We start from the raw sequence: 72,089 nt of genomic DNA, 5'->3' as shown, positions 1-72,089 counted from the left end.
TCAGATTTACTGCTTTTCTGATTCATTTGCTTGGGTGTATAGTTTGTGTTCATTGTTCCTAGATGCAGAAACCTACATTTGACTGAATTAAACTGTGATTCAGAGGTTTGGCCTATTTTTATTTTGTTTTTCAATGTCACCAGTTCACTGCTTCTTAATCTTTTAAATATGTTTGCTACTGATATTATGTAATACTGAGCTGTCATCATATTTTGTCATGTCATACTAAGAAGTTGTGTGGCTGGCATCTACTCAGTTATTTTAATCAACAGAACTTATGCAATTTAAGTGCAATTAGGTTTGTTTGATAAAACTAATCTACTTGCCGTAAAAACATGCTGACTGGCATTAATTAGACTACTGCAATCCTTAATCAATTAAATCATGTACCAGCTTCTCCCTGATTTTAACCAGAACTGAAATCATGCTATATTGCACTCTTTTTGAATCCTTTTCTTTTACCTGTTTGCAATATATCTTATCGATAAATCCTTAATAGTCTGTTTGCATACAGCAGCTGGATAGTTGAGAAAGCGTTAATTACCGCATTACAACAGCGGTGCTTACTATTTATTATGCCATCATCAGATAACACAATTAAGTTATTGTAAAGTTGCTATGATTTCCAAACGAACTACAGTGCCAACTAATTACCCCAAGATGCCAGATGGCGCTGAATAATTCCTGAGCCAATGCCCTGTCACCTCTGCTTCTCCTGTGTTTGTAGAGTAACAAAACATGGATAAAATGGAGGCTGAGAATGTAGAGATTTTGCTTTATAAGTCTCCACAAGTCTCTGTTTGCCCTTAGCATATTTACATTCTCCAGACTTTATTGTTTACTTTGCTCCCATCTGCCCAAAGATCTACATGGATGAACTGCAAATAAAAGCATGTAAGAAATCTCTACAACTGCAAATGCTGCATCTGCCCTGTACCTTTTCTGGGCCTAAGATAACTGGTGGTGTTTAATTGGAGCTAGAGAGAGGAAACAAGATTAAAGCTGAGTGATTTGTCTTTAAGAGAGTATAAGGTACACAGTGTGTCACCAGGGTGAACTGACTAATAGCAGAGGAGTTTGGGGTTGCAGGAAAGGTGGGTGTAGGTGAATTAGGATCAGTGAGAAAAATGTAAGTAGGGACAAGTTGTTTAGTTGGGACAAATTTGGACAGAGAAAGGGAGGTGCGAGAGCAGCAAAATAGTTGACTCTAGAAATAGAATAAATGAGGACTAATGTAGGAAATCAAGTAAAGAAGAAAGAACTCTGACAGCAGGAGTGCGGGTGCCTGTGGACATTAATCAATGGGGAAGCTGACCCATGGACCCAAGGCCACTGGGATGCTGGCAGAAACCTCCTCTGCACACTCCTGAACTTCCTCTGAGGTCGTTGTCTGAAAGACTCAGGTTTGGGTAAAGATGGGTGGACTTGCACGCTAGTACTAAAAGGAGAGGGTGGAAAGGCTGTTAGAATTGTAATTCCATAATAACGTTGTGCGCATGATTCATTCAGCAGTTGCGTGTGACTTAAAAGGGACAATTAACGCCTTACAATTGTATGCAAAAACATGACAAGTTATATAATTGTAAATTAGTAGCAGTGCTGAGTGTATTAGTAAATTAAGTTATTGATTAGTTGATGATTTACTGCTTTGTTAGTAATGCATTGCTTAATAAATGAACTTTGTAGTGTCTTGCATCAGTCATGGTTTAAGTCTGCAATTTACAGGGAGTTGGACCAGTGAAGGAGTAATGTCCAGGGGAGAACATCCTTGAAGTGACAAAGAAATAAATATTAAACTCTATTTTGCAGCATTAGGCCTTATTTACAAAAGAGCCTGACTGTCTCTCTAGGTTGTTTAAATGAATTTCATATTTAAATATTTTTATAATGGCGATTGCCCTCATTGCTTCTGTTCAAAGCCAATTTGTAAAGAGCTTTTCATCTCTTATTCCTGCATAAGTTTTGATTCTTGATCAAGTCAGTAGAGGTAATAATAATAATTAAAATACTCAAATCACTTTTCACTGAAAGAGCTAGTTTCTTAAAAACACTGAAGACAGATTGCAGGTTGAGGTGAACAAATTGCAAAAGGGAGCATTAGTAAAGAGCCAGCCCATTCATGCTAGCAATATGTATGCTTCTCCAGATAACACATTCATCTGTGACGTTAGTTTGAGGACAACACGTATAATTCTGGTATAATAAAATTATTTCATTAGAGGAACTAAAGAGCTATGAAATCACTTCTTTGCATTACACAATCTATTGATCATGAAACAGTAGATTGGATAGTCTCATAATTTGTTAGGAAATGACTTTGCTGTAATCTGTCTTCTTGCAGTGTGAGGGACTAGGTATTTTCTGCATGTAATTAATAAACCATGACTTCACTGAACATAAAAAAACTATATTACTGAAACTTTACAAGTTAGGCATCATTCTAAGTAATAATTTTATTTTATTGTAAAAATTATTGTAATGATTAAACTCAGCCAAAAATGGAGCCAAGAAGGAGGTCAGGCATAGAAAGTGGGCAAGGCTGTGAGACTGTGAGGTGGGAGAAATGGACCAAGAAGTCAGTCGGAGCAAGAGAGAAAAATTAAAGCCAGAAGTGCAGAAAAGTCTCCCAATATGCAAATGGTTCTGCTTGGACAACTCTGTTTGTTATGAATTTTGAATTGGATTAAAAGGCTTTTAGAAAATTAGTCAATACAAAATGTTTCTTCTAAATGAATTTTTTATAATAATTTCCTTTAGATTGATATATGATAATTAATATATTTATCACTCTCTGTTTTATATTCTGTTCAGGAATAATCTATATAGGAATCATTATATTCAGTGGAAGAGAATATTCCTGAATATTCACAGGAAAATATTTTAAATTAGGAGAAGTTTTGATAGAGAAAGGGAAGTCCCAGGACAGCAAATAAGATAGATACTGAAACAGCAGCACTTACATACAAACAGTTTGACTTGAAATACATCTGCAAAAGAAGTTGTGACATGAACACTTTTTTTTCTTTCTTTATTTGTTTTCATTAAAGAAATATCTCTAGCATTTCTGAATGTTTCTGTTGAAAGCTTAAACAATCATCTGAGGTAAAATAAGACTACTCTTACTCAAAATGAGGACATGAAATTCAATTACTGTACACCAAGGAAATACCACAGCTCTCAGAACCAGTCATCTTATATATGCTGGGTAGTGCAATCTTGTGAAATACAGGCTACAACCATCCCACAGCCTGGAGGAGAGGGTCTTCCTTTTTATTTGAGAAGGAAGGCAAGAAGACACATTCAGGAACTCCTGGTGCTAAAGACATGAGACAAAGGTATAATCCAGGAAGCCTATCTAGTAGGTGCTGGTTAAAGCACCGTGTGTGCACATGGGTCTGTATGTGAGTACAGCTACCCTAGCTGTAGCCACAGGCAACCAAAGCTTGGACTGAAGTGTCATGTTTTTTGTGATGAAGTATATTTCAGTATAAAACATCAATCTTAACTATGCTGTTTGCTTAAAAAAATTCATGTATAATCATGGGGATTGCTTAAATGAAAATTGACATGATTCTTACATCTCAGAAAAGTAATTTGTATTACATGGACAAATTATAGTAATGTAGAGCTAGTAAAAGCATGAAAAAGCACTTTGTTAGAATTTCTCCCTTTTTCTACAAATTTACATATGAAGACTTTTTAAAAATTATTATTTTTTTAAAAAAAGCTTTACTGCTCTGATTGTACTACACAACATGAATTTCATGAATTTTATCCTTTATCCTATTTGCTCATGAGAGTGATGACTCAATTCCTTGCTGCACTCTGTATTGCCCTTCAGTGCCAAGCGGCCTGAGGGACAGAGCAAAAAGGGTTCCTGTTTTACCATTTGACTTTCTCTTGTCTTAGCATGCTTCCTAACCTTGTGGCTTACTGTGAACTTCTGGTATTTTTAGAGGAAAGAAGGTCTGAAACAACAAAAATAAAATTTGACAGCTAGTCCGGAGTTCAATTTTCACTGAGATACTGGAAGAGCTATTTGCGGGCAGAGGGCCAGCTGAGCTCAGTGCCATATCTCAGCACAGACTTATGTGTAATCTGCCTCTGCATTCCTCAGAAATCTGCCCTGACCCTTATCAGTGACAGTTCTGCCAGTAGGAGTGAAATGCCTAAATATTATAGAGGGCCTGGGACAGGACATAGCATATATGGTTATTATGCTGAAGATCAGGATGCTCCTGGCATTATCTGCTGATGCTCACACTGTATCTGTACATATCTCAAATCCCATCCATCCTGGTAGCAGGCAAAGTCTGTAAGAAAGGTCTATATTGAGTTGAGCGAACACCAAAATGCTGCCACGAAAATGATGAGTAGGACAACTAAAGCCATCCACACGGCTGATGTTGCTGTGTAGCAACATCAGTAAATAAATGCAATCCCAAGGAAGACTCAGAAGCACCAGTCTTCCCACACCAAAAACGAAGTGTGTTGCTCCCATCCAGCCTGGTGATGCTCCAGGAGTCAGGCAATTGGGATGACTAGCGAAGAACACTTTTGTGCCCTGTACAAGCCTTGTGAAGACACTCTGCAAAATTACCATGGTAATGGGTAATGTGTGAGTAAGGTGTGTTCATAACACACAATGTGTTAATGTCATTTTCAATGGGGCTCAAATTAAAATATGTATATGTGCATTTTTGTTTTTGATAAATGCTAAATAAGGTTTAATATTTCTTGCTCACTAGAATATATCAGACAATATTTTACGTGGCTAAATGAAATAACCATGGAAAAAAAGTAGCACATGTTGTTTGATTTCATTATTTACAAAATCTTTCAATTTATAATTTAGGATTTAATGTCAGATTCTGATTTATGGCTATACATTCTTAAAACTGCTAAGTCAGTTATTACTGAATCTCCTTTGTTGTTAGAGGGTCAACTGTACCCTTAGTTACACAGATGAAAATCTACAGTAATTCCATTCACTTTAGAGAATATGCTGAACCAACTGAATAATAATAATAATAAAACTTCCATAATGAACATCTGTTTTTTTCTGAGACATCTAGAATTAATTTCCTATACAGAAGTCATTATTGCCCACATGAATAGAGTCCTGTCTCTGTTATTCAGAGAGGATGTTTTTATATAACATAGTATGGATTGGCTAGTTTTGTTTTTGATAAACTATCATAAAATTCCTCCTTATGAGGAGGATTATTTCAGGATTTGTGTAAGTTAGTTTAAATTACTGGTTTTCTTCTGATCACTTGACAAATAATACAAAGTCACTTTATTACAAAGGCCACTTTCTACACTTAATGACAGAGTTTTTAGTAACTTTTGATGCAAGGCTTAATGAAAAAATATTTTACCAGCCAACTCTGCTGAAGCTGAGAACATTCAAGAAATGCAAGATGCTGTATTCACCTTGTTGCACTTCATCCTGAAACACGCGAAAATTACATCCTTGTATTTTTGCTGTGAGTATCACAATAACCCAAGATCAAAAGCAAAAGTTCAACTCTTAAAGTCAAAAGAATGCATGAAAATCTCAACTTCGATTAAAACTGAGATCTCTATTCATGCCGTTGCAGTGAAGAATTTGAAAATATTAAAGGAATGCAGTAACAGTTTCAGGATTCAAAGATTAAAAAAAATACACTTTTTAAAACCTTTCAGTGTTTACCCAGGATTTTAGGTGACCTGACTCGTGATTTTTGGACACTTAGAAAATATAATTGATGACTAAGATTAATTCAAGTCATCCCTGGGACAAGTTTAAAGAATCTGATATCTGTGCTAGAGCCAACCAGCGAAAATGTCTTCCCTGTTAAAAAGGATTCCTCATCTGGCCGAATGGTTTAGCTTTCATCCAGGTCTTTGCTGCTGCCGGAGCGAAGAGCCTGCTGCAAAGCAGGTATGAATCTGCCCCTCAAACTGTGAGATGCAAAAAATGGAGAGAAACCTCACAAATTATCTGTCCTTAACCTGAACTGACAGCAGAATGGCAGAAGGGAGATTATGAATTCTATAAATGCAAGTCTTCAGAGATAAAATGGGATTCTAGTGACAGTACACGTCCATGAAAATTCACTGCAGTATTAGACATCCCCGGTGTCTATTTTATCAGGAATCATTATGCTGCTCAGTGTTCCAGGAACAGTTCCGGACAATGAAGCAGCTTTTGCATTCAGAGAGGTGGCATTTTTAGTTGTCTGGCAAAAAGATCACTTCTTGTGAAAGGGATTTCTTGGAGAAAATAAGACTGCCTGGCTGTGGCAGAAGGTGAACTTCTAAAACAAATTTGCAGCAGTTCAGTCAATATCTTGGGCTCAGTGTTGTTGAGAGGGGTGGAGGAGGACTGCGTTCCTACTGACACTCTTTAGAGTTAGGAGTGCAGCTGAACCTTGCCAAGGATTCGTTCAGAAATCTTGCATACGAAAATGCATATTTCAAATGTGAGAATCTAATAAAAAGAGAGCATGCACTTTAATCAGCCTCTGATGAATATAAACACAGAAGTAGCAGTCCTTGATACATGAGTGTTCAGCTGAAGGTTGCCTCCTTTGGGAATTAAATACTTCCTAGTACCATCAAGGTTGGGGAGAAATGGGAAAAAAAAAGGAAATAACAAGAAAACAATTACCACAAAACAGATCAAAACAAAACAAATCAAAACAAAAAACACCTCCTGAACAAAGCAACATTTTCTAAAACAAGGAATCTAGCATTTGTGGGGAGAATCTTGTACCTAAAAGGCAGCACCTGGGTGGTAACAACGCTGGGGGACTGTGTGAACTGGAAGGCTCTGCCAGGGACAGAGTACACAAGCCCTCTGCGTACCTCGACTGCCTGCTGGAAGCACCGTGCTGAGTGCTGTCGCCCTTCCTCAGACACTAAAGATAGATAGAGAGAGAGAAAGAAAGAGAGAGGCAGAGTGAGAAATATTTCTTTTCATTTTAAACATCTTTAGGATGACAGACAAAAAAAAAGGTCATGTAGAATAAAAGCCTTGCATTCATGTCAGTTTTTCTATTGGCAAAGCAGTGATTTTTTTTTTAAAGTACTATTAAAGATGTCACCTACAAAATTATGGAGAAATTCACATGCATATGGACTGGGGAAAAAAAAAAAAAAAAAAAAGAACACCTTTTCCTTTCAGATTCTTTGCCACTTGCTTTTCCTGTTGGATTGCATTTTGGAGTCCAGGTATGAGAATGAAGCAGTAGCTGAGGTTTTAAAACCCCAGGACAGTTTTGACATTGAGGATTCCTGTGGAGACACACTGCCTTCCCCTTTGATTTGCAGCTTGGTTAATGAGCCTGCAAATTGAATTAGCTCAGTTTAAGTGCTCAGAATTCAAGCTAAAATAAAAAGAAAATAAGATTAGAAAAGTGTATGGATGCAATATTTGTTTTAGTGCCTTGGGTTTTCTGAGCAATGCAATTGTGTCTGAAAGAATACTAGTAACACGATAAAAGAATAGGACATTGAAGACATATGGTGCATTATAATGTACAAACAAACATGTTAAACATTGTTCAAATATTAAAATGTTGGGTATTCAGCTGATAAATGACTGCTTCCAGGTTCTGAGGAGATTAAAGGTAGCCGAAGAAGAAGGCATCTTACTTTTTAAGTTACCCGCTTGCTACAATATGTGTGTACATATCCTTTTGGACAATGTTTAGCATTTCTCTTTTTAATTTTTATTATAGTAATAGTAAGTGTCTCAAGGAAGAGAGTGCAAATTAGAGTCACAAATAACCAGATTTATGACAACGTCCATGTGCTGTATTATGGGAAAAAGAGTCAGACAGCATCGTACCATTTGTTAGCAAATGATTTCCAAGATAAATGAATCTAAAGCTTATCAGTGCTAACTGAAGCAGGCATCACCTGTCCCCCCAAGCTTTGCCCTCCTCCATAGGATCAAAAAATACCTGCTGTTTTGCTAGCACACAGCAAAAGGAAGGTTTCTTTCCTTTGTGGACCCTCTCCGGCTCCCTGTGCAGGTGCCTGTGGGTTGTACTGTGCTAGTTTGACACAGGGGCTGGTGCAGCACCTTCCCAAGACACCTGCGATGACCTGAGGATCATCGTCCAGACTCTCACCCACCCCAGCTAAGCGCTGAACTTCTGCCAGTGGAAGGCCCGGAATCTTTCAGCACAAACCTGCAGCCATCGCCATTCCAGGACAGAGAATCCCCGAGCTGGCAGGTTTTAGTGATTCCGTCCCCCTTGCAACCAACTCATCTGTTAAGCATAACAGCCTTGATCCCCTGCGATGCCTCCTTGCAGTCTGTCTCTGTTCACCTCTAGCCTCTGTTGTTACTTCCTGGTACACAGGAAAATCAAAGCAGTTTCCTCTCTTCTGTGCCCGTGAATAGTTCTTCTGCCTTCAGGATTAACTTTGGGAATTTGTGTATGTTCAAAATCTCCACAGAAGCACACAAGATCAAACTCACTTGTTTCTGTTATACTGAAGACTGTATGTCATACTATCCTTTTCTTTAAAGCTAAGACTTAATGCTTTTACTACTTCTAATAATTAATACACAAATATATCCCTCACTAGGACAGATATCAGCTGTATCTTCAATTGCAAATACCACAGCAATCCAGGCATTGGATGAGATTTCCTATCAGCTGGAAGCCAAATGGGAAATCACAGTGTATGCAGTTTGGTATCCATCCTCCTTTTACGGGAGTCAGTCTGCTATTATGTACATTAAGAGCAGTGTGCAGAAATAGTGTAGAAAAAAGGTATCTAAAGATTTTGAAATTTTTCTTTTCTCAGCAATAATCTGGAAACATGGAGAGTGAAACACACAAGGAATTATCAAGCTTTAAATAAAAGGAACCCACAAAAAGAGTGCTAGTGGTAACACTAGCTAGTAATAATATAACTAAATGAAAGTCCTTTATCTTATTTTCATCACTCCTAGTCCCACATGTGAAATAAGAGCTACGTTGCATTATTATGTTATTATCTCTATAGTATCTAGTGCCTACAATGAAGCAACTACCACAATAGCAATGTGGTTTTCTAAGGTGAAAAAGTCAATAGGAGGAAAACACTGAATATGAATTTATATTCTATATATATTGAATTTATATTCATTCTGCAATGAATTTATATTGCAGAAAATATCCTAAATCATGAGTAGTCATGTTTTGGGCTCAAAAATGTATCACAGAATTCACTTTGTCCATATGCAACCTAGGGCTTTGGGTTGGTAATGCTAGTTTTTGAAAGTTATCTCTGCGGGAACCAGCACTAACAGTATATAAGTTGTAGGGTACGGCGCTCGGAAGATCTCGCGATGTACGGGAAGAATAGGGAACTAAGGCATATGCTGTAAAGAGCAACGCTTATTGGCTATATAGGCATGCTTCTGCCTTTGCTACCTTTATAAGATCCAGCCTGCGTATATTAAACGCCATTTGCAGCATCCTCATATTGGTGTCTGTGCTCTTTGGCCCGGGCACGGGTTGGACGTGCCTGGCCGCCTCGGCGGACGGAGTCGATTGCCAATGTCAGGCAACAATAAGTGCTCCTTTTTTGGCCGTATTTATTATTCTCTTAAAGCATGTACAAGTTAATGCTTGCAGACTGCATGGAAATTCTGCTGTTGAGCATGCTAAAACCCTGTATCTGACATGACACATGAATCTTTCTTATACATCTCTCATACTTTACACTACATATTAGTATGTAGTGGAATGCAAACATTACTACTTCAAAGCCCCAGTTGGGACATAGAGTGCATAAAAAACATTTTTATAATCTAAAAATATATTTTTTAAAAAGTAAACATAGTCTCAGTACTTATAATTTTTTTTTTCATTTCTTTCTAAGAGTATCCGAATACTCCCAATAAAACTATTTAATGAAATCTTTCATGTCTCTAAGGGACATTTAAGAGAGGCATTCAAATAAGGTCACTCGCTAATGAAATGTTGACAGCTCGGCTGCAGGACTCAGCAGCTGTTGGAGAGAGCGCAGCAAGGCATGGAGAAGACCATCGTATCCAATAGCGACTGCAGGAAAAACATAATGATACGGAATGTCTTTGGAATTTGTCCAAAACGTTGAAAGCAACATGTAGGACTAACGTAGCTGTGTTATAAAAAGTGATATGAGAACTTTGTATCTGATATACACATATAGACAGAGGTTTAGATGATGGAAGTCTTCTAGAATGTGTTTTATATATTATGTAGCTGATACCCAGAGCTCATAGTCAGTATGTGTATTGCCACTGATGCTCTCTGAGAACACCGAAATTCTGGAAAGCAAACTTGGGATTCTTAACAAGTGGTAATGAATCACATGAAGAAAAACAGTACTAAAGTGAATTTCATTATATTGTTAGTTTTTTCTCCTGTTTTATTCTAGTGTACTTGAATGCCAGATTCTTTTAATGCCTGTACTTGTGTTCGTTTTCTTTTCAAGCAACAAGCCCAACAAGGAAAGATTGTCTACATCTGTAATGGACACTAAGAGAAACAGAGGTATGTGGAATCAGTGTTCAGGTATTTCTGGTGAAAATGTGCTAAGGCCGTTTCATGTGAAACTGAGACACACCTCTCTGAAGCTTTCATGTTGTTTTTTTAAATCTTTGTTCTCAATGAAGAGGAGCTGTTTGCAGTCCCTGCAAATCAGCCTTGAGAAGAGTATCATGTGTTCTAAGCATCATTTTTCTTTCTAAGCAAAGATGAAAACTATTTAGAAAGGCCTGGCCTTCTTTGTCATTTGAAACAATGATAAATGTAGTATGAACATGGAAGAGAATATTCTTCCTAGTGAATCATTGCTTCTTGAAGACAGTTCCTCCCCCAAATCTTACCTAATTTGGTACGATTTGGAATAATAGAATCATAGAATCACAGAATGCTTAAGGTTGGAAGGAACCTCTAGAGGTCATCTAGTCCAACCCCCCTGCACACGCAGGGTCACCTTAGAGCACGTGGCACAGGACTGTGTCCAAGCGGGTTTTGAAGATCTCCAGAGAAGGAGACTCCACAACCGCTCTGGGCAGCCTGTTCCAGTGCTCTGTCACCCTCACTGTTAGGAATTTTTTCCTTAAATTCCTGTGGAACTTTTGGTGTTTCAGTTTGTGGCCATTTCCTCTGTTCTGTTGGTGGCCACCAGTGAAAAGAGGCCAGCACCATCCTCCTCACTGCCTCCCTTGAGGTACTTATAGACACTGATCAGGTCCTCTCTCAGCCTTCTCTTCTTTAGGCTGAACAGGCGCAGCTGGAATGTGACATTTGATGGAAAAGGACTATCAGATCTTACGCCAGATTTCAAACACAGGTATAAACTACAACAGAGATGGTAGCGTGTTTTCATACTTTGAATGCCTGAGCAGAATTCACAAAATTTTGTACAGATACTCTGCTCTGTCATTAATGCCTTCTAATCACTAGTGCTTCCTTTTAAATTTAGCTTTTTTTTCTGATAGTTTCTTGCATTAATGGCAGCAGAGACAACCTGAGATGGGCTCAAGCATAGCCATTATCAAATCGTTAGAGACAGAAAACATTTTTATGATTTTCTTTATGGTTGCTACACAGTTTAATAACTTTTTAGTTTGATGACTGTAACTGACATCTGTTCTGTGTTAGGTGCACTCAAACCCCCAGGTGCAAGGTTTTAGTGGAACCTCCATCCCTGGGACTTGCTTGTCATACTTAGCTGGGAGAAGGTCTCCAGGATAGATACGCACTCAATTTTTACTCCTGTGTGGAATAGGACACCTCCGGACTGTGTATGCAGCTCTGCAAACTGGAAAATCCACCCAAGTGCGACTTTCGGGGACAGAACTTAATATCTAGCCTAATACCTAGCTAGTATGTTATACACAGAGTGGTCCAGTAGCGTAGTTACCTCTTATGACATGCATTTGAGCTGGAAAGAGATGCATAAAATCTTTACTAGAATACAATTTGATTTTTTCCCCTACAAATTGCTGCTATAATATTCTTCACCTTCCTGGAACAAGGTTCCTGGAACATATCTGCTACCCCATGGTTGCATAAAAGAAATATTTTTATGAAGCATTAGGTCCAGCCCTCTGTGTTTTTATCTGTTTTACTAGGACACAGGAAAAAAATACCCAGAATCTTAATGAAGGTTAGCATATAAATTCAGTCATTTTAGACTCTAAAATTTCTGACTATCAAAAATTTTGGTGGAAAAAATATATGCAAAAATATATGTAGGCTAAAGCTTATGAAAAGACAACTGACATTTATATGCATCCTATGATGGCTAAACTGGAAAAACAGGAGGTGCCAACAGTCGCTTTTTAGTCTTGCTGTATGAGAGAGGAAATAAATGATTCTGCCAGGTAACAGCCATATCATAAACCATCATTCTTACTACTGTAATCAGTAGGTTGTGAGTATTTGACAGGCTATCTTGAAGAAAGAAAATCCTTATATCTCCAATATTTATGACATTTAAGACATTGTGTTTTTAATTGCTCCTTGCAGAATAAGATACTAAGTATGCTTTGAGCAGAAGCTGAACTACCACATAAAGAGCAATTGTTCTTTGTGAACTATGGCTTCTGAATTTACTGTAGTCTCATTCCTATAGAAATCTACTGTGGAAAGAGCAGCAAAGAAAGAAATAGGCTGAGATGGTTGCAGATATCAAGTGAAAGACAGTTGTTGGATACCTTTCTAAATACAATGTAAGTATTTTTCCTGAAAAAGAAGGCTTTGATGCTCTTCCTGAAAAAAGAGATAGCAGAAAAGTTCCATATGTTCTCCAGATTTCTTGTGTGCATGGTGTAGATACATGTGTTAATTTCCACATTCAGTTAACTCCTTAATTATACGAATCAAAGAAAGACCATACTCAGCTCACTAATGCAAGCAGAAACGAAGACAGAATTTTGTCTAATAATTATTTAACAAAAGTTAAATGAATCCTACAAATGAAATCTACAAATAAAATGAAATGGCAGTGCAAGGCACTCTTCGTATTAATAATTAGAGGTTATAACAGCAACAGCACGCTCAGTCTGTTCTGATTTGCAGTGTTTCTGTTTAACAGCTGCTATACTTGCCTAACAATTACTAGATGAGAGAGCTCCCTGATGAATACCTGAGTGTGCTGTGTGTGTCCTTCTGGATTTTATTATAGCTAAAATATTATTCTGGACTCGCAGCAATGCAGACAGATGTTTTGCCAGGTTAGCAAATGGGAATATTCCTCATCTGAGCCACAGGGATATGCACTAAATCCCCCTCAGCTGGAAACCTATTTATTATTCACTTCCCAAATTATCTACCTTATAATGTATCTGAGGCATAGTTTATTGTTTCTTGTTCATATTATTCACTTTTCTTACTTGTAACAGAATAAACAAGCTCAGATTTTCACATGTGATTTTACAAAGCAGAATATCTGCTTCCCAATTACAGTTTCAAAATCAAGTGCTCTTGAAAATCTGATACTCAGTTCTGCTCATTTTGCAATAAATATTGCAGATTATACAATATGCTTATGATTACTACCAGTATAATAAAGTTAGAGAGAGTTGCAGACAGACTTTGTAGTGTGAAGAAAAATCAGTATCAAGATATACCACTTTGAATTCATGCCATTTGTCTAATGATGAATGACACTAGCGTGAATGGTACCAAATCACCCTACGGATTTGCTATATATACTTAGTTCCTGCAAATGCATGAGGCAAAATGGCCCCACTTACAATGTACATCAAAACAGATAGTGTAATGCTTTGCCATATGTAAAACACCCTATTAAAATTATCACGTGCTCAGAAATGAAAAAGGCATTTGTTGATTTCTGCCTAGTTTATTTCTTCTTTGGACATCTGTTTTCTTCTAACGGTCTCATTTTCATGGTTCAATTTTCATTTTACTGCTATTTTTGCTCACTACCCATGCTAGCAGTTCTTTATTTCCTTGACTTTTTATTCTTCAGCCAGTGGGAATGTCCTGAAGTCCATTTTTACAACAGCTTCAAACAGTGCACTTTACATTTCTTCAGCAAAATGCAAAATATCTTTGTTGCTTGATACACTTCTCTAGATTTCCTTTAAGCTTTTTGCTACAGTTCAGTCTTATTGACTTGTGGCCCTTTGCCAAAGTGAAGCTGTGGTACTCTAAACTTGCAGAAATGGAGTGCCTGGGACAGATTCTCTACTAGTATAAGCTGCTAAATTTGAACTGTATAGAGTTCTGATGAAGTACAAAAACTAGACCTCAACATACTGTGTCGGGGTTATAAATGAGACTAGAGTTTCCTCTTTTTGCTCTCTCTTTTGTTTTTTCCCCTCTTCCTGATACAGTTATAAGCGTATCACCTGATGTAACCTGATCCCTCCTTTGGCTTCTGCAGAGTCAGGGCTTTCATTGTAAATGTATTAAAGAATTTGGCTTATCACATTGAACTGCAGTTATTTAAAAGGTAAATATTCACACTAAATGAGTTAGCTAGACTTTCCTACTAACATGGAAGAAAGATGTGATGAATTGCCTTCTGGGGGAAGCTTTCTTTCTGCGTAGACTGTGGACAATTCTCAGATGTCTAAGTCAGAGCAGATGTTTGTCTCTCATATTGCAGTATACAGCACCTGTCCCATGGTTTTCATCTAGTAATGTTATCTTGGCATTGTGGCAAGAAGGAGAGAATAGCTATCAGAAGCATCATCTTCCTTGCTCCTTTCAAATAGCGATAAATTTGAACATGAGACAATGTGAGGATTTTCCTGGAGACCCTGTTACTTAGCAATAACATCAAGTTAGTGTTGAGTCTCTTGTGAGATGGAATAGAATCAAAGAAGATGCACTAAACATAATATCTTCTCTCCAATTGTTTTTTTAAGTTGTTTATTTTCACTGGTCAGGACATCAGGACACTTTTTTCTCCATGGAACTTGGACTTGGTGCTTAGAGGAACCAACAGTTGCCCCTTGAATTTATCACTGGTCAATGGTGGAACACTAAAACCAAATAAACAAAATCCAACTCAAACCAACCCAAAATGGAGCAACAGCCGAATGATTCAGAAAGAGACATAATTCTGGGTAAGAAATGTATTAATACTGCAAAACTCTGACATATCATTTTGAATTGCTATTGATCATTAGAATAAATGACCCTGTCGATAAAAATAATTTTGCATAGAGAAATTAGAAAATGAAGAACACAACTAGGAAAATGGCAGTGTGCAGATTTGAGCATCACCATTTATTTCAAGGATGAGTATATTTAATTATACAGGATGGACTTGGTCAAATTAAGTCACTTACCACCTGTGTTGAGAATATGCACCCAACATATGGCACAAATATGTACATTTCAGTTCCTTAAATCTCCTCTAAAATGCCTTATGTATGAATAAAATTGACTTGAAGTCTGTAATCTGTCTCCTGCTGGTTATGTGCACTTATCCCCAAGTCATGTTTGCTCAGAGAAGGTTTGCTACTGGAATGTCAAGATGAAGACTGAAGCATTTGAAAGCCCCAGTTAATGGGCATTCTACACTATGCTTAACTATATTTCTGCACTTTTCATAACCAGCTGCAATCACCAAAATTATTCTCAAATAAAAAATTGCGTTTTCATGAAACCAATCTCTTCCTGACAGAGCACAAAAAAAAAAAAAAAAAAAAAAAAAAAAACAGTGTCTGGAGAGTTTTTAAAATGTAGTGACAATTCAATCTGCATTTATTCAATGCTACATTAACACTGCATCCAATACAAGCCTTGCCACTGCTCGCGATCGGGAGCCAACAGGCTAAGTGATTTCCTTAGGTTTCTTCCAGCCCTGTTTTGGTATTTCTATAGAAGATATTTTGAAATATTAATTTTGCTGCAAAATGTTCTTAAATCTAAGTCAGTGTTCAGTAATAATGACTGTTTGTTGTCAGAGTTCCCGTTGGCAGCAGCTTATTACAATCAGTGTGACTCATCTCACAAAGAAAACGAATTTTAAAGGTGTCTGATAGCTGTTTTTGGTATTAGTACCGATTTTGATACAAACTGCTTTTCTTCTCCAAAAGATGAGTAGTTATGCATATGAGCTCTTGTAACTTTTTATTTTTGGTTATTTTTGTCTATGCGAATAATAATATTTGATAATGTAATGAATCACCCCTTTTAGAAAGAAGTGTGGCGACCACTAATGTTATAGAATGTCATTAATTATTTGCTTTTTCAATTAGTAAATGGAAAGTAAGTAATTTTAGAGTTAAGTCAGAGGAATTGAGATAGCACTTCAGCCAAAGAGAAGCATAGGCAGAGTTTTTATGCCTCCCGTTGTAAAGAACAAGCCACAATAACTCCCTAACCTAATTGCTGGAAGATTTGACTTTGCAGTTCCAAATCTTGTCTAGAAAGATTCCACAGATGCTTGAAGCTCTGCATTTCCATTTTGAGATGGCTGAGAATCTAGGAGTCATTCATGCATAATCTTGTCTGAGTCTCATTGACTTCAGGAAGCAATTCAGCAACCAATAATATAGAGATTAAACAAAGCTGTAGAGAGTATTTCTTCAAGGAAGGTGAGAAAGGGATGGGGTTATCAGTATTGCTCTGAGGAATGCTGCATATTCGGCCTCACAGGGAGAAAATGCAGAAATAACACTGTAAGAGTCGGGATATAGATCCAGAACTAGCTTGAGGGTCTAAGGTGCTGCTGCATGCTATTGAGTAGACATATCCAGGAATTTCAAACATGTGTTTATTGATTTTAGAACTAGAGTAGGGTGCCTAAAACTAAGCCAATTCCTGTGTATGATTCGTTCTCCATTTGTGGAAGGAGAACTTCTTCCCTGCTACCGAATCCACCTTATTCTACTTCTCTTTGCTTGACCGGTGTTGCCCCAATTAATTAGCTTAGTCTTATTCCTTTGTTCAGATTCCCCTGGGCCAGTCCCCTGAATAATTAACAAAACAGATCAGAGGCTGTGGTTACTGCATGATACTAGTTGTGGCTCACTTTTATTTAATAACAGGGTGTTATTCTGTGCAACAAATTGTGAGTAATTCCTTGTCCACTGCTCTATAAGTCTGCTTGCATGTGTAAAAAGGCCAGCATCACAAGGCACTGAGCCATAGCTCTCCTCCTGCTTTCCATAAGCTTATATAAAGTGCAAACTTTGGTCAAAAGGCCATGAATGAGATCCACCCAGTAGGTGCCTGAAGAATTGTGTTGAAAGAAAGGTGCAGGAGCTCACAATTTTCACCTCCGGCGCAATGCTCATGTACAGTTTTGACACTATGAATCTTGTGGAAATTTCTGTGTTCTTTTTTGCCTTTCTCAGCAAATGAAACTGCCTTCATGTAAACTCATTAAATTTCTATTATTGGTTTTATTAGGTATGGTTTTGAATTTTGATTTTAATCAATGAATATAATTTCTTCTTTTCTTTCTTTCTTCCTTAGTGCTAAAAACTACACAAAGTCTCTTTAATATTTAATTGATGATATCATTTTACAGGTTTTAGTTTAAAGGTAACCATAGCACAAACGCATCCATTATTAACTGCAGACCTGCAGTGCAGGTTCTTGGGAATCCTCTTTAGTTTAATATGAGAACCCTTGTCACCAGAAAACAGTGCTGATATTGTTGTAAGTGTGACAGACTGGCAAAGACAATGGGCACCACGCTGGAACAATGCAAACTGCTTATATCAGTGGATGAGGCAATGTTTAAAAGTGAGATGAAGACTGAAAGCGAGAGGCTGTCGAGGAAAGTTCGATTCCGCGTTGCTTCCTCTCACAGCGGGAGAGTGCTAAAGGAGGTTTATGCCGATGGAGAAGCTGGAGACTCTCTGGATTCTGAATATGCCAGCAGCTCAGAGACTGACCAAACCAGCCGGTTAAGCGAAGTGGAAGGACCCCAGAATGGACATGTAGGCTCTGAGTGTGATGAAAATGAAAACGAGCAGGATGACCTGCTCATTTTAGTGAGAGCCACCAAAGAAAAGGGGTTTGGTACCAAGCGGGTGAACATTCTCAGCAAAAATGGCACAGTCAGAGGAGTCAAGCACAAAGTCAGTGCTGGTCAAGCTCTTTTTGACAATTTGTCAAAAGTATTTCAGGTAAGTGATTTAGTACACTCTTTGTGTGTCCCTTTTAACCTGTGTTCCATGTTATTCTTTTCCTTTGTCCAAATCTCTCATTTATTTTGGAGCTCTCAAACTCCAAATTCAGTGTTGTTTCTTTAATATTGCTGTGTGCTTGCTCTCCTTGCACAGGAGAGGCTCATTACTCTTCCCAATGTACTCCGGCTCCTCACTGCAAATTGCATGTGAAATTTTTCTTTCAAAATTGACTGACCAAAATGTAGTGGCTAGAAATAGGCATGCTTCGTTTCCCAGGTTTTGTCCAAGAAACAGGAAAGAAACATACCTGGGAAATTGGTTATTCTTTTATTGGAGGTCTTTACTGCGGAATTACAGGGATTTAAGCCATGTTTCCACTCCTATTATACCTGTTTTAATGAGTTTATGATGTTATCTGCTGTCCCCTACATGTAAATATGCATACTTGTAAATTCTACTGTGTTTAATCTATTAAGCAGATCAAATTAGATGCAGGATGGAAGTAATGGCAGTTTTCCCACATAAAAGTTTCAGAAGAATGAAATCTTAGTCAGAGAACTCTTTTATTAATGTCTGTTTTCCATTCATTTTGTAGGAGTTGAATATTTGTATTTGAAACAGTATATGCAACATCGACTCCTTAGGCAGATAAGCACAGCTTTCTGAAAAATCATCATAAAAGTTCCAAAAATATATATTATTTCATATACATAGTTCTATCTATATATGCTATTTAAGTGTTTAAAAGTTTAATACTCGAACAAGATAGCAACATATATGCTAGCAAATATTTTCAACAGGTTGTTATAACCTAGAATCATTATAGTCACATGAATTTATAAATGTTTTCAATCCATTATTTTGAATGAATTTATACAGTTTTAAAGTGTGTGGAATTTAATAGCAGTAATAATTGCTGGTGTGTATTGAATCAAAAAATCCTAAAAGATCTTATTTTTTACTTTGAAGCTAAGTAGTGTTATAATAAACTTATAAATTGCTATGAATTAACATTTGTGTATTTCTGAATGTGAAATTGTGTCCCTGCCACGCACCTAAATTATAGTGGACTTTTTTCAATACTGACATTCCTGTTGAAGATGGATATTTTAAAGGCCATGCATCTGCTACAATATGAGAATTTTATTCTGTGCAGCCAGTGCATCTTTTATCACTCAAGCAGCTAAACATTCACTGTGTTTCAAGCTACTCCCTGAAAATTTTGTCCTTAAATTTCCTACTTTGATAAAATTTATAACTAATTGAGTAGGAACTTTTTTTCTGATTGAGACGTGGAAGAATTAACTGAGGCACATTTTGTTCTCCTCCAACCTAGATTCCTTATGTTGTTCCATATTGGAACATGGAGTGCACTATTTCACTTTCCCAGCCTCATTAGTGAGACTAAGTTAAGAAATGTGCATCAACTAAATAAGTGTATCCATATGAAGCCATATGCACCTTCCTTACCAGCCCTGTGCCTTGCTGAAGTCATGCTTGATTTCTTATCCCAGTTTTAGGTTAGAAGGTCTTCAGGAGAATTCATGTCTTGTAGTTTTGACATCATCATACTTTAATTGCAATGAGGTTACTTTTATTCAGAGTTAAATCTAGAACTAGAATTATTTCCATTAATTGTTTTGAAGAAGGAAAGGAATGCATAAGAGCAACCATAGCAACCTTTAGAAAATGATATGTAGTAAAATCTACCATGGAAGCCCATAACTAAAATCTATAAAACAATGAATAGCTTGAGAAGGTGATACAGAACTCCTACTTACAATATTTTACAATAAAAGAACCTGGAAGAATTAAATCATTAGATGAAAGGAAGAATAGAAGAGTTTCTTGTACAATACAATTTTAAGAAATCACTGGTACAGGATATTGTAAAAGCAAAGAGAATGGAGACATTTTGAAAATATGTTTTATGGGAAATGAGCAGCTTCTGTTCAGGCAGTTTCTAGATAATTGATTTCCAAAAATATAAGCATCTACTGGATCAGAATGATATGTTCAATAATACAGAGAACACCATGATTTGAGGTTTTTATACAAACAGGTTTCTGTTTCCCTGAGGATAAAGCGCAGTGAAGGAGAATGGTATTTTTTTCTATCATAGTGTGATCCCATTTCAGTGCTATATGGTATACACACAGAAGAGCAAAGCACAAAGCTTGTCTTTGAGACTATTATTTGGGAAGTTCTCTGTCCTGCTGGGGAACATGATCATGCTCCTTCCAAATACAATGGTAGTGGTGAACTTTACGGTAAGATTACAGGATGACCTCTAATGTCCTGTAAGTATATTCCAGACAATTAATTGCATAGTAATGACCCTTAAAGAACAACAGCAGTTCTGCATTTGTGGATAAGGTAGAAATGTATCTGTGTCAGGAAGATGCGCCTCAGAAGCCTTAGATTTGGGCACATTTATCAACCATATGCGGCCATCTGCAGTTGCATGTTCCTCTTCTCTCAGAAAAGCAAAAATAGCTGTATAACAGCAGGTGAGGAGCATGTGGAGTTCCTCAGCCTATAGGGGAACACCTGGGTCTGCCTTGCTGGTGGGACAGCAGTAGGTGTCCCAGTTAGGTGATTCTTCGCATCTGTGCCCCCAAACGGCTATTTGAAATCTCAGCACATGCACATGTCCTCTGGGCTAAGTCCTAAACCCACCGCACTGAGAAATTCTTAAATATGAATACTTGCTATTTAGCATTTAAGGGATTGCTTCCTAACTAAAATGTTTCTGTAAAAAGTGAAATATTGATATATGTGATTATCCTGTGATCCAAAATCTTTTTTTTTTTTCAGGTTTACTGCAGTAAACCTATGGTGTTCTGTTTCTTGAGACTGATTTAGACATCAGCAACCTCCTTTACTACCTTATTATTAAAAATTCTTCAATATTCCTGGTGGTAGGTGAGGAATTCTTTAAAATTATTCAGTCTGATCAGATATTCTAGGGATTCCTTGACTGTGAAGTTATGCCATCAAGACCTTTGCTGTTTTGTATTTGGAAAACCATCCAGTACGCCTGCATTAAAAAGTATTTTAATGGTTCATAAATAACTTCTCTACACAAGTGGTTCAGACAGTTCTTACCAAAAACAACCTTATCAGACAAATCTCACGTCTTCAGGATATTTTTTATTTTTTGATGTGATTAGTGTGAGGTGTATAATATATGAGGTGTTTCTAGGAGAAAAGAAGAATTTTCTTCTGTCATGTACATAACACTGAGCTATCTGGAGAGGGTCTCTCTACTGTCAAGCAAGACCCCCTTCCACATCTCCCCCAGCCACACACAGGGTAGCTCCTCAGCAGCACGTCCCGTCAGGTCCAACTTAGCCCAACTTAGCCCAATTTAGCCCTGCCTGCGACACTAGCTCCAGCACCTTGGCTGGCCTGGCAGTGGTCCAGGGACTGGTATGCTGCGAAGATAAAACCCTCATGGCAATGGCTGCCGTCGCCAGAGGCCTTGGCCACTGGTGGCCGCTGTGGGAGCAGGTGGTGTGACCCTGGGCGTCATGGCACTGGGGCTGGTGCTGGGAATGGGCAGCAGCGTCTGAGGGTGCCACACCAGGGTCAGGACAGGCTTCGTTTTGAGGCTGGGAAGGCAGGACTGGAACCCGCTCTACTTACACCTCAGGGGCACATGGTTTCCATGGCAACCCTGCCAGCCTTTCCCTCTGGGTGGCTGTGCTTCAGACGGAGTGTTGCCATAGCAACCACCTCACCGTGTGCCATTTTTGGGACATCCCTCTCGGAGCCCCTTGCCGTGTTCCCAGAGTCACGGGGATGGACTTGCCCGCCCCTGTGGGCACCCTGCATGCAGGCATGGTGGCCATGAACTCACTCCTCCACCACTCAAAATGGCCCAAAGGACAGGGAAACACGGGCACCATTTATTAATTTTTATCTAATACTTACTTAGGCCTGAATGCTGTTAAAAAGCACATGGGTTTGGGATAAAATATTAGAAGGGAAATTGCTGATGTTTGCTTTAAATAAATGTAATTCTCCTCACGAGTGGGCTTTGTGAGCAGGCCGTCACTGTGGCTGCTGCCACGCAAGACAAAGCAAAACTCCTTGCGTTGCTCAGGATATCAGTAATTAGCACAATGCTCATTTTGTGCCAGATCTGATTTCCATCCCACGGTGCAATGTAATGGAGCTTAGCCAAAGGTTTTATGCAAGTCTCTCCTCATTTCCACCATTTCAGCAGAGATTTCCTCCATACACTCTGCTGGCCTTGCAGCATTGTGCTTGGAAAGGTCACTTTCTGCTAAATTAGCTGCAGATTTCCTTCTTGGGCAGGGCCTGACGATGTCTGCTATAGAAGGGCAGGCATGGTTAACAGACCTGATTAATGTGTTTTTGAACACTGCAGCAGAAGTGCTATGGGTGAACAGACAGGCAAAATGTACTTGGTCTTTATGATATTTTCCAGCACAGTCCCTCAGGTAGAGTTAACATTTAAAGTTGCAAAGCACAAGTCAATATTCAGCCAGATAAAAACATTATTAACATTTAGAGAAAGGTGGGAAATGGTTAAAAATAAGATGGAAATTATGAAGCGAAGGAGTGCTTCTGGGGTGGTTAGATTCACTGTCATCTTCCTATACTTGCTCGTGACCTGGAAAAATGAATACATGGCAAGGCACTCAAATCTGCAGATGCTACAAAACTAGAAGGACTGGCTAACACCAAATCCTAGAGAAAATAAAAGTAAAGAGAGCAAGAAAAGGAATTGTCTTCCGAAGAGGGCAGATGCTGCAAAGTGCTGACGAGGAAAGTTTCTGGTGCTACAGAATGTAAAAATTGAACTTTTTACATTGGGTGGCATGTTGTACATTGCTCCTGCCACTTCTCGGATATATAAACCCTGAGACCCTGGGGATAACAAGAAAGAAAGAGCGCTGCATTTTTGTTAGAAAAGTCATGATATTATTCAATATTTTGGCTGGACACCTCATGCTGACATTGCTCCTGATCTGCAAGCATCATTGGATTCTGAAGACCTCTGCTATGACAGGATTCAGGTTCAAAGAAGCCTTCTGAGCTTTCCCTCATATTCTCATCCATACCCACCAAAGAGAGGCGTAGTTTGCAGAGGGGAAGACATGCTGATTTGCACGGTAGGGATGTCAGGGAAACCTGCTGAGAACCTTGGCTCATAACATCTGCTGTAGTAATGCCACTTGCAGAGCTGGAGATAAACACCAGTGAGCTGTAGGCATCTTTGAGAGACAAAACTCTAGTGTATATTCCTAGCGTTAGTGAATCTGAAAAACTAATTATTGAATAGTGTAACACTGATATCCAGTGAAGAACAGCAAAAAGTGTAATGGCACAGAGGATCAATAGATTATAAAAAGTAAATATCATTTGCTATAGAAAGTTCAGTGTTAGGAGGACAACTGGATCACCTCTTCAATAGTCAGGGTGGAGAATGTCCATTCACCACTTCACATGTGCCTTCCTTGGTGTTTGTATCTATAACCACAGTGCACAGGATAGGGATACAGTTTATACTGTTAATTAAATGATAATTAAAATAGATAGCTTCTAAAGTTGGTTGTGGAATAACCACATTGATTCAGAAAGGAAGATGTTAACTGGAGTTTAGGTTCAGTCAGTACTTAGGACACTGGTATTTGCTTTTTCGCATGTTCTCTTGGAAATCGTCTATAAAGCACTGAGCTCAAACAAGTTTATTATTAAAATGTTCATGGTATTTTAGGATTTTCTGCATTTGAATTTGAGACAAATACTGTTAATGATCAGTAAATAGACTTTAAATAATCAAAGAGCCAAGGAGCCAAAATATACAAGCTTTTAGATCAAATATATTTAGCTATTTCCTTTTTTTTATTTTTTTTAATGGAGATAAATAATTTCTTGACTTTTTGAATATCTAGTATTAGGAAACCCAGCAACAAAACCATAGTCACATTGCTATTGCCTAATGCTTGACTCAGCTATTGAGGAAAAAAGTTGCTTAGCTTTTAAGTTGACAATCTGTCTATCTACCGAAGTGTCTAAATTAGCCTTGCTCTGATGTGTCTTGATCCTAACAGAGGATCCAGAAGCGAGGACAGTGTTCAGACACATTGTAAAAAGGTAAAACAAAGGAAAGCTCTAGAACATTAAACACTTCTGTGTTTACATAGGTTTCCTTAGAGGATACAATGAGAATATACTTTGATTCCTTCTTTAATCTTGTATAATCACACCTACACTGGCAGATGAGTGAAAATTGTTTAAAACAATTAATGCCATTGGTTGCAGAATTTTTATCCATTTATCATTGGCAGAAATGACTGCATAAAACGCAAGGCATCTGAGAACTAGACTTTATGCATTTTTTTTGGGAGAGGCCAGTCATTAACGGTTTGAGTAGTGCAAGTTTGAGCCTTAGCAGGCTTGTCTGTGCACACTGGCCTCCCCTAAGACAGAGACTGAATTTCCCCCACTGTGAGTCTGTGAAACACCCGGGAAACTGAAATATAACCAAACTCTGGTTGGTGCAGGATGGAGGCAGTGGTGGGGAAAAGATCATTTTTCACTCAATTTTCACCTTCCCACTTCTTTGATGGAAAGCAATTTCTAGCAACTGCTTCGTGCTGAGCAGAATTGCTTCAGGTTCACCCCTGCTAGGTCTAGCCTGCTCGGGCCCGAGCAGATTGTGCAGCCCGTCAGGAGAGCAGAGCTGTTGCCCCAGGCTGTGAAGGAGGGACAGCGTTAAATTGTTCTTGCTGTGAAGTCTACACCATGTGGCTATTGATCCAAACGGGGTGATTTATTAATAAACCTCATTCCCTGTCCTTAATACGAAAAGGCAGAATGAAGAAGCTATGCTGGTACTATGCTAAGTGTGTATATACAGAATATGTATATTTAGCACTAGAGCGAATTAAGGTTTTAGATCTAGATTCAGAAAAACCCATAAGCTTTTGAAGTACAACTTAGACATCAAGTTCCAAAATTGTGATCCTCAAAATCCCTCTTTGATTGTTACCTTCTCTCAAAGACACAAAAAAATCTTTTATTAATGAAAATTTGACTAATGATCTGCTCATGATCTGCCTTGGCCATGTGCCTCAGCATCTTAGTATTGACAGGACATGACAGTTACCTCCTACTCATGTCCTGTGGGATCCACCAAAGAGGCGTTTCTTTGCCTGTCTCACCTGCAGTGCTTGATGCAGTAGGTGTCCTCTGAGTATGCCTACTAGATCAGATCCTACACAAAATGTACATAAGCAGATGCTGCTTTGTTACAAAATGTATCTGCAGGAGGCAGTGGTGGGAGTTATACTTTGGATTAGATTGTCATAAGACAACATGATTAAGTTACTGGAGCAGGAGTGGAACACAGTCTTGGAGGTTTTCAGTGTGTCCTCCCAGATGCTGTATTAAAAGTCCTCCTTGACTTTCATTTCCTTTTTCCTCTGTAGTAGCATTGCTTTAGCATGGAGGTATAAATCAATCTCACATTCCAGTAGAGATTGTGTTTTCCTGGTTATGGACATCTTCTGGGATAAGAGGAAGACAGGTGACTGAGCCCACATAGCCACAACTTATGTGGTTTGAAAAAAGCCATGTTTCACCACTTTGTTTCATGTTAAATCTTAAAACATGTTTGCTTTCTTTTTGAAATAAAGAAGCAATATGCTTGCTCTCAGGCAATGAATGCGAATGCCAAAAGAGAAAAGACAGCCCTGGTAGTACTAAGCAACACTCCTAAACCCCATTGGCTTCAAGAAACTCTCTCAGCTGAAAATGATCATAAACTGAGAGAGGATTAGGAGGCAGCACCGTGTATGCTGGTGTTACACACCGTAGCTGTCTGGTTTGTGACACAGAATGGCAGTGACCGGCTCTGAGCCCATGTAGTGTCTTGGCCTTCCTGTGTAATATCCCTTTGTGGAATTGCTCAGGAAGGTGCTCAGCCTTTGAACGGATATGGAGAGCACATCAGCTGCCTTCAGAATGGATTTATTGATGACTAAAAAAGACATCATTACATAAAACTTCTCTTGTTGAAAGTGCAAAATTCCTAGGACACTACTGCAGCATCTTTTTTTGTTAGTAGTTAAACCATTTTTCTGAATTGTGCTCTTATAGTAGAGATCAAAAAGGCAAGCAGATTAGTTTTAATCAGTAATTAGAGGAAATAACGTTTATTTACCTTTTTTTTCCCCATCTGTAGAACTTGGCTGTGTAACTCAGCAGAACAGTCATGAGAAAGTAATTTTTGAAGTAGTCTTAAAACTAGGAAACTAAAAAAGGTCTGTAATATAGTACAACAAATCAACTGCTAGCGCCTTTCCTGTGACTCCTTCCTCCTGAATATCTGCATTCCTTTGGCACAAAGTTTTGCTACATGTAAAGCTGAAAATCAAAATGTGATTTCCTACAAATATGAACCATCCTATCTGCTTAATAACTGACAATTGTGTTTATTTATAGCTACTGGATATATGAAAATAAATTGCCTTGAAGCAAATATTTATGGGTCTTCATTGCATCTGAGTGTCTTAGGCATACGTATCTTTTAGTTAATTTGCAAACATTAATGTAAAGGGAGTAAATGTTTGGCAACACTGGGCTTCACTCTTGTAACCTAACGGCACAGTTGTGAAATGTGTGATTGTAAAAATGTGATAACAATGGGGACAGAACACAGCTGCATTATTTAGAAAAGAAGTAAGTGCAAGAGAGTGAGGAATTTTCTTTGCTTTAGCATATAGTTCTCTAGGCGCATACTAATGCTTTTGATTCCATACCATAAAAGGCATTAGCAAAAATACTTGTTAGCAAGTTAATAACACTACAGTTTCATTTAGTTTACAAATCTCAATACTGTTTCAATGCATTTTCACTAGAATTTACAAATACTAGATAGACAAGTAAGATAGACATACAGGTACTATGTTAGAATGGCACAGAAAAAATGTATTTTCGCAGTTGATCAAAAAATGTGTTTCAGGAGTCAACTGCTGCTGGTTTCATTGATATGTAGGTGTCATTAAGAACTGTTTTCTTCCTTTGAAGAAAAGAAATGAAGTTATGCTTTGTTTGCAAATAACACTCTACTATTCTGGTCTGTGAGCAGCCTGTTCTACTACTGTTAAAATTTAATTACATACTACACCAACAGAAAGTGCATGATTAACACCTTGAAAGAGAGAAATGGTTGAAGATATGATTCTTTTGGTGCGGAGCTCTAACCTGTGACTGCAGTGTCCTGCAGGTTCATAGGTCTGTAGCTTAAGTGCAGTAATATATGCTTTAGAATATAATTTGCAGCCAGAGAAATAAGGGTATGACTTTCATGCATGAAAACTGTGCTTGTGCTTGTAATACAGGGCAGTCAAATCTCACTTTTTAATGAAAAGTATTTAACGAAAACTTGTAACAAAATAGATAAATAGTAATTAGGACAGCGTCCACTGCCTGTTGATTTTGAAACAGCAGAGGGAAAAATACAGCTTCCCACCCACAAAGGCAGTCCCATCTTTTTTTGCTAGACGCAAGAGTCTGAAAAGGCTGCCACAGTGCAGCTCTTTACAGCCTCCATTATCCAAATCAGCGGAACTGGTCACGGAAGAGCAGCTGGAGTCAGTGAGGTATAGACTCATTTCACACATGACAAGAAAGATTACGGAAGAGCCATCTGTATAGCAAGCATGAACTGTGAAAAGCATTTTAACAACCTTAGTACAACCTTGCTTTGGAACTATATCTAGACATAACATCCATCAATAATGTCACAGAAATGTGTCTTCTATACCACAGAAATACCACCTCCTTTGTTCTCCCCTCCACACTAAGATATATGGAAAAAATAACTGGACAATATTTGCACACGTTTCTAACAACATGCAATGTTATCTTCTGAACTGACATATCAGTTGATGCTAGTACAAAGGCAAAAAAAAATTTATTCAGGATTGATTCCTGGTAACCTTTTTTGGAATACTGCTGATTACTAATAAGTGAACAGCTTTGAAAAATAATAATTGACAATAGTCAAAAACTATTATTTTACAAAAAGCTATTTCCCAGTACAATTTCTGTAGCATAGAAAGCATACACTTTCTAAACCTGCAGCTGAAATTACTGCCTTTAAAAGAAAATGTGTTCTTTTCCTAACCAATTGCTCCTGATCTTTCACATATTTCTACACTACTACAGTACTAATATATCTTTAAATGCAAAGGACTATTCTTCCTCATTGCAAAAGCAGCTATGAAGTATTTCACTGCTATTCAAGTGAAGCGTGTCCCAAGAGGCAGGCTGCATAGAACTGGTGGCAAATCAGAGCTTTAAACATTATTGCTAGAGATCCTCCCAACTATTGCGGGTCTTAATCTATATCTTAAGAACTTTCCTTTCCAGATGTTGACTGCTGCTTTCAGTCAGATTTCCAAGCATGCAATAGAGAAGTCCAGTCGTTCTTACAAAACACACCATGATCCATTCCTCCAAGCTCTAAACTCAGTCTCTAGTGAGGATTTGCAAGAGAAGGCAGTTCCTAAATGACTTCTTCAGGCAGTAGGTTCTATTCATTTAAATCCTCCTGCAGAGTTTCACTGCGGCATCTATGGATTTTGGATTGGCTAGGCAGTCAGCCCTTTTGAAAACCTCTCTGCCTGGTGTAAGATGTTCCCATGGATCTTCGCACGACAGACTGTGGAATGGAAAGGCATTTCTACAGGTCGATATTTAAAACTGACTATAGCACTTACAGTCTTTCAGCTGCTGCCACTACCAGGGAGCTGCCCTGAAAAGGTAGTTTTATCCATGGCTGCTCCAGCAATTCTGTTTTAAAGACAGAAGAGATAAGGGCAAAGATTTTCATAAAAGGAAAGCTGAACTTTCTGCGCTATGTTTCATCCTGTCTCAATTCTGATTTTGGTATAAGGTTATGTAGCCAGCAGAAATGCAATCAGTATAACTAATGGAGCAGTTCCAGGGTGTTTGAAGACATAATATGATAATTAGAATAAACTTTTTTTTTTCTGCAGGAGGATTGAATCATATCTATGAAAGATATGATGGGACGTGGAAATCTTGCTCCAAGAAGGAAAATGGATAGCCAGTTTGAATCATCCCATGTATGCATTTGCAGTTACATTCTTCAGTCACCAAAACCTGTTTATCTCTATGACAAGATATAGGTTCTAGACCTACTATATATGAAAAGTTTGCTTATAAGAATAACAATTTTTGTTCAGTTTTAAAAATATAGATCTCTGTGCCAAACTTCGAATTAGACTAGAATAGAAGGCTGCTCACATTGAACTCTTTTAAAAAAATGCTCTAATTGCAGGTGTGCTAGATGTAGGTGGACTACATGGGCTGCTATTCTGACTAATTGGTCTAGGAGTTGATAGAATACCTGCAATGTGCCACATTGGTTTTCAGATTTTATCTATTTGTTTAAAAAAAGCCCAAGCAAGCCTGCACCTTAGATTTATCTCCAGTAACACGGTTTATAACTCTGCTCCACTGAGATGGATTCTATTTTGCTCGTCCAGAAATGGTGGATGAGTTATCTGTCCGCATTTGTACGTTGAGGCTAACAGCCAATGTATATGCTATTTTGGAACAAAGCCAAGTGTGTTTGCTGTCTAGGAGTTGCATTCTTTATGTCTGAAAAATACCCTTTTTGATAACAATTGCAAGAGGAATGAAGCACTGTATGTGTGCAATATAGATGGATCTCCAAAATCTGAAGATGCAGCATGTGACTAGTAACTAACTACTCCAAGTTCGAAATCCATTACCCAAGATCTAGGTATTATTAAGCAATGAAGAGATAGCTGAGAGCATCAACAATGTTAAGTAATTTAGCAGGGGAAAAGAAAAAGGCCCTTTATCATTTAGTACTAATAATGCAGCAGTGCTATATGTTGGAGAGGTTCCTTTCATCACTTCCTTATGCTGAGTGGCAAGGCACAGCAGTGTCACTGCAGAGGAAGGACTGAGCCAACCCTTCAGCAGCGCTTTGTCAGTCCAACGTAGCTCCCCTTTGCTCTTTGCCTCCCTCAAAGACTCTCGCAAAAGCTGGCACGGGTCCTATGCTGCAGTATGCTTGGTGCACACATGGAAAAGAGTTTGCATTTCCCTTGACTTTTCAGTACAAGTGATAACTTCAGCTTTTGCAAAATAGCCTATTTTAACTTAATCCAGCTAAGTAACATTTTTCAGGTATAATTTAAATTGCATGGAGCAGCAGGAAAGAGAAAACACATGCAAATTCCAGATGTTTAGGTATGAAAACTAAGCATATTGGTGAGGTATTGTTTTTGTTTGGTTTTGTTCAACACTTCTTATGAGTTTCAGGATCTCTTTGCATCTCTTTCCAGTTTCCAGTCACTGGAGTACTGTAAAATGTGAAATGACTTTTGACAGAAAACTCAATATCTGCCAAACTTACAAGCTTCAGGTGTACCCCAAGTTAAAGGCCAGGTTTCAGTTAACCCTTTTCTCTGGTTCTATTGTTTAGGAAAGTAAATTGTGAATAATGGTTTGTAGTATTTAAATTTATCTGTTACTGATTGCAATTCAGAGTGGCATCTTATTCCCTTAATGGCACTGCATTCTGGGCTGGTTCTTTGAACAAGCAGAAGTAGTTCTGTTGTGCAAGCAGGACTGATGCAAAGGTGTAATTAGCACAGGATGAAAGCCTGAAACTGAGCTAAGTCTAACTGCTAAGACCTTTGCTAGACTGGCTCCTGTTTTTTACCTGCTGATTATTATTGTCTTTAATACTATGTTATCTTTAATGATAGCAAGATTGCTAATGGAAGCACTAATGCTAGTATCCATTATTATCTATTAAAATACAATATTTAAATGTCTGGCAAGTAAGACTAAAGTAATGGATTACTGTGCTGTTTCCTGAAGTTTCCTGGGATATCAAAGGGCAAGTCTTAGCAGAAAAGATCCACTCAGCACACGAGACATAGGTTAGTGAAGAATAAAGAGACCTGTTATATCATGAGCTCTATCTGTCTCTAGCTCTCACCAGCTATCTGTTTTATTCTCCAGTCAGCAATGAGATGAGTCATATTTGTTGGAAGCTCAACAAACTGGAGCTCATTTTCATAGACCAGTAATGCCTTTAAATTAAACGAATTGTAATTGACATTTGGGAACTGTAAAAGGGATCACTGAGTAAACTGCTCTTGGCTATGTTTAAATGTGAAATGAGTCAGAGGTCTATATATGTATTATAATATTATTATTAGCATCTTCAAATCTTTCTAGAAGGGCATATTTTAGAAAAGATAAGTGATGGACTTGTAAAAGACAGCAGAAAAGATAAAGGTTTCTTGAAGCAAAAATCAATCTGCCAAAACAGGAAGGGGCAGCAGCCTTTTTTTTTTTTTTTTTTTCCTAAGTTAGACCTGTCTGCCTGTGGACACCAAACAGGTTTTCCTAAAACAGTTCCTAAGCTGAAAAGAAATGGGCCAGAGAAGATATAGTAATTTTCATGACAGCCATTTGCTGCTGATCAGCACAACTCTGTCTCCCTTCAGCATGAAATGTTCTACTGAGTGGAACAGCCAGCAGTGATTACAGACAGATGGGACTAGCATGTCCAGACCAGGGCTCAGTCACAGTCATGCTGTTTGCTAATTTTTCCACATGATCTGAGAAGTCAAACAACTTCATCTTTATCTGTCTACCCTCAGCAATTCCTCCTCTACCCTTCTGGCTAAAGCCACTCTTAGTTGTAGAATCTTCTCAAATAAGACACAAGTTGCCCCGGTGATCCTACTTCAATGGACAGCTCAATATTCAAACATGTTGAACCATGTTCAATTAAAAAAAAAAAACAAGCAAAATAAAAAACTTTTTTATGATAAGAGAGGAGAGGAATTGGGAAAAAATCAATAAAAAATATGCTCTTTTATTTTATTCCTTGCACTTCTGCTTCCTGTTTTGACTAGATCCAGAAAAACAAAAAGGCCCAGAAACACTGAAAAAAAAGGAGCTCAAATAAAATAGAAGTTGATCTCTCAAGTTTAAAAAACATTCTTTAAATTTTTATGCTTGCATTTAAGTTTCATTTTGCTGAAGCTCAGTTCTCATTTTACCCAATCTATTTATCCCTGTTGCTGACAATAAGGAGATAAAGGTGAAACGAACACTGAAGAAAGGTTAAATAATAATCTGTTTCCATACTCCTATATATAGCTTTTATCATCAGGTAATAACTCATAATCATTAAGCAATAGGAAATTAAATGATGCAATCTAGGGTAAATCTACTTCTAAGAATAAATTAGATTCCCAAGACTTGTATATTGTTTAGAATTGTGTAATTAATATTAACATTCTTTTCATAACCCATCTGTGATCCTTGGTTTCAGTATTTCGATCTTCCACATGATTTCCAGACCTACCTTTAGGCAAGCAGATGCTATGCAGCTCAAGCCATACATTTTTAATTTCCTGGGGGCAACATTTCTTTGGGTGATATTTAGTAGACTTTTTCTCTTTACTGTTCGCAAAACACTATTTGCAAAGTGTTTTGAAGAAGCAAAAGTGACCTTCCCATTTGCCAGTTATCTCACTTCATGTTCTCTACTGGTAGTCAGAGGCAGAAAATTGTTAGGAATGATAAATTGTGAATCTACTATTTCTATTCATATTTTATTTGACTTACCAATTTTCCAGAATGTCTATATATTTGTTTAGTGAAAGGCACACTGCATAAAATGCTTTATTTCTGTTCTGAAAGCAGAGTCTTTAGAAACTGTCACCGGGTGAACAGCTGCAGCAGCAAAAGTAAAAATTCTGCTCTTTTCCTTTTACATTAATGCAATATAATCATAAGGGTCTGCTGGGTTCATTTGAAATCTGTAAGCCAGGTCGTAGATCGTGAAACAAAATAATCAGGTTGGAGAAATCTCAGGTGATACTTATGAGGTCTGTGAACACATATAGAGGTGAGGCTGAATATGAAGAAAGTAGAAACACTGAAATTGTAAGAGAATCCAGAAGATAAATCAAATGGTGTGGATAAAAAACTAAGTTCATCTAACGGATGCTGAAGAAAGTGACCTGCTATCAGGATTGACAGAGATGTCTAGGAGGAAGATGAGATAGCTGTGGTTGTCAGAAGTTTGGGAGCCTGAAAAGCTGGGATAATGCCTCTGTAGGAGCTCTGCAACCGTTTTAAAAATCCTTTATTGACTCCATGCTTGGTAAACATAAGTTTTCAACTATAGGTTAAATTTATTATAGCAAAGGCGGTTGAATGGGAGGAAACAAGTCATTCTCTAGATACTATTGCAACAATATCAATTTGTGGCCAAAATTAAGAATAAACCTTTTTTAAAAATTCTTTAGATAATCATTTAACTTATACATATATATATATATTTACATACATATACATATATATACCATTACTGTGGTAAATTTTTCTTCCTGACTTTGGTGCAGCCAGAGCAAACAATTTTCCATGCAGATTTAAGACCTGAACACAAAGAAATATTTTTTGCCTTTTAATTTTTCTGATTTTTTAAAAATCTCTTCATCTTTATCTGATTGACACAGGCTACTTCTTAAGAAGTGTTATTCATATTTTATAAGCAGTTCTAAGTGATATTTGTTATATGCAGTCAAAGCCATAGGAAGATAGACAGCTTTTACCTCCCATAACTCTGTAACGCAATTTTGCAGAAGGATAGGTTTCAATTTCCTGATTCAGTGATTACATCAAAAGAAAGAACTTGTTTATAACGCCACTCAGGTTGTTCAGCTCAAAGCCATTTATCAAAATAGCAGATAATAAAATGATAGTAAAATTAGCTTATAACTCTCCTCCTATCACTGCATCTATAGAAAGCAATGGTTTTCCTGGTTGTATGCTAGGGTTACAGCATATGGCAATGAGCCTTTCAACATGGAATAGAACAGAACAGAGAAGGAATAATGAATTCCTTAGTGTCAAGGAAGATGTTGTTAAGACAGGTGCTCAGGTTTGCATGAAGTGCTTTGCAGAATAGGACAGATATTATGCATATTACTATTAAATGCTCTATAAAAGTGTTTGGATAGCAAAATTATGTATCAGAAAGAACAGAATTTTCCCTCATGAAAAAGTATTGTTTCATATTTATTTTTCTAGAAAGAAAATCTCTTATAGTTCCATGCTTTTCACTAACACATTGAACTAACCCATAAAAGAGATATTTTTCATAATCCTATGTGTATAAAGAGAAGAATCCCAGCACCATTCCTCATGTATAGGAATGCAGAAGTTTTGTTGCTCTGAGATTAATTCACCAGGCAAGGAGTGGGTAAGGGAATTTTAAAATAGATAGTTTGATAAGCAGTATCAGAGCAAATTTCAACTTCCTTTACCTTCCTCTTCCCTTATCAATTCATTTCAGAGGTGACATTACAGTTATCAAACTAACATATAAAAAAGAATACTGTACTATACTCCAACCCTGCCTTCAAAGACTGAGAAGCAATCAAGTTCCAAGCGAAGATGAACATCAACATCAGGAAAAGCCTTCCATGTAGTTTGGGGCCACTTTGCTCAACCAAAAAGCAAATGCTGTATTTGTTAAAATAAACACACTGAAAAACTCTCATGGATTTGCCCAAGTTAGTCTTCACTGATGTGCACTCAAAAAAATGATGGCTTATAAGCTGGAAAATTATTCTATTTACTTTGCTTTTAATCAGCAAAGTGACAAATATCCCTTTGCGCAGTGCCTTCTAGGAAATACTACAGGTCCCTTCTCTCAGTAACAGGATTATGAAAGCAGAGGATTCTGTCCATCCAGTTAGGTCAGATAGGGATGAATCCTGTTTATTGACTTGGACCAGCCACATTACCCTAAATGCACTTATTAGTCAAAAAAACTAATATAAAATAAGCACCCTAGAATAATGCTTTCTGTGACATGTAATGATCTATATACTCAAAGAAACTAAAACTAAAATGACATAAAACACAAATTCCCATTTTTAGTGCTGCTTGATGAGGGAAACATTTAACTGCAGAGACATATCTTTGAGGTGGGATCATAATAAGGCTGAATGATAGCTTGTTATATCTCAACTATCTATTTTGGTACAAGATCCCATGGCACATTGTGCAAATGAAGGGGAAATTACTCCTGTGCCTCTCCGAAATTTGGTTTGAGTATTTCCTGACTGCTGCTATTAAACTGCATGGGAGTTTCCTGCAGTAAAAGGTGAAGAACAGAATCTGGACAGTGCTAAAATAAAAACACTTGTACTACTGCTAATGGAATTGCACTGCTCTGAATTATGTGTAAGATTTTTCCAATATAGATGCAGTCATCAGTCATAAAGATTTCCTGTGTACTGGTAGATAGAGTTTCACAGCCACTAGCAATCCAAAGTCTGTATAGGTCCTCTGTATAAAGATTACTAGTGGGGCCATTTGTCTGGCTCTTAGCTAGAGTCTTATATGCTATTAACCTTATACATACTAACACTGATTTTTTCTTCAGATCTTTGCAAGACTGATGATCAGGGAAAAAGATGCTAGCAAACTGAACCACAGAGACTTCTGCCATAGTGAAGGATTTTCAAATAATGGAATAAAATGGAGTAAAGTCAATTAAGTAAGGAATATCCAGGATTTTCTTCCTATGACCATCACTGGATTATCTGAGAAAGATTATAATGCATTTTACGGACAAAGCAACATTACCTTTGATGCATAAACAGTGTTTGCTTTTCATGCCTTGTCTGGATTATGTTTGAGAACTTTACACTGAAACTGATAAAAGGCAAATGCATTTGGTAGTTTCCCAGCATCTGCTCTTTGCAGGGTAGTAGTTTGGCCATTATTACGCTTATTTCCTGCAGTAATATCTTCTGTTAGTCTCCAGGAAAAGTTGCAATTGGCAGAGCGAAAAAATGGTTATGGCAGGTATTACTCGGCTGCAGTTTGGTTTGACCCCCTAAATGCTTACATATTATCAGCTATAAAATACATTACTGTGCTGAGGGTCCAACATAAGATCCTTCAGAGATAAAAAATACCCTACCATTTCTTTTAAGTCATTGCCTTTCCTTTGGAATGAAAGATGAGATTTACTAGAAACACCTGGCTAGTAAACAGCTCAGATTATTACCTGTCTTAACTGGTGTCCCATATGACAGACTAGCTTAGTGTAGCCTCAGTCATGTCCAGACCAGTCTAGGTGCAGCTTGTCTGGCTTCAGGTATCTTCTGCTGAGTACAGCATAGTTCAAAACACTGCATCGTTAGATAAGATTGTTATATATTGTTAGTGAAGAACCTCTTTCAAACAACTTCTGGTGCCTCTTATAAATCACTGAGGAAAGAACTATTTACAATTGTTCTTGTTTCTTTACCTCCTGTCCTTGTGGGAGGTGTTGGCAGGCAAAAAGGGAATGTTACTTTTTTTTGGTTACAAACCTATTTAACATTTTCAAAAGGGTCTTCCCAGAAATGTTCTCTCTTTCTCTCTGTCAATAACTTCTTGGAGCTGTCAAATAGGTATGTATGAGGAGGACAAATTAGTGAACAAGCGAGGCAAAGAAAGAAATGATCATTGTGTTACCTTGTTCTTTCTTCCCAGGAAAATTACAGACTAGATATGAACTAGACACATGAATATCTTTAGCTTCTGCTCTTCAAAGATTTTATTTGTTCCTCTGCAGAAAAGTTACAATACACTAATAAGAAAATGCTAATACTCCTCCTAATGCTTGATAAATAAAAAACAGTTAGGCATGGACAGATCCCGATCTTTTTTCTAATAATTTGATTGTAATAAATAATGTCCTTGCTAAATTCCAGCCTGGGTATATACATTCTACCTGCCTTAGTCCATTCTTCTGCTTTCAATTGGATGTAGTGTTTGACATTTTAGATACCCTTAAACATTGCTCTGCTTTGTTAAACAGGAACTGATTTTTTTTTCCCCAGTGTCAGCATGACACTGGTGATAAGTGATTTGATCTTATAAAGTCTATAAAAGGCAAAGTATCAGGGCCTAGTAGAGACCATGAACCCAAGGGAGATATAAGTTATGTGGCAATCTGCGCTCAGGCCAACTGAGAACTGACTGTGGTCTGGCTACATGAGTATCTACAGGATGAATGGTAATAAGGGCAGTAGAAGGTGAACCCAGTTGCAGTCTTTGTACTTTCTGAACCTGCTCATAACTCAAGTGTTAAAGAAGCAGGGAGAAGCAGGGTAATGCCCCATCCTCTTCTGCCATCGTATTGTAATGATCTTTTCTGATTTGAAATAAAAAATATTTGACATCCCCTGAATGGCAGTCTGTGCTAGAAGGTGTGTGGGAAAATCTACAGTGACAAAAGTGACAAAAGAAAGGCATGAGGTTATGTTGTGTTATCTGAGGAACAGAAGTGTTTGCAATGCACATTTACATGGTATTAGAATATTGACAAGCCACCTCTTCTGTGCATTCAGTCAAATGACTTGAACACTGATGATAATCATGTTATCAAAAATATATATATACATTTTGCATAAAATGGCTTGAGATGCTTTAGGCTGAAAGAAACAATATAAATATCACATGTAATATTATTACCTTCGCTATTTTCTTCTGACAGACCCAAAATTGAGAAATAGCCTTAGAAATTACAGACATATGTAAATAAGCTATACATGTGTCTTAGAGTGAAGTCATATACCTATTTTGCACAGCAGCTGATTGACAATTTTGAGGATGCTAATCTTATGCAGATAAAACTGTGTTTCATATATACACATGCACATATATATATATATATATATATATATAAAAAACTATGGTGGGTGTATTGATAAGGGAGATGACCCTGCGTGTGCAGAGGGTTGGACTAGATGACCTCTAGAGGTCCCTTCCAACCTTAAACGTTCTATGATTCTATGATTCTATGATAGTTGCCCAGGAGCTAGAGATCCTAATACTCATGTGAGCTGCATCACAACTGTTCTCTATACTCATGAACAATTCCTCATGGTTATCTAGGTCTGTCAGACTGAGGAAAAGGGAAAAAAAGAGATGTTTCATTCCCTGTAGTGGGACTCAGAATCGGGCAAAGAAGCTTGGTCTCCTATACTACTTTTGGAAACACAGGATAATGCCTAATTTAAAATGAAGTTTGCACTGTACCTTGGTGAGAAGGGTTTAGACTACAAATAGAGAAATGGAACAGATTATGATTTTGTACCAAGAGCACACATTGCAGCTAGAGCTACTATTTTCAATTTCTTCTCTATGAATAAATAGATCCTACATCCAAAAAAAAAAAAAAAAAAAAAAAAACCAAAACAAACAAAAACCCCCCAAAATACTTGACAGGTAAGATCAGTTTGTTGGAAGAGGTTTCCTTGTGAGGAAATCTATTGTTTCTGAAAGGTCCTATTAAGCCTTTAATTTCAAATAGGCAACCAAAAATGACAGAAGGGACAAGTTCATAGCTCCATTGCCATGATACAAATTCTATAAACATTTCTATAAATAGATACATATATGTATATATTCACACACACATCTATCTACACATTTTTTCTTGCTCAACATTTTCTTTAGCTTATGAATACTGTATTTCCTCTCTGAAGCCTCTCTTGTGCAGGATTTGGAATGCACTGTAAATTCCTTCCTTGGCTGATTCAATGGATAGTGGATACTTCTGCCAGACTTGTAGTATCTAATTACAAAGCCAAGGGGTGCTTTATTTCAGTAGAACACCGAGATGTTGAAAGACGATATTCTGAGACAGAGAAGGGCATATCAGCTATTGATTTAGGTCAAAGAAGCAATTCACTACCACATTAGTTCTTTTGTTTTAAGTTTATTCTCTCTTTTTGGTTATTTTATTCTGTTCGTCTCTTTCTTGGTACCGTGCAACCCTCCTTTTTGTTCTCATCTGCTTATTTTCCTTTAAGTAAAAAGCCTTTCTTATGTCTCTTTTTCTTTATCACTTACTTCATCTGTTCTTGATGCACATATCTAGCCTCATAGGATGATGAAATTGGCACAAGAAATGCTCTATTGATACATTTAGATGGATGCAGGTGGGGTGGCAGAGGGACAGGATTCTGCCGTTGTCCCCCAAGACCCTGGTCTAGCGCTGCCAAACATGTCTCTGCTCCCAAAGCGTGACTGCTCCTTCTTCAGTCAGTGAAGAAACAGTCAGGTCCAAGACATGAAAGGTCTTTTGGTTTTCTCATCCTCAACTTAAACAAGAACAAACAAGCACAACGATTACTTTTCTCCCTGGATTAAAAAAAAAAAAAAAAAAAAGTAAAAAATAGAGCTGGTAGTTTAGGCAATAAAAAAGATACTTTGGGACCCTCTTTGTGGATTGTGCTCTTACGCTATGAGCTGTGATTGATGTACAGGATTATTACTAAATTAGCTTTATTTGTCTCTGAAATAACAAATACATTCCTTGACACAGACTCATGGGTCATGTGTATAGACCTGCTTAGACCAACACAGGACCTACTGAATCTGGCACAAAAGTTGCCACCTCAGACCAAATCAGCTTCAGGATTTTTAGTTAGCTTCAGATTTCAATAAGAAGCAAGCTTACAGGAAGTTTGAGAAAGTTGTCAATATAAGTTGCTCCGAATCTTTTGGTTTGTTGTTCTAACTTCCAAAATTTTGTCATGCCTATTGATCACAAATTTCCTTCTTTTTTACTTCAGCTCAAATTTTATGTGCATTTATGAGTAATGTAAGGATGATTCAAATTGAAAGTTTGTTACACTTAACTATGAAAGTTCATTTTCTAAAATGCCGTTCATTTGTTTACACTGCTTCTAATTTATTAGAGTTTTTCTACAGTTCCAACCTGGTAAGGAAAAGTATGATGACATGTGTTATAACACAGTCCTGTTGAATTACTTCAAGAGTATAATCTAATCACTAAAGATGAAAAGCTACCAAATTGGATAACAAAATAGGAATTAGTGTAAATTCTCATTAGAAAAAAGCATGTAAATATCTCTACTTGTCTTCACTGCTTTTAGTTACCAGTATGGTTCAGGCCAGATAACAGGATGGATTTTCTCTGGTATGATAAAGTCCTGCCAAAGACAAGAAGTGTATGTGTTTGTAGCACATAAAAATTGATATTTACTAAAATTTCATTAAAAAATTATTTAGCCAATGCCCTTGATACTTCTTTGCAGGGGAAATAAGGACTTTTTTTTCACTGTCAGATTAGGAAAAATAAAGGAATAACATAAAAGGGACTCTGGGTACATGCCTCCCACTTGATATCTTTCCAGATCACTTTACAACTTTCCATTTTTTCCATGTCTTCAACAGCTTATTTGTATTCTGTAGAGACACCGCAGTCCTGATGCTTCCTGAGATAATGACTGTCTGTATCTACCCAGCCAGCCCCTACTGTCTGGGAACAAAGGGCACAGAGATTATATCTATAAAGAAACAAGAATTTTCTACCTATTGTATGATTTTTCAATTCTAGATGTATTTTCACTCCAAAGCTGAGAAAACAATAAGCATTTGAAATTATCTTTGAGTTAGTGTTTTCTTAGGAGCTCTTTGTTTTTTTCCTCTGTGAAATGGGTGAATTTCTCTTCTTCTCGTGTAACTCATAGTAACCACACTTCCATGAATGGTTACTATAATATTTGGCAGTATGTATGTAGAGTACTTGTCTTTTAAGTAAAGGACAAGCTAATCCTTTCACATTTGGAATGTGTGAATAGTATGTTGGGGAAGAGTCAATTGCTGCAGTAGAGGTATAACAGATTTTAAGTCTAGAAAATGGGGGACAGAGAAGTACCTTACTATTTATAACATTTTTTTTTCCTAAAATAGAAGCCCTCAAATCTGTTCAAAGAAAAATAAATACTAACCCCTTTGCCACATGCTGTTTTTGGAGCATGGGAGGTGGCAAACTGATAAATTCCATATGGTAGCAATTATACTTTTGGTGATCTCTAAAACTGGAATGTTTTTCCTGAGAACTTTTCTTTTACTTCTAAGAGCTTTTCTGAATAAAATATGGTTTCTTCAATGACTCTTTTTGTTGCATTTACTTAGATAAATCATGATTTCAATATATAGAAAAATATGCAGTGCTGTGTATCCAATTTTACAATGTTGTGTTTACAACAATAATTGTTGTTAATTTTCACAGATTGCTACAGTGTATTATATGTAGTTTTGCTTGTTTGTTTCTGCCTTATGGTTTTATTCCTGGAATATTACTGACATAATGAAATTTCATTTGCTGAATGCAATGGATAATTCAAAAGTCTTAGAAATGTCCTTAAAACCCCTAGATTTTTAGCTGTTTATTTGAACATAATAATTTGGTTAGAACGATGATTCTCAGACTTTTAAAAAATTTTCCCCTCTCTCTTGCAAAAACTAATCTTGGTTAGTTTTCCATCTTGGTCCTTTTCTTCATCCTAGAGATGAGAATGAGGTATAAAACTTAACCTATGAAGAAGAGGAGTAAAAATTCAAACGTGAATTGTAGTATGAAACTTATTACAGTCAATAGAATTGCCTCCAATAACTGTAATTGGCTTGGAATTGGGTATTTAACACACTCAAAATGTACTTTTAAAACATTTATTGGATGTTAGAATAATTTGACCTGGATCTCTGCTGAAAATTATGGGAATGACTCTCCACTCTGCAACCAGAATCTAATTCAGCATCAGAATCTAATTCAGCATAGGGAGAGATCTAAAATATTGTGAGTTATTGTAGTTTCATTGGTACAACGGAGCTGAGCATAGGCAGTTAGCTACTATTCTGGTAAGTCATGTGAAATCAAAATGTCCCAGGATGTAGGAATCAGTTCTTTGTTATGTTGAGAAAAAAAAAACAAACATAAGTCACTATTTTTACAAGATCAGACATCTCAAAAAACAGAGTGGACATAAGAGTTCTATGTTCAAATCACTTCTGCTGTTTTGAAGAGCTTCTGCTTTTGTCAAGGGAAAGGGGATTAAGCCAAATTATTGGATCTCACATTTTCGGGTAAGTGGGGTGAATTTGTTTAAAGGCACTTCTGGAAGCTCAGCTGAAGGGTGATGACTTATCCACATGCCAAAGTTCAAAAGGATCTAAAATATCCATTACTTGGAAATGTTGAGAATCTCCAAAGCTTTCTAAAAATGTGAACATGCACCTTACTGAGATAAACAATTTACCTTAAGTTAGTGATTACAAGAAGTTCCTCCCCCTGCATATTTAAGTTGGAGAAAATTTGAGAAAAAAAATAGTGTGTTGTCTTGCTTAAGTAATTGTGCAGTACTGGGATGCCGTTAAGGCAGCCATAAAAACAGATGAGCTGTTAACACCTTATATGTTGCAATAGAAACTAAACCAATTTTGTTTTCCAGGTATCAACAGTGCTAGAATTTGGCCGCATAGTGATTTATACTACCAGCCTTCGTGTGGTGAGAACCACTTTTGAACGGTGTGAACTGGTTAGGAAGATCTTTCAAAATCACAGAGTCAAATTTGAAGAAAAAAACATTGCTCTGAACAGTGATTATGGAAAAGAACTAGACGAAAGATGCAGGAGAGTATGTGAAGTTCCCTCTCTCCCTGTGGTGTTTATTGATGGCCATTATCTTGGGGTAAGTAAATAACAAGCAAACATACTCTATAGTCTGTAAGAAAATGTCTATGAAAGAGATGAAAATGTCTATGAAAGAGAAGCAAGCTTTAAGAGAATTGTTGGCAATGATGGATTGATGAGAAGAATCAGAGATCCTTTTGTGGTTGGTGCTGCCCAGGTCCACACTGACACATATGATCCAAAGACAAAACAAAAGACAACCTGAGAGAAGGCTATTGGAGGGAGTTGAGAAGCAGAAATACAGGCTAAGCTATCCTGTGTTTCTTAAAAAAAATAGTTTATCTTTGTAGTTCAAGCCATGAAATTCTAGATAAATTGATTTTTTTTCTTCATATGCATGAGAATCTTTATGTGTGATTGACTCAGGAATATGAATACAGCTAATGTACAACTGTCATTTAATAATGTCTGTGTTTGAATATCAAAGTGTCTAACAGCTTGGGTCTTGAGACTTTGAGCATGCATGGAATTTTATGTGATAGAGTCCATCCTAGGCATAAGTAATCAGCTGAAAATTGTTAAGTTAAGTAAGTGGTTAATACTTTTAGAAAAACCTACCCCTAAAAGAGAGAAAAGCAACATAACCCAGCTCTGTTGTGAGACATAAACTCCAAGTGCAAAATCGTAAACCAGATTTGAATCCTGGTAAAAGTCAACTGATATTTGAGACCATCTTTTAAATACTCCCAGTTTGCACTGTAGGAACTTATTTCTAAGAAACTGAATAATCAGAGTTTAAAAGAAAAAGACTCTGAAAAATAACACAAGCAAAATCACTTGAGCGCTCATAAAGGTATTTATTATATGTCTCAGTTGATAAAGAACTTGTAATTAGCACCAACGTCGAGACTGTGATTTGTGAAGGCAAACTATATTTAAACTCAGCAGGGTTATTTGGTTTGTGTTGCTTAACAATTCTTTTTTAATTGCAGGTTTAAACAATCAAATGGGTTGTAATCAACAAACAGCACATAATTGATATTGGGCCTGCACAAACACCGACCTTCTCCCTCTTTTTCCCTTCCCAGCGTTCAAATCTTGTTGTGCTCTACCTGAGGCAGTTTTCAAACAAGCTTCCCAGCAGCTATGCTTACCAGAGTAGCAACAGCCACAAATATCATAGAGAATATTTGCAGTGAATTTTAATTCATACTAGAGAGTGTTTTTATCAAAAACCTGAGTCAGAGAATTATCTAGCCAGTCAGTAGCAGAAATATATTTCACTTGAAAGCAGCTTAAAACTCAACAAGTTTCAAACTAATGGTTGCTGACCTAATTCTTGACCAAGTTCAAGAAAATCTCAGTCTTTAAGTGATCAATTTGTCAGAGGAAACCAGGTAAAATGTTGAAAGGTATTAAATAAATTATTTGCTCAGCCCTAGCTGAAGCCTAACTGCAGTGATTTTGGTATGATAGATAGCTCATTAATTCACCGCTTCTCTACTTTTTAAAAGCTCATGTGAAACTTATCTCTTGACAGAGGAGCAATAGCGTAACAAGAAACAAAGTCTTATTAAAGCCATTTCCGTATTATATGCAATACTTGGAAGATGTATAGAAATGAAAGAGAGTGAATTAGGAAGCCAGTTGCCTGTTGGAGAGACAAATCCATCTGTCAAAATACCTAGGTAAAAATATAGGTTAAAAATATGAAGAAAGAATTGGTAATGTAATAGAATATTCTGGTTTACAGAAATGTTTTACACCATGGAAAGTCTACTTTTTTAATCCAAGAAAAAAAAAGCTTTTTTTTTTTCCTGTCAAAAGCAGGACAATATCAAGCTCCGGTGTGGAAGTAGGGAGGTGGGAGAGAGTTGTTTTGATTAAATTGATGACGCACGCTGTGGTTAAGTAGAGGAAACTTTGGCCCCTGTGTGAGATGGAAGTTATTCCACAGTGTCGTTTGTACAGTAACCGGCCTGTGGGCAGGTAGCAGTTCAGGAGGGGCCTGCTCTGCTCACGGGGACCCTGTGGACAGCGGGGACGGCGGCACCCTCTGCTCGTTGCCTACGGGTGCTCCTCGCCTGTGCTCACAGCCAGGCTGTTTTCTGCCCCGCGTTGCTTTCTGCTAATTATCGTTATACGGAGGTCACTGCTGCTTTGCATCTGTTGCTATGGTGACTCATACGATCCCTGTGTACGTGCTTTAGCTGGGATGAGCCAGGACGGGAAAATTGTGTTTTAGAGGGGCTGAACACAGGCAGTGCTGTGGCTCTCCAGAGGGAGGTGGAAGGGAGAGGCCCATGCTGAGCTTTGCATTGCACCCGCAAGGGGCATGTGCCCACAGGCTCTGCTTGATAAATGAGGCAAAAAGTGGCATTTTACTGCAGTTTTTATTTTATTGGTTTAACAGGACTACCTAAGACAGACTGCCATTTGATCATTTAGGAAGTGAATCAAATCGGGGGGAGGGAGGGCACTTTGCATATCAAGAAAGTTATAAGTGTTTACCTAACCTTGGTGCAATCCCTCTCCAGATACCTCAGAGCCTCGAGGATGCGGTGCCTCAGAAAGGCCATGCATCCATGACCCAATGTGCATTAGGATGTCTGCGCCCCGCACAGGGTTGTGTTTCCCTGGAGTGTGTTTCCTTGGGTGCAGATTACAGACTTCTCTTTCCATAGCAGGGACCGTTTCTATAATGCCTTTAAATGGGCTGTCTTCCAGCATGCAAATGCAACATAGAAGTCCAGGATCCTGGGGTGTCAGTAAAGTAACCACCCCCTCCCCACATACACCTCTCTCCCTCTCTCCCTCTCTCGCTTTCTTTCAAATATTTATTTCCAAGCAAATACCTCCCTTACAGAAAGTGCAGGTAGCAGTACAAAAAAAAAAAAAAAAAAAAGGAAAAAAAAAAACAATAAAAAATGAACATTTTTAAAAGGGGACAAGATTATTTTTAATGAGATAAATGTAGCAATAAAGCTCCAGAACACGAGGTGCATGCATCTGATAGCGTATACTTTATCTGATCCTTTCAGAAGCACTGGTGAGGTTGTTAGGGTAACGTATGTTGTGTGGATAAATCTTCACAGTTCTCTAGAATTTATCATTGGCCACGCAGGGGAAATTAAACTTGAGCAGAAGCAGCAGAAAAATTATAGTTACTTCCTGTCAAGTGCTTCACACTGCAATATTGTGTTTTTGCTTTTTTAAATCCATATATATCTTTTTCTAGACTGAATCATTGTATTTCTTGAATACAGTGTCTAGAAAAGTCTGTTAGGAAATTCCAAGTTCTTTCTGCTGAGTGCTTTTTGCCAGCTGGTCTAATCCCCCTTTCTCACCTGAGGCTGTCTCATCTGAAATGGAATTATGCCATCTGCTGGGGCACTGGAGCAGGATAAAAAATGTTTTCCAGAGAAAAAGCAATACAGAAAAGAACAGAAGCATTCATTTACTCTTTTACAAAGGCAGTTATGATCATTAGAGACTTATGTTATGCGAAGTCCCACTCTGCTGGGAGATGGAGAAAGCATAAAAATGCAAAATAGAGTCATCCTTAGTATTCATGTCAGCTCTCTGAATAATATTTTAAAAATACATTTAATCTGCTTTATTTTTTCACTTTAAATATGTGGTTAAATTCCAGTATTCATCCGCTGTACAAAACTAATTGAATCATATTCAAATACAGAGATTTAATAATTTTTATTTCTTCTTTTTTCCCAAAGAAACAATTTCCTATTTAATTTTCCCAGCTCTAATGAATCTACAGTGGCATGAGATTTACAGTAAAATATTTTGACTCGTTGGTTGTGGTTACTTCCTAAGAATGATGAGGCTATTTTTGTAACTGATATTTAGAAAATGCCCTTGTAACGTATTGTTCTGTTATGGATATTGTAATAGTTTCTTCTGTTGCTTCTTCCCAGGGACCATACAAGATCAGTTGCCCTCAAGTGCCTCCATATTTTGTTAGAGTTGTTGCATATTCTCCTGGCTTTCATTTGATGGGGTGGATATGAGCGGCCCTGTGGGCAATAAGACTGTGTAACTATTGCACGTACAAATCACTTTCCATTTTTTCTCACATTTTCTCCATTTTGCCGTTAGGCACGGCTTTAGCAAGCATTAGTGGTATGTTCTCTCACAAAGAAATCCTGTCTTTTAGATCTTTGCACATCAAACCTAATGCTTCTGGCCCTTGTACTGCAAAGCTTTCACACCATCCTCAGTTTATGGGAAGATTTCCAATCATTTAATCAAATTCCTGCCTGCTGCCAGGGGTCACATCATTGGGAAAGGCAGCGTTGCAAGCTGGGGAGTATGTGAGCTCCACACAAGGACAGAACTATCTGCGTCTGTTTCCTTGGTAAACCATAGTGAAAAAAAAGGTTTTCTTTTTTTTTGCCTGTATATAAGGAAAGAGTCAACAGGCTTTCTAATACAGCCAAACACAAGAGCATAGGTGTATCTCTTGATGAAAAATTACATCATGAAAATGGGAACTGGCTACATCTATGATTAGTGAATAGCAAACATGTTTAATGCTGTGAGAGCTTGGGCAATAGGGAACTTAGTGAACCTTGGATTTTATTTGTTAAAAAGAAGCTCAGAGAGGTGATTACAGCCCCTGGGTTCCTCCACAACAGTTGAGAACTATTTAAGTTAAAAGCTAAATGCTTAAAGGCTGGTGCCTGGAAGCTTTGCCTAGCTGATGCAAAGCTGACTTACTTGTGGACCTGCACATCTGGGGCACCATCTCCGTTGCTTCTCCTGGCAGCTGTACTGCCAGTAGAGCTCCTTATGCTAGTCTGAGGAGGGATGGACTCCTCAAGTGGTTTTCATCCCATTGGACTGAACACAATCTAAGAGTAAAAAGAAAGGCACCACTTTCTGGTCAGAAAGCATCTGTTGGACTTAAGTAACAGCTGCTTTCTGTAATAGCACTGTGAATTACACACACTGTGCATTACAGCTTGCAACTATTTTTACAATTATTTTACAATTACAACTATCCAAAGGATAGGTTAACCTCTGTAAAATACTTTGCATTAACTTTTCACTTGAGGCAGACACTAATTGTGAAAGACATATTGAAACACTTAAAAATACTGGAAGGTTGTTTTAAATTTAAATTATTTTAATTTATTTTTATTTTAAAGACATGGTAATGAGACTTCCCATTTTGGAAACAATAGAGCTAGGTGATAATGCTAATGTCATTTGAAATATAAATCCTTCAGAATCTGAATCTATAATAGAAAACCTGCCAGAATTTTAATTACAGTGCTGTAAAAGCCATTCAGCTTTATCATACAGTATCATTGTAACACGGAGCAGAAGTCACAGGAATGTTTTCTTTGCCAACTAGTACCACAGAGAGCAGATCCTTTCTTAAATGAAGGGAAACCAGGGCTTGTCCTGATTAAGGAATTTGCTATACTGTAATTACATCAGTGAAGCTGCAAATCCTCAGCGTCTCGACGTCACAAGGGCAGCACGAGCTTTGTCTTAATATGCCATAGCGTGCACAAGCCCTGAGCTAAACACTCCGAGGTCCTCTTTGGCAAATCCTCCTGTTTGTTGTGCCAGTCACTGCTATTGTCTGTTTGGTGTGAAAATAGAGAGGGATTGGAGGGTAAATACAAAGAGGCTGAGGACACTAAATGCAGCTCTGCCGGGGCGCAGGGGTCGTACTGCGTGCGCACAAGCTGGTGCCTTCTGCGCCTGCTGACCAGAACTGCTCAGCGCAAGGCCTGACCCTCCCGTTTTCTTCTGTAACTAATTAGCCACTAATTAACCACTGCTAATTATTTTGTAGTTCTCCTTTGAAAGCCCTTTGAATGTGGCATAGTACTGCAAAAGTGCTACTCGCATCCACTGAAATATTAATATTTTGCTTTTAAAATGGTGCGCAATATGGTGATTATAAACTGCCTCTGAATAAGACACAATGAGCATGGTAAAGAAATCAGCAAAGGAGCCCTTTAGTGTACTGCTGAGCACTGAGTCGAAAGTCAACTTAGTAAACTCAGTAATACTTCGTATTCATCACATACAGTTACATAACTAGAATGTAAGATTGGCCCTCAATAATTAGAAGAAAAGAGAAAAAGGTTTTAGATCATCTTTGACACTTTCATTTTGTCTGCAATAATCTCTGAACATTTATTTTCAGAAGAAAAGAAGAAAAACTACTTCATTACCACCCTGGCTCATATCACAGAACCCCTCAGAGGCCTAATGTACTCAGACTAAATTATTATTATTCACTGTTGTGTCTGACTGTAATGTTGTTACAGTGTTTTCATTACCCTTATTCTCTTTCTGTTATACATTATGCATATTATGTCTTAATTCAATGTTGAATTGCCAGAATATTTGAAATACAATTTCCTCTCTCATTTTGCTCCATCCTTGGATGAATAAGAATAACTTTCGACATGGTAACTAGACATATTTTTTATTCTGTCAGAAAACATAGGCTGTAAAATAAAGTGTATGCAATCACAATTTCTAAGCTATGTCACCTGTTAAAAAAAGGAAATGCAAGATGGTTCTTGATAACTAACCTTGGATAGTTCTGTAAGAACTAGGTTTAGAATCTTCTCCCCTTCTAGCTTTCCTAGGATTGACCTAATTACCAAATACTTAATTTGAATCAAAATTGAATCAAATTTGTCCTCAGACTGCTTAGATTTTCAAGATCATATCTTCTAATCATGTCTGCTGGGTTTTTTTTTTGTTTGTTTGTGCTAAGGTGGCTGAACTTTTTCTTTCTCATACAATTAGGGTGCTGAGAAAATTTTGCTAATGAATGAATCTGGGGAACTGCAGGATCTCTTAACGAAGATTGAGGTAATTGTATTTCTGCACTTATATTCACTGTTTGGAATTGAAAACTTTATTTTAACCATTTCCTTTCCCTCTGTTTTCCCCCTGTTTTAACTGATCATCTGAAATGTTTTTTTAATTTTTCTTTTTGAATAATTGATTATATACTATCACAGTTCATTATGTTAAGGAAATGTTTTTCTCTAAATCACTCCTAACCTAATTAAAATAGCATACAAACTTAAAAGTATGTAACTACTACATTAAAAATAGATAACATGGAGATGATACTTGTGAAGCAGACTGATGAAGGAATAAAAGAAAACTACATCTAACTGATTTAGCCCCAGGTTTAAATCTGTTTTCTCTGTCCCTGCATTCAGGCACCTGTAGCAGATGCCTTTAGGAATCCTTTGTATACCAGGCATTTTATGTCAGATCCATCCAAGAACATCTCTTTCTGTGAAGCATGTAGGTTTCTTGTTGCCATTCTCTTTTCTGGTGTGTTCCAGAAAAAGTTCCTAAAAGTTCCAATCAGACTGAGCTCAAGGTTTATTCACCTACGTCTTATTCAGGAGGTTGGTTTGGCAACATGCAGTAAATTGTGGACTGCATCATCTTTTTGGAGATATAAATGTCCCTGTGCATAGCAGGTTCTACCTTCTACATTTGTCTGGTCTGTTCCCTAACTCAGGAAAGTCTCCCCGGCCTCATGACTCAGTAGATATATTTCTGTATAAATTATAGAAGATCCTGCTATTTAATTTATAACCAGAAACAGTTAAACAAATTTATAAAGATGTTTAATGCATGCTGTATTACTGTTGCCTGACTAAGACCAGACAGGGTGGGTAGTAAACCTCCTTAACATTTTTAACTGGTTTGGAATGAATCACCCTCACATCTTATCTTTTAGGAGTCCTATAATATCAATACTTAAACCAACATCTGTCCTAATCTTGAGACAGAAAGTACTTCTAAAAACAACAAAAAAGGCCAGACTACAGCAAACTGTGACACCGGCTAACGGAATATCATCATTGCTCCAAACACATGCCATTGCTTGTTACTTTAATTTAAAAAATGATTTGCTACAAGGGGCAGTCATATTTTTTCATTATTGAAGATCCAGAGCATGGTTACACAAATTGCCATTTGCTTAAAAAGGAAAAAGTCGTTTTTTAGGGAACTAAATAGAATAACTTTGTTTTTGTTAGCTCTCTTAACTCCATATAAAGGTAGTTGTTTATATACTTAACCATCAATAATGAATTTAATGATTAAAAATATTATTCTCTTAAAATTTTGGAATTGATGTAAAGGATTTTCTGATACTCACAACCTACTGCATTTTTAGCTTGCTTGTCCCACATAAAAGAATTCTCACATGACCGATTTTTTTGATAGCTGTATATATTGAATAGTCTACTAGTTATGCTACCTCTTTTGCTTATGCATAAGCATAAGCTAATGGACTATAAACTATAATGGACTATGAACTATATAACTAGAAACTAACATAACTACAAACAATATATAAACTATATAACTATAAACTAATGAGCAAAAATAAAGCAGATGCTTTAGGCAGAAAAGCTTGTGCAAGTGTTTTGCAGTTATTCAGACCAAAAATTGCCATTTTAGAGGAATTTGCACTACTGCTGCTCTGCACCAGCCCAAACAATGATGTTACATGAGTAGTATAGACAAGTGAGATAGTGGGGAGATACTTCTATATGACAGCAAAGATTTAAGAGCAGAAGGATTCTCCAGCATGGAAGCTGCAAGAAGATTCCTGCATCGCCCAACACAAAAGGTGCTTCAGCCTTCCCCTTCCCGTTCATCAGCATCATCAGCAATGTCTTTGGTTGTCCTCACTGGACCTTGCAACAGTGCACTAGCCCTGCTGGGGCATGCTGTATATTTTGGAGAAATCTGCATTTCCCTGTATGTCATACTCATTTGAAAATAAGTATTAATAGAACAAAGCTCTAAGTTTTATTATAATCTAGTAGTAATACTTTATTATTATTTTTTAATGATGCGTAATTCCTCAGAGTAACAGGAGTAAGGATTATATGGATTGCTTTTCTTCCTTCGTAAATAAATCTATAAAGTCTTTACTCAACAATAAAGACACATATCTGTGCTGTGCTAAGTACCTAATGGGTTTTACCTTTAATTTCTCTGACACAGAACTTTAAGGCAATCATTAAATAAACTGGTGGGATTTTTAGCAGTTGAACCTTTAAATGCCTTTGCAATCTCTTCATTTATTCTCTATTATTTTTAATTCATACAATATAAAATAAAATTATTATTTTACTCGGACTTAGGACAATTAAGGAAGATCAAACCTTGCTTGCAGCAATTTTATCCCAATGTAATGGTTGAATATTGATGATCTCTCTTTTTCAGTTAAAGTTTCACTACACCCAATTTGAATACGCTACTTTTTTTTTTTCCTCAAGCACTCCTTGTCAGTAGTTACGAATTGCTCTTTTGATCAGCTCTAGTAGGAATAACATGTAATTCAGCATGAGCATACCTACTATAAAAGTCATTATATTTCAATGTATACCAGAGAAAACATAATGTCAACATAAACTGCCTGGAGTTTAGAACTGATCACTTAAAATAACTAGAAGAGTTGATCTAGACCTAAGATGACATTAGAGTAATGTATACAGGTTCTTAGCTAGCTATTTTGGAAATGATGAACCCAGGCTGCTGAGATATACTGTGCTAGATGAATGAACCAGCAGTGACCATTGCATGTTTGTGTGAAAAGACAAATTTAGTGGTGTTGCACAGTGCTAGACTTTGGGATGAGGTGGTGGATATTTCTCTTAATAGTTCACAAAATGTGTATTTTCAGTTGTCCTGAAGTCCTCACTGTCCTGGAGCTTACGGTGCTTGTTGAAGTAACATCTCTGTCTTTCTTACTTTGTTCTTTGAGCAGAGAGTCCAACACCCCCATGAGTGCCCCTCCTGCGGGGGCTTCCGTTTCCTTCCGTGCTCTGTGTGCCATGGGAGCAAGATGTCCGTGTTTCGGAACTGTTTTACGGACTCATTCAAGGCCCTCAAGTGCACCGCTTGCAATGAGAACGGCTTGCAGCGCTGCAGGAGCTGTGCAGGCTAAGAGCGGCGTCTCCACACGTGCAGCCTCATTTTATGGTACTGCAGCAGTTTGTAATATGTTTTTTTTTTTTAATAATCTGTTTAAACAATTCAGTCAATAAAAATCCATTTATAGTAAACTTGTGCTGGTTTATCATTGGAGCCATTGCTCTGAACTCTCTGAACTTCTTTACACAGAAGATTTGTTGTTTATAAAAGTTATCTTCATTAGCCTTTTGAATGTGAAGTCTTGACTTTTTCTAGAGAGGATCATCAGCAATGGTATGTGTTTCCACTCACAGAGTCCTGAGTAATGTAAGATTACAGCAAACTGAAACGTAACTGTGAAATCTCCTGAACAGTTGCTGCTTGCCAGACCAGTGAAAATACAAATGTTATGACATGGACTAGCACAAATCCATTCCATTTAGCCTTTGACTGAAAAGTCTTGACAGCTAAGTTGTACAAATCCATTCCATTTAGCCTTTGACTGAAAAGTCTTGACAGCTAAGTTGTGGTCATAACTAGCACAAACCGAGTTTTAAGTAGCAACAGATGACCTAAATACTTCTTAAAAGCCTCATGAATCATCTTTCTCTTTCAGGACTGCTTTACTTTCAGTACTAAATTAATGTCATTAGAGAAAGTTACATGAATATCTAACATCGTAGATGTTCATGACCGTTGTTATACTATCACAGAGCTGTATGATCCTGCATACTGCACTGGATACTACAGAGTTCGAGGGAGATTGTATGTTGGTTTATAAATTGCAGAGAAAGTCATTCAGGATGAGATTTCTGTTTTTTGAGATGGGTAACTGTAGTGGTTCCAGGGCTAGCCTGGCACAGGTGTTACAGAGCACTTGTTCCTTCCAGGACGGCCATTGACCTATGTTGTCACGGAACGAGTGGTGGTGGGGGTGAGTGACACAATGCACTTCACTCGTGTGAAAGAAATAGTAATAGGTTTTATTGATAATGGCAATGGTTTCACGAGATTCTATGGCAAGGTCACTTATTATTTACCACATGGAGGTTCAAGATATACACAGAATTATCAAGGACACCCTCCTGTTGAGTCATGGGGTTCGGATTGGACCCTCTTGCTTTCCAAACTCCTCCTGAGAGGAGGCTGGGTGTGGCTGGATCCAATCTCAGGCCTGCTGAACAATTTATGACTAAGGAAATTTGTGCACAGTTGTGTTTACGAGTTCATAAAGAGAGAGTGCGCTATAGTCACTTACCACGAATCTGTAGTGGAAAGGATCTCTCAACCCCGAGGACTATCCTTGAGAGGTGTCCGTGCTCAAGGGGAAGTCCTGTCTTGTAGTCCACTGCGATGCAAGGAGAGCTCAATGGGCTCTTGGGCTGTCCCCATATTTATGTGATAAGATGATTTATTTATAGTCATTCTTTCATTTCAGATGACTTTTGGCTGGTGTATATGCACAATTAGCCTTATCTCCCCATCAGGATGGAGCCATCAGGACTGTTATTGATGGTTAATGTCTGAGTGGGGGAAGAAATCAGGGAGGCAGCTACTAGGATCAGATAATGTGGTAGTTAACAGCTGAATAGGGCTAAGTGTGAGAAGTCAGGATGAGCTGGGGAAAGAGCACATCTGCCACATATGCCCATCTAGGCAGTCCCAGAAATTTATCATTTCTGGTGAATTTCCCCAACACAAACATAAGGGGATTAACCAGTAGTTAATCTGAATGCACCAACTTTGGGGTCTCCATAGAGGCTTCATTCTGGTTTGTAAATGCATGCACTTCCACAGAGTGGAAGTTATTATTATTACATTAATACTGCATTGCTTCTTCTTACTGTTCCTGCTGTCCGTCTCTACTGGCACAGTCAATACAGAGGTCTAGTGCTCTGTTGTAGTTGACATTGGCTAGAAAAGACTTCCATGGTAGGCTTTTCATCCAGACTGAATTAGTTCAGCAAATCTTAAGTGTGCCCGGATAAAAAAGCCACTTTTATGTCTCTTAATGCCTTATTTCCCTTGCCTGAATCAATGCAAAGCAAAGTAAAACAACCTTTTCCCCATCTCTACTCCACTTTCTATATTTATAAGTGCTAGGTGGTACTGAAGGATTGGAGAAATTGAACTAACTTATTTTCTTGAACATTTGAATCTAAAGGATTCATGCATATTCTATGAGTTATCTCAGGGGTTTAGCAGCCTTGAATGTGCTCTAAGCTCCTACAGTTCCTGCAGCACTTGAGACTCACACGGAGAGCCTGGACCTTTTGCATAACAAGCAAGAGTACCTTTTCTGCAGAGGCTAACCACAATGCCTAGCAGCACCCCAGCTATTACACTGGGAATTACATACGTGCTGAATGTTTTACTGAATAGGGAAAAGAAAATGCAGTTCCTGTCTTATATTTAATACCATCACGGAGACATATCCTGGCCAGAATTGACATCGAGACTGGTGCAACAGGGAACAAAATGAAAATACTGATGCTTAGAAACTAGGTGTCCCTAATGCATGAAAATTTACTTTTTTTTTTAGCGAGTAATGGGCCCAATGGTGAGCACATTCACAGTAGTGAATGGTGCACTCAATATTGCATAAACAAGCTCACCCTTGTGGGAAATATTGAAGAAAATGCCAATTTATCTGTGGTACTGCAAACCCACGGTCTTCACCCCTGAGAAGACATTCTGCATCATGAAATCGTCATTAGCACTATTCTTCCACAGAAGCACCATATGGCCTAATTATTACAACTGCCCAAAATACGTTAAACTTTTTCAGAGAAACTGAAAGTCTTCATAGGTAGGGAACCAATTTTTGAAGCTTTTTTCCCACAGCCCAGACAACCTGCCCTTCTCACACCTGGCAAAATGTGCCTGTCATGCACCTCACTCTGACATCCTTTTGAAAAATCCTTTCTAAGATCTTGTTTTTTCGGCTGTATATCAGTTGGTTGTTCGCTAACAGAGGATAACTTTGAGCAATTGGTTTATAAATCTAAGAAGCTTTACATTTTCTTGGTTGTTTTAAGGTCATTGAGGACCCTCAGAGTCATACCGAAACCCTAAGTAAAGTTTCTGCCCTGAATAATTACTAGTGTCCATGCATGAAACCTAGGGGACTGTCCTAACCTAGGCACTAGTGGAGGCACTTCATGAGTGGATGAGGCAATAGCTCCTTAGTTTTCTTTTTGGAAGAAGAAATGATAAAACTAGAAGATCAAGCTTTGTTAATAACTTTCTTTCCAGAGAATTTTTAAAGGAGATTAGAGAATGTTAGTAAAACATGTAATGCTCACAAAAGGGTGAGAAAACTACAATAGATTTCTGGTACTGGAAGAGTTCCTGTTTTTAATGCCATCTAGAAAATTACCAGCTCTTCCACAGCTCCTTGTAGCCTGCATAAAAATAAAAGTAGATAATAGCCTGTGCAGGAAGAGGCTATTTTTGCTATATGGCATACCATCCTTGCTAGAGTTTTGAGTTTGCTTCCTTAGCTCCCCAGCCTAGAAGCATCTTAGCATATGTGAGATGAGCAATGGAGAACAAGGCAAACCTTTTCCTGAATGCTTTGCAAAGCCTCCCTGACACTGAAACAGAAAATGGTTTGGAGTTCTCAGTCCTGCAGCTGCTAGCATGCACAGCTGTGGGCTACATATTCTCCATGCTGACATGTTACAGCCATCAAGAGACCTTTGGCAAGTTTCAAGCCAGAGGCCATGACACGGCAACACTTGTTCTCTGATTTTCTATGAAATTACTTTTTAATTTTCTTTTATTTTTTATGAGCTCTAGCTACTGATTATTTTCACGAAGATTTGACAATATAGTCTACGATGTCACAGTTGCAAATTTTCAGTGACTGAAAGCTGATTAGAAACTGCTTTTGAGTTTTTTCCCTGATGGCCTGAAGTTTGGCTTCAAGGATGTGTTGCAAGTTTTCCTCTACAAGTTCTGATTATATTACTTAATGAACGTTTTTTTTGGTTTCACTATCTTGGGGTAGTTTGCTTTTTTAACACATCAAGGGACATTCTTTTTCTGTAGGAGAAATCTAGACATCTTTTTAGTAAGAAATAATGCCTCTGGGAGTTGATTTCCATTCAGTTTATGATTATTTCCTTGGTGTACTATTTCTGAACATATATAAAAACAGAGATGGAATGTCTTACATGCCAACAGCCAAAAATAATAAATAAATTTAATAAAATATTTTATATTTATCTGAAATGAGGAGAGTTTCTGCAGGCAGCCTTGCATAGACTAGCTTGGCTTTTTCATACAGCTCCGTAACAGATGTAAAGTTTACTGACCAGTTCCTTATTCTAAAGTCTACTGCTGCCAGGAACAGCCCTCTCAACTCAGTGAGAATCACCCCAGTAATTTAAATGTTTTTTGATTGGGGTGAGCATATATTCCCTTTACTATCAAAGCACTGCCAAATATGAAGTTGCCCAAATAATTCTCTATACTCTGTGTGCTAAGTGACTTCTGAAAACAAGAATGTATTGAGTCCTTAACCTCTTTCAATACGCTTACTCAATCTGCGAGTCTATTTGCTGCTCCCTGGAACTCATAATCACAGGTGCATTCACACCTGGGGATCCTTTGCACTGCCCTTGATGCATGGAGGCTTTGTGTTAAACTGAGACAAAGAGGTCACAGCCTGCAGAATGTTCCAGCTGAGGCAGGAATAAAAGGAGATACAGTTTCTCAAACTCCTGATATACAGATAACCACAGTAGATGTGATGGTGGGTGCTCCACTCATGTGGCATGTGTGAGCTACATGTGAAATGGGCCTTGTGTTTGCTGGGACGTGGTGTTGATGTGATATTGCTCTTCCCACTTGACATTCAAGGGGCTCCTCACAGCTCTGGGAGCCTCTAGCGACGCGTGGGTGCCATGATCCGCTCTGACAGCACATGAAACTTGTCAACTGGACAGCAGCCAGTCACAGAATCAATTATTATGAATGAAAATTACCCATTACTATGAATGAGAAGAATACAATAGGTCTTAGAACATGAATAATTCTGCTGTAAGTAGACATGTACCTGAGGAAAACATACTATTGTTGATTTAACTGTCATCTAGAAAGACCCCAACATATTGTTGAGAGTTTGGGGTTTTGTTAACAAAAAGGAAATGATCTTTGTTTCTGAATTTTTCATGAGAAAAAACATACCATCAAGCACTTCAGGTATTTTTCTTTCTAGCTATTGCATTTGTATTATTACAGTAAAGTTAACTTTATTCACTTAGCCTGAAACGCATAATTTGACCACAAAAGCATTCAGTGGGAAACATGTATGTCCTAAATAATTTAGGAAGTAGAAGAATTTAGATTGCTCAGCTTACTTTAAATAATTTAGAGTTGATAGTAAAGGGCACTGTGAGAAAAATTTGAAAATTAAAAATTAGAAATATATCTTTGTTTAATCCTATTTTTCCTTTTTTCTTGCATTAATTTACTTAGAGATGATGAATCAAGAAATAATTGTGTTAGACAGGAAGGGCTCTGAACAAAACTTTAAGTTTAAGCTTCTTCTGGCTTATCAGTTTCACTTTGAAAATTGCTCTTGAAAAACTAAAAAGAATCCTAAAATCCAGTAAGTTATCTACCCAAGGAAAGCCGCACTGCAGTGAGACACATATGGCCTACCTTGTTTCTGTCTTTGAGGCCTCATATTTGCTTTACTCTAATAGAAGTTTTTTCTGAAAATAAAGCTTTTTTTTTTTTTTTGTTAAGTGATTAGGCAGTATATGTAATGAAAATTCATTTTATTTTATTGACATGAAATCTGGAAGCATATGTAAAAGCCATATGCTCTTTGGGAAAAAGAGAAAGGTTATATGTCCTTGGCTATAGTTGATATTTTTATTATTGATCATGCATAATATGCTCACAATAGACGAATAACAATCCATAGAGAATCATTAAAATCAGCATTTAAATATGAACATTCATAAAGTTATCACTTAAAAGTTTCTGGTTTGGTTTATAGGACTGAATCTGGGTGCACTCTTGTCTGCCAGATGCAGGAGAACTTTCTTTCTGTCTTTAAGTCAGTTAAATAATGAATGAGTGAGCATGACTCACTTACCAGGCACCACTAAATATGAGGAGTCTCTGTTCTAATTCCCATCACTATTTTTATATTACTTTGAGTTGCTGTCCCTGACGTGGGCCAAAGTTCACCATGCTGAAGAAAGGCTGGACTCTGTCTTATCCCCAAGATTCAGTTATGCATGAATTTTTCCCATGCCAAGTATGAATAGCACAGAGTAGAACATAAGAGTGGATGTTGTGCTCCAGCAAGAAAACAGCTCCATAACTGTGGAATGTTGTATTTATGTCTAACCAGAGAGAGAGGGCACAAGATCAATAGCTCACTATGCATAATTAAAGAACTCAGTAGCAACTGTCATTCTTGATTTTATATCAATTATAAACATAAAAAACTAAAAATACTGTCAGCATTGTTATGTTTGAGATATTATAATCATTGCTTTTAGCGTTATAAAAATCATGCTGCCTATCATCACTTGATGGTTATTTTTCTCAAGTTTTACCTTTCACTGCAATCACAAAGTAAAATTTACTAGCATACTATCTAAGCATAAGACTACTTTTAAAGGTAAATAGATTATTACTATTCCATCCATCAGCTGAGATCTGAGGAGGAGCAAAAATTGAGGAATCAAGATTAACATACACAGATCAAAAAGTTTAGACTGTAGTCCTATTACTCAGGGGTTTAAAGATGTCCTCTAAGGGACTTTTCTGAGGGATCCACAATTCAATATTAGGGCACTTTGCTATTTGTCCTATTGTCCTCTTGTAATACTGCACCTGAGTTTCCTGAATGCACAGAGCGGTGTTACCTTTCTTTTCTTCATGTCTCATGTTCTCTTACCATTTGGGGAATAATCATCATATACTTGTCTGCTTCTTCTCACTTTCACGAACAAATATCAAAAGATAAGTTAACAATAAAATCCCTTCCTGTCTTTTTAGTCACCATATCTGGCTTTCTGATATATACCTCCTGAGAAGTACGGATTGAAAAACCCTGTATTATTTTTTCAGATGTATTATCCACTCCTTTATCCAGTCTATCATGGTAATAAGACTTTGCTATTACAGTCTATGTTTCTTGCAGAGCATCTAATGCTCGATACTGCCAAATATGTCATGTTTTACTTTACATTTACCTTCAACCAACATGTTGTATCTACTTTTTATATGATTTATAGTCTTAGAGCCCAGCCACCAATCCTTTCTCTTTTTATTTATGTGTTGGAACTTTGCTACCATCTGTCTTTACTCTATAGAATTTATGCTCTAAGATGTTCTGCTAACCGATAACTTGGTTATTCAATTTGATCGCAGATTCACTTATTTCATCTTCTCTCTCTCAGTTTATCCTTTCTGTTTGGCAGAGATGTATTCCACCCTGTTCTACTAAATGCTCAGCTGGGATCAGCCTTTGTCTGCCCCTGTTCCTTATAATATAAAATCTCAGTTTATGTTTATTGCCTTGAGTGATGGCATTTACCTTTTCTAACTAACTTTCTTCATCCATTGTACAGTTGCAGAACAATAGAGCCAAAGTGGTATTATTTTTTGCCTTAACTTCATAGTGAGCTTTATTTTCAAGAGTTTTACAAAATCCCCAAAGTACGCTTTTTCCAATGCCATTTAATTTAGATAATAGCAGTAATAACTACAAACCAATAAAGTATTTTGTGACTGTGAATTTCAAAGCATTTAATAAACAGTGCAGATCATTACAGCAATTCTGAATGGTAAATCAGATTTAATATGCCTGTTTTAAAGACAGAGGCAGTGAGGGAGTGCCTGAATTAACCTAAATCTCCAGACAGAGGAGATCTTTGCTGAGTTCCAGGTTCATATAGAAGTTTTGAAGGCAGAAGGAGGAACCCGCTAATATTCTGCCCAACAAAATTTCTTTGAAGATCTTTACACTTTTTTTTAAGCATAGAGCTTTTCAAAAACCTTATATTTGAGTAGCAAACAATTTCTGATCTTTCTTCCTTCCTCGGTTGATGCCACAAGCTGTCAGAAAATAATTAATTGCTGCATATACCTGTAGCATGGCTGTTTCAACTTTTAAAATCTAGTTGTGTATATAAATCAAATCTGTTGCAAAGTAGATATAAAATACAAATTTTCCTTTGCTCTCTAATACTCAGCAGGAGATTTATCATGTCATCAGTCTTCATTAGATCATTCTGGTAGTTGAGTCTGGTGACATTTTCCTATCTTTATCAGTTATTTGATTCATAGAATCAGAGAATCATTAAGGTTGGAAGGGACCTCTAGAGGTCATCTAGTCCAACCCCCCTGCACATGCAGGGTCACCTAGAGCACATGGCACAGGACTGTGTCCAAGCGGGTTTGGAAGATCTCCAGAGAAGGAGACTCCACAACCTCTCTGGGCAGCCTGTTCCAGTGCCCTGCCACCCTCACTGTTAAGAAATTTTTCCTTAAGTTTCTGTGGAACTTTTGGTGTACAAGTTTGCAGCCATTACCTCTAGTTCTGTCAGTGGCCACCACCGAAAAGAGGCCAGCATCATCCTCCTCACTGCCTCCCTTGAGGTATTTATAGACACTGATTAGATCCCCTCTCAGTCTTCTCTTCTTTAGGCAGAACAGGCCCAGCTCTCTCAGTGTTTCATCATAAGGCAGATGTTCCAGGCCCCTGATCATCCGCAGGCTCTCCAGTAGTTCCACATCCCTCTTGTACTGTAGAGCTAGTACAAGTACATTTTTTGACTTAATATTTTCAGCAGCCATTTAACTCTGGGGCTCTTGCATGTAATAGTACAAAAGGATCACGTCTGCAGAAGTAAGGGTCCATGTTTCACAGTAAAATAAACCACCACAAGCTTTTGAAAATCCCATATCACTTTTTTTTTTTTTTTTTCAGAGCATGTGTGCTTTCAGTGCATGAGATGCTTTCTCTGCAAGCTGCAGCTGAAGCTGGCTGCAGATATTCTGCCATTTCGTTACAGAGATATAAGAATTAGTAATTGCTATTGCTATTGATAAAATAGTGGAAAATGTCTTATCCGTGAAGGACAACTGCTACCTTAATTGGAAGCAAAAGAGCTTGGTGATGACATATACATTAACTTCATTCTTCATATGGCTAAGGAAAAAAATAACAACCACTCTTTCTGTATGATATAGTTTATACATTTAGATGTTAAATTCAATCAACCAAATTAAGATTATTGACTAGATATAGCTTGTCTTCCTACTCTTATGCACTTTTGTTCTAGCACTCAATATGTACACAATCTGTCCCACATGCTCTATTTCATTTGAAAGAAGACTATGTAAAACAGAGATGTTTTTTACATAAGTGACATCAGTTACTGGATGAAGAAAACCATCGCTAAAAATGAAAGTCAGAATAATAAAGCTCCCCTTTCTTTCCATTGTTTCTGAAATAAATAATGGTAACAGTTCTTGCTGTGTTCTTGGGAATTTGCATTGCTGATCTCATTGCGTAGGTGGCACTCCTTTTAACTGCAAAATTCTTGGAGGCGGATCTGAAATTGTATTTTGAAGATACATTTTGTAGTACAATACTAACGACTTTCTCTAGTTTTTACCAGGTATCATCTGCTAACCTTCTTCATTAGCACTTTTAGTCCTGCATGAAGCCCAGTGAAAAAATGCAGAGTTTCAGCAGAGACTGTGGATATCGCAGTTTATTACATATACAACGTTTTCTTCAGCCTGCTTGCCTAATGACACAGAATATTGAATTCAATAGCATCTCTTACCACCACTTGTAATGTTCCTCCATGAATAGACAAAAATCTATGTCATAATGAATGAAAACACATCAGATCTTAGAAAGTACTTCTGTGTTTCATAAAATGAATGTAACTATCTTTCATGCTAGGAAACTCAAAACTGGTAACAATGATTTTTTTACAGTTGTGAAGCAACTTCTTTTTTTTAGCATATGACTTTATATGATCTGTGTTAAGCTTAAGATCCTTCATTGTGAATGGTTTATAGACCTATTATTGAAACCTATGAAGGTGTTTCAATTGGGATATAAAAACTTAAAAACACAAAGGAAATTTAAATGCTATTTAGAAGATTCTCTTTATAATGTCTTCAGTTATACTCTGTAACAAAATGAGCAAAAATTTATTGTTGTCTACTTAAAATACATATTTAATCAGTAACAGTATGTGTATTTTGTAGTTGAGAGGTCTTGTAAAGAAATCATGTGCTGGAGAAAAAAGTGTACCATTGGCACATTTTAATGTATGGCATATTTTAATGTGAAATTAAAAAACAGCTAAGTGAACACCATCTTTTTTAACACTACTAGAAATCTAATAATATTTCTAAATGAATAGTAGCAAGTGTAGATAAATTAATTCTATTAACTTCTGCCATATAGTATAGTATACAGTATTCACACCTATACATACCTATTTATCTATCTTTCATTTTATTCAAACAGCAGCTACATCCTACGGAAGATGGCACTGAGCAAAATATTTAAATGGCTCTATAATGCCAAACAATGATTTACTATAAAGAACAGTGCTATCAGGAACAAAGATTTTTCTCTGAATCTTTCTCTGGCAATTTTAGTTTCTTTGACCCTGAGAGAACACGTGAACTTGAAAACTTCTTTTGCTTCTGAGAAAATTCAGCTGCTGCAGATCCTAACTCCCAGTAGAGAAGCTGGAAAAACAACAACAACAACAACAACAATAAAACAGAACACACACATACACACACAAAAAGCAAAAAAACTCAGTTTTTCTTATTCTTTTGTTCGCTTTGGTAAGATCTGTGCAGATTGATTTATTTTTGAAAAGCACTGAGTAACTCTCTACCTTCTGTTCCTCAAAGATGCACATGTAAAAATATCATGAATGTGTCTAGCCTGAATTTTGCGCATCCACCTAAAGCTGCCCCTGCATCACATGCAAGGTCTGTTCTCACGGCAGCCTGAAAGAGTGATGCCATGTGGGGTTGGAGACTGTTCTGTAACATATTAGGGTTAGGCTGGGGACTGACCTTCTGGAGAGCAGCTCTGCAGAGAAAGACCTGCGCGTCATGGTGGACGACAAGTTGACCATGAGGCAGCAGTGTGCCCTCGTGGCCAAGAAGGCCAATGGGATCCTGGGAGGCATTAAGAAGAGCGTCTCCAGCAGGTCGAGGGAGGTGATCCTGCCCCTCTACTCAGCCCTGGTGAGGCCACATCTGGAGTATTGTGTTCAGTTCTGGGCCCCACAGTACAAGAGGGATGTGGAGCTGCTTGAGAGAGTCCAGCGCAGGGCCACAAGGATGATCAGGGGCCTGGAACATCTGCCCTATGAGGAGAGGCTGAGGGAGCTGGGCCTGTTCAGCCTGGAGAAGAGAAGGCTGAGAGGGGGCATGATCAGTGTATACAAATACCTCAAGAGAGGCAGTGAGGAGGATGGTGCTGGTCTCTTTTCAGTGGTGGCCACTGACAGAACTAGAGGAAATGGCCAGAAAATGAAGCACCAAAAGTTCCACAGGAACTTAAGGAAAAATTTCTTGACAGTGAGGGTGACAGAGCACTGGAACAGGCTGCCCAGAGAGGTTGTGGAGTCTCCTTCTCTGGAGATGTCCAAAACCCGCTTGGACGCAGTCCTGTGCCACGTGCTCTAGGTGACCCTGCGTGTGCAGAGGGGTTGGGCTAGATGACCTCTAGAGGTCCCTTCCAACCTTAAGCACTCTATGATTCTATGAGTCTATGATATCCTTGTTGTTGATATGGCCTTGATGTAATAAACACAGGTAGTCGCATTTTGTGGTATGGCCTAAGAACACTAGACCTGACTGCAGCCTAGTGTTATCTTTTGACAGATGAAATTGTAGCTTTCTAAAGGAAGCAGGATTTCAACAGGCAGTGTCTTCTTTAGATCTAAAAGAAAAGAAACAGGTTTCAGAGCTAAATGAGTCGAAACTAATTGATCCAGGCTTAGTCAGATATGAGTTAGACCATCTCTGAAAGAGGAGATTCTTGGCTTCTGAGGAGTGGAGGTGATACGAGGAGGAGGAGTGAGAACAACAGTGGGCAGACAGAAGTAGCACATAGTCTGTTGTGGGCATGGAGGGGTAGGAGCAAGACATTATAATGCGCCATAAAAATGGTATCTCTTTTGACATGATGATTTGGGCACCCAATGGAGTGATGGATTTTAGATTACAAATTCATCTTTGTAAGGTGTTTTACAGATTTTTCTTATGGATTAGGATATAATTCAGTTTCCAATGAAAATGAATCAATTAGCTTTCCTTTTTGCCTTTAAGAGCATTTAAGAGTGAACTGGAGAACTCATACTTGAGTTCAGCAAGCGTGGTCAGTGGGATTTATCCTGGAGCTCACGCTCATAGAAGCTGCAGGACAATCCTTCTCACATGGACCAGCTTCCAACCACCTGCTCACTGTAGTGCTCTCCAATAGCTCTCTGCCTAATAACTGCCCTCATGCCAGTTCTTACAGGTAAGAACAAACGATATCAATTCAGCACAGAAATTAGAACAACTTAGTGTGTTAAGTAAACCAGCGTTTCCCCTAACAACCAGAAGCCCTGTATTCAGGTGATTGTCTTTCAAATAACTACAGAAAAATCACAACATTATTATAGTTTGACATCACTCATTTAATTGTAATCTTTTAGCTATAACCAGAACAAGTTTGAGAATGAGTAAATTACTGTTCTGAAGTCATGCTGTTTAAAATACTTCCAGGACATTTAGCTGGATTCATTCTGGCCTACCAGACACTGGATGCAGGACAAACTCTTCACCACTTTTCTCCTCTGCTGCCCATACTTCTCTCTTCTCAGAGGCAGGGGGAATTTGCAAATTCTTTTCTCTACCAGTGTATTCTCAGAGCCACAACCTAGAGCATTCTGCACAAACATCACAAGTTCAGCCCTCGGAGGCAGGATCTTTGCCTCTTTTCTACATTTTGTTTCTAACTTTGCAGATTTTGTCTCTATTAGAGAAACTCTCCGGTCGCTTGCATTCCTGTATAGCAGAGACTGGAGTTGTTCACAGAGATCTGGTCTTTTCCCTCATCAGAATGAATGATGAGTTTCTCCTCTCTGAGCCAGAAAAACTATCTTCACTTGGACATTACTCTTCAGTATAATATCTTATGCAGTTTTGAAATCATGTCAAATTACTGCTCCTCTTGCTATACTGCAGTTTTCCTTTGAAGTACACTATTTGAATTAAATCCTATCCTTTGGCTTCTTGTCCAGTTCCTTTTATGAATGCTTAATTCCTCTCTAATTTTTACTGTATCAAAAATCTAGCTGTGATAAATAAATAATACATAAATAAAGCCCCTCCTGTAAAAAAGTTATAATACTTCTAATGATTAGAGTAGTGAAAAAGATATTTTGGTACAAAGTTTTATAAAATTAGAGTATTGTAGTGTAAGTGAGGAGGGAACCTTTTCTTCCTTGCAGAATTGATTTTTTTTATTGGTTTGGAAAATGAACTGATTAAACATATCAGAGCCTTACAACAAATGAAAATTTGCCAATGACCTTATTAAATGTATGTTGAAACTAATAGCAATCCGAAAAATGGTATTTAAATAGTGCTGATGTATAGTTTCACTGAAGAGGTCAGATTGAGGATGACACTGTGATCTCATATTTCCTTTAATAAAGAAAGAATGAGGTGATTTGGACCTCTACTATTAAATGTGAATGTCCTTCCTGTGAAATTATGTTCCTGGTTTCTTAATTTTTTAAATATCCGATGATATTGGTACAAATTACCATCCAGTACAAATAAATTCACAATAGTTAGACTAAAAGTCATGTCCTTTGTTCTTACTCTAAAACAATTTAGTCATGAATTTCATTCTAGGGAGCAAGATGACTGAGCAGGAGCAGGCTGAAGCAGTTTGCTTTGTAAAACAGAGTAGACTGTGAAACCTGTAGGTTAAAAATAGTGATACATAATACTGGTAGTTCTTTTATTTATACCACTTGGCCTTTTAAGGACCTTCTAGCAAGTTTAGGATTTTTAGCACTCTGCTTTATGCTGAAACTCTTCTTTGAATTACAGAAAGAGATTTTCTCAGTCACTGAACTCTTAAATGCATTTTTAGCATTTAGATTTTTGGAAATTTTGATTTCTTTAAGAAAAGAAGGGTTTGACATTGCTTGTAGCAATAGCTGTAGATAAGATAGACGCTGGGCAGAAATGTTGCCTTGATGTATTCAAAGTTATTTGATCTTGAGACTGTCAGTTGTGGTTCTATTTTTACTCCTTTGGGAAAGGTCATGGAATCCTGAAAAATATTGCTAGAAGATGGCAGACTGCCTGTGCTAATCATGCAAAGGGAACATGTCTTCCTGACTGAATGCAACAGAAATTATGGAACAGTAAAATGGATGCCAAAGGACTTTTGGAACAATCCTGAAGAAATTGCTAGTAGAGTGGCAGAACTGTTATTTAATTCTAGTGAGGCAATGGCATTTGAGAAACAAGCAGCAGCCAAGAAATGTCACTACTTCTCTCTAATGTTGTGTAATGATTCATTTATAAAAATGATGTGAGCAATGTGTAAACAAGAGCTGTGGTGAGCAGGACTGAACAGGCAGTGAAACCTTTATCATTTTGAAAGAAATATTGATTTCCTGTGGATGTTAAGTGCCTGTCAAAAGCTGGATGGTGGTTTTTAATGTCCTTCTCACTCTGAGGCCTTTGTTTCCTCTAATTTTCTGCTGCTCTAAGTCCATGACTTCAGTGTATATCATATATCATGCAAGTCAATTAGATGACTTGGCTGACTTTTGATGGGGTGATGGAGGAGATCCCCTTTGTGAAAATTCCTGGTGATCCCAGTGCAATACCTCAGATCCTAAAGTTATACAAATATTTGTTAACATCATTTGGCCCTAAGTCCATATCTGACTCTTGAAAGAAAATATTGTCTTTTGGAATCTTTCTCACCAAATATTATATACAGTATCTACACTGACAACAGGCCCTGGCCTATTTTGTTACCCAGTATGTCAATCTGAAATTTGACACAAGAGAACATCGCATCCTCTGCAACACGATACACATTGGAACTATTAGTTCAGCAACTTATTATATTTGTGGAAAGTAAATAAAATAATGACTGTCAAAAAATGCTGATACTAGTCTCAAATTGTTTGGAAGGTACCTTGACAACTTTGGCACCCACTTATAGAGATGAAAGTTCTCAAGGACGTTTTAGAATATATTGGAGCTTTGGCTTGTTCTCCATCCAGGGGTAAGGAGATAACAATTGGGAGATGAAGAAGAATTGTTTGTCTATTGAAACAAACTTTAAAAATTGTAAAAACAATCTATTGAAGTAAAGTCTGCTTCTTCCCCTTTATGTCTGAAAAAAAATATATCAAATGGGTGTTTTATGGGTGCTCTCTCTAGCAGAGCAGTAGAAATGGTTAGTTCTTTTTTTAAAGCTCCCTACAGTCTTAGACCAGGTATGGGAAAAAGCTGCTTCCAGATGTCATATTAAAGGTGGTTTAAAGATATCTTACCTTCAACCCAAATGTGGAATAAGAACTTCGACACATCACCAGTAGTGTCTTCCGGCTGCAGCATGTCACAGTGGCTTTCTCTCTGAAGAGTTTCATGGAGACTTTGTTGGAGAGTCTATTCATAAGCTGGAGACTTTTACAATTTTTCCCTTCTGTAATGCTAAAAATCTTTGTTAGCCTATCCATCCCTGATGTAAGATTTATCTAAAAACTTGGAAAACCATTATTTAATGCCCAGCTAAATCCTAGATTAGCTAAATTTTATGTGATGAGAGTAGCCATTCTGATAGTAACTTCTTCACAGGTTCAAGATCATGGAATTACAAGTTTGTTCCACAGGAATGTGAGCATAGATGTTTGACCATTTATTGCAAAAGATCAGATTTAAATTTGCAATTAAAAATGATCATTTGCATAGGATAACAGTCTTCAAGAAAGTGATAAAACAAAAACTACCTAAGAAACACCAAATCACCAAGACTAAAAGTGCTCAGAGTGCTTATTTCCTCCTCATTTCTCTAGTCTTGTTTTTGTCTAGCTCCTAGACAAATTAGGGGCCTACAGTCAAAGCTGACCAGTGACTTTTGCTTGAGCATCTCCTGAACACTGAGAAGGATCAGGCACTCCCACAAGAGGTCATAGGGGAGGAAGTAAGTGAACTCAAATATATTCCTTTGCTTTCCTAGTACTATACTGAAACTTGCTTGAGAGGGGAGCAATGTGAGAGTAGCAGTTTGGAGAATGGAGTATAGTGTGTGTCTTCTTAACATCGGCACTTTTCCTTATGAGTAACTCTCTGACTGAGAAAATGATGGAATCCCAGCCCCAAATTCCTATACATCTGTGGGAAAATCACTTGAGAAAGGGAAATTAGAGAAAAACTAGGGCCTAGCAGAAGTTATGGCATTACTGAGGCTTACTTGAGGTGAGAGAAAGTTACCACTTCCAGGATGGTTGGTGTGTACAGAATGTATTCCTCCACAATTCCCTCGACAACATAATCTGCCCTCCTAGCACACGCTAATAAGAGTAAACCAAGAGTGCAGCCAAATGGAGACACCATGGCCAAAGTTTGTTGGAGTCCCTGCAGAGGTATGGTACCTGATGGTACCGTGCAGCTGATGAATGAATGGAGGCTGGAGAGGAGTGAAGACACTGTGGCCAGACTCTGTTGTACTCCTTGCAGAGGTGGTGACCTGGTTGTACCATGCAGTTGATAAGCCACATAGCACGATAAGATGTCTGGTTCTGGGCCAACAATGGTGGCAGATCAGTCCCTTCTGATGTATTTTGCTCAAACTTTTCCTCATTCTTATCTCATTATAATACTAATACACACCCCCTACCAAAAGCTACCCGCCTCCAAGGAACAACCCCTCCTTACTTAGCATGCTCTCTAGATTTTCAGCTTGTGAGACTTTTAAACTAATCAGTAACTAAAGTATGACTAGAGTCATCCAAGCTCTGCCTAAATGTGAAAGGAAATATATAAAAGGTGAACTAAGGAGGGAAATGGGGAGAGGGAGGACTCCACTGCAACTTCTGGATCAGTTGACAGGTTGACCCCTTTCCTCCCCTTGGATGGAAGACTCCATCGTAACCTCCGGATCAGTTGACGGGCTGAACCCCTTTCCTCCCCTTGGGTTGGAACTGAGGAGACTATTCGAGGTTGAGAGCCCTCTCCCATCACCTGAAGTGAGTGGTGATTGCGCATTTGTTCACTAGACACCAGCTAAGAACCCCTCACTCCAGGACAGAATTTCCTGTGCGGACACCAGAAACCTGCTTTCAAATGTTGCATTTGAATAAATCCTACTGTTCATGAACTTGATCCATTGTTTCGAAGGCAACTGGACCTACAGTCGACAGACTGTTTGTGAATCTGCTACTGCTAGAGTTGGGCCTATGGTTACCACAGTACTTGGTATCCCTATTAAGAGATGAATCCAGCACCCCCAGCCCCTCTAACCTTTGAGGGTCAGCTGGAACACAAGAGGATTAATCTCTTAAAATTTTTTCCCCCTTTCAAACTGCAACAATATCATCTGTGCTCTGAAATTTCACATCAAGATGACATCTATTTCTTGAAGCATGTATGAGATACATTGTTTGCAGTTTTGGCAATGAACTGTAAGAATTAGAAGAAATATCACCAAAAAGAGTTGTATACTAGAAAATAGTACTAGAAAACTCTGATGAAAACAGCAATAGTGCCTGCAGCAAAGCAGAGAAAAATGTTCTTCCTGATATTGAAAATGTATCTGGCAAGGTAGGCAGAACTCCATCTGGGGTATGTTGTATATTAGCAGTGAACTTTTATACAAAAACCATGTTATTGTCAGCAGTTTTACAAGATACCAGGAGTAATTTCAAGGGGTTAGGAAGTTCCTTAATGACTATACTGTTCACACCTTGGGCACCTTGCTTAAAATTTGTAGTCACATTGAGGCAACTTGTGAAACAGTGGTCATGCCATTACTTAGTGTTAAAATATGTTTTTGTCATTCTATAGCCTTTTCTGAATTAAAAAAGAAATTCAAGATGCTGGCTAAACTTACTGGTTGTTTTGGATTACTTTCAGCAGTCACAGCTGTTTTATCCTTGGCAATGTAGATACAGCTTGTAGGCTTCTGTTATCATGATGGTAAAAGTGCCATTGCCTTTCCAAGAGCTCCTTTTGCTTCTTGAGGGCTCAAAGCTAACTCTAAATAGTAGTATATAAGAGCAAAACGTCTGAAAAGTCTGTTCGCCTGCTTATTTATCCCTGGCAGCAAAATTCGCATTTTCCCTATTCTCAGAAGACTTGTCTTGCTTTGATCATAAGAAGATCATAAGAAGAAGGCACAGTAATATGAGGGAAAACATTTCTGTTTGGACAAGAGAGAGAATCAGTGTAGCTTCTGAAATGCTTCTGAATGATGTGAGGTTACGGGATGGGCTACCAGGGAACTACAATGCCACAAAAATAACTAGTTGCCTGTGGAATAGGGGTTGCTATTACTGATAGGAAACTCAATGAACAGAGACAAGGTAAGCTGTGCTCCTTGGACCAGTGCAGCCCAGGCTTTGAGGGACCAAGTGTGACCAAACATGAGATGGACACATTTGTGTCACACTAATGCAAAGTAAAATAACTTTCTTTGAGGAAACCTTCATCTTCAGAGAAGCCAATCTTTCTCCTGCCCACAGGAAACAAACAAGGTTTTCTATGACTATCAGTTGCTGCTTTCTTTATTGATGCATCCAAATAGTAGGAGTTTATGATTGTTTGAATGATATAAAAAGGTTTGGAAAGTTGGGAGTGGATGCATATTATTTGGAGAACTGTAAACACAGGTAGATAAACACTTCAGAAGTGAAACCATGCCTGAGAATATCTTGGATAGATAATGGGCTTATCAACTATACACACAATTAAGCATGTATGTGCACATACGCAGAAATATATATATATAATATTGTATATAATATATATTGATGTTCATATATGTGCATATACATAAAACAAATAAATTGGAACAATGAACAGGGATGTGCACTTGTTATATTCTGCCCTGTATCCTTTGATAAGCATCATCAATTTTTCATCATGCTAGTATTTAGAGTACACACTTTTCAGGATCATCCCTTATGCATTCTGTCAAATATATTTATTAGGGAAAATGTAATAAATAACAAGAATATTCACAAATAACACTATTTTCACACAAACATTTTAGTTGTCTGAGGTCTTTCAGGATCTCTTAGTGTTTAAGAAACAAGACTTATTATGATTTACTCTTGATATTATATTCCCTCTGGATTTGGCTCTGAAACAGAACAAAAGTAAAATAGTGTCTTTACAGGC

The 72,089-nt window shown here is 37.7% G+C and overlaps 1 protein-coding gene across 1 annotated transcript; it reads left to right on the top strand.

Moving 5' to 3' along the window:
* Positions 1 to 17,707: 17,707 nt before the first annotated feature.
* On the top strand, positions 17,708 to 52,674 carry GRXCR1 (glutaredoxin and cysteine rich domain containing 1). Its single transcript, XM_088524759.1, has 5 exons — positions 17,708 to 18,103; positions 20,614 to 20,616; positions 42,511 to 42,750; positions 49,491 to 49,556; positions 52,495 to 52,674. The coding sequence occupies exons 1-5, from the start codon at positions 17,708 to 17,710 to the stop codon at positions 52,672 to 52,674; spliced, it is 885 nt and encodes a 294-aa protein (XP_088380885.1).
* Positions 52,675 to 72,089: the final 19,415 nt, after the last annotated feature.

This window comes from Tinamus guttatus, unplaced genomic scaffold (assembly GCF_059628265.1).
Source record: "Tinamus guttatus ecotype Peru unplaced genomic scaffold, ASM5962826v1 Tinamus_guttatus_pri_ptg000213l, whole genome shotgun sequence".
In the NCBI taxonomy this organism is placed as follows: domain Eukaryota; kingdom Metazoa; phylum Chordata; class Aves; order Tinamiformes; family Tinamidae; genus Tinamus; species Tinamus guttatus.
Note: the sequence above shows the minus strand (reverse complement) of the source record. Positions and strands in the feature narration are given on the sequence as shown.

Coding starts and splice junctions, on each gene's coding strand:
- GRXCR1 (XM_088524759.1), top strand. CDS start 17,708: ATGTTTAAAAGTGAGATGAAGACTGAAAGCGAGAGGCTGTCGAGGAAA. Junction 42,751..49,490: donor TTGATGGCCATTATCTTGGG/GTAAGTAAATAA, acceptor TCATACAATTAG/GGTGCTGAGAAAATTTTGCT. Junction 49,557..52,494: donor ATCTCTTAACGAAGATTGAG/GTAATTGTATTT, acceptor TTCTTTGAGCAG/AGAGTCCAACACCCCCATGA.